Source organism: Lissotriton vulgaris, unplaced genomic scaffold, assembly GCF_964263255.1.
Source record: "Lissotriton vulgaris unplaced genomic scaffold, aLisVul1.2 SCAFFOLD_2610, whole genome shotgun sequence".
Lineage (NCBI taxonomy): Eukaryota > Metazoa > Chordata > Amphibia > Caudata > Salamandridae > Lissotriton > Lissotriton vulgaris.
The window spans coordinates 19489-91577 of NW_028244658.1; the positions used below are offsets into that span (position 1 = coordinate 19489).

A 72089-nucleotide genomic window follows, 5' to 3' on the forward strand; every position below is an offset into this window, starting at 1 on the left:
CAGATATAGTAAAACTAGCAAGCTTTCCTTAAAATGTTTGCTTTGACACATGAACTATGCCACACACTTTATTTGATCTAGTGTATAAAACTGTGTGGTATTTTTCTCTGTTCGCTTTGCTATGTCCCACACTGTGCATTTGAAAAAACCCAATAAAGTTCTTAAAAATTGCACCACTGACCAATATTCTCTTTTATTCCATGAAATACAATCTGTCACTTCCAGTTGTCATCTTTCTGTAAATACTTTTAGTTCTCGATATCAGGTTTAGGAAGATGCTCACGTGAAGTGAAGCTAATAACACTTTTCTACAGCAGCAACCGAGTGTGAGGCCTGCACTTGAATGAGCGTATCCTGAAAACATCCACAGAGCTGCCAAGGTTTCTGATTGCTATGTGCGACATTTTCATAATTTCAGTGTAATTATGAGTGACATTTCAATGACTATGAGTGACACTTTTTCGCAAGGAAAATCAAGCAATGAAATATATAGGGAAACATAAATATCAGAATTACACCCATTTGAGCAAAGACAAACTCAAAGAAGTCACTGAAGACACAACATTCATCTCATATTTTTCATGCATGTTTCATTCACTCTTTGTGGATGTAACAAGTTAACCTCCATGCATAACATTTTTGTCCGTTTCAAATGAGTGAGATATAAATTAGGAAAACTATGCCTATGACTCATTTTGGTGTAAACTAATTGGAATTACGGCCTACGACTGTTAAAACATATGCATGCAGCAGTCAGAGAGAACTTCAGTACAGACTCAGGGCCCGATTCACAAAGGGAAACTGAGACGAAAGTCTAACTTCACGACTTTTGGTATTCACAAAGGGCATTTATGAGTAGTAAAGATAGACTTTTGTCTCAGTTTAACTTACGTTTTGGTATCAGTTAGACTTAAGACCAAAACTTAAGTTAAACTGAGATGAAAGTCTAACTTTACTACACATAAATTCCCTTTGTGAATACCAAAAGTTGGAAAGTTAGACTTTCGTCTCAGCCTCCCCCAGGCTGCCAGTTCACAAGTGTGTGGGGAGTGTGTCTGCCCATCGGAGCGCTTCACTGGTGACGTGGCAGTGGTGCGTGTGCTGAGGCCCCGGCTCAGGGCTGTTGTAAGTCCACCTGCATGAGAGTCTGCTGGCTGCAGACATGAAGTCGTCTGAGTTGTCACTCTGATATCTGGCGCTAGGATGCAGCAGACCGACTGCTCTCTTGACCTGACTATGGCAGGCTTGAGCACACCAGGAAAGAGTACATTCACTGCTGCTGCCTGCTGCAAAGCTAGTGGCCCTTTGGGGAGGTGCTGGAATGTGTGCCTCGCAGCAATTATAAATAAGCGTGGCAAGCCTTGCCAGAACATGTCAGCAGACAAGGCACAGCCTCATGGATCCACGTGTGCCTAGCTCTATCTGCAGGTGATGGCAGTTATGTTATCAACATTTGAGTTCCAGCTACGCACGCAATAAGACACGGTCTGACTCGGCTACTAATAATAATTTAGGAATTCCTTTGCCTGCGCCAGAACCCAGACCTGAGTAAAATCGACAACATAATGCAAGCTACCCCCTCCCCAGGATTGGGGCTGTAGGATATAAATACCAGCTGTGGAAGGCACTATTGTGACAGAGCAAGCCACGGCCCGACTGGAAACCGAAACCGACCCTGGCAGACAGCTCAGCATTGGGCAAATCATTGCAGTCTCACGTGACGGATCAGAGTGCCATGACTGAATGTAACTGAACCAAAACCCCTAAATGTGCGTTTCCAGCTTTGCTCAGTTTGACTTCTAATTATTATAGCAGCGCTCCAGCACTTGACAGCTCAGAAAGCTATAAAAATGTGTGAATCTGCATTTCAATACGGTGATGCGCACCACCACATTGAAATGTGTTAGTCTAACCCCTGATGCATGGTACTTGGCAGGCCTGCTCCCCTCAACGCAGGCACCCTTGCACTATGGTGCAAGACTGCCTGCATTGGTGCTAGGCAGCTAAATTCAGCACCAGCACAGGGAGAAATGCAGGGCTGCACCGTATTCTTGTAAATACGGTGTAGTCCTGCATTTCAGAAGTGGAGAGTGTGGCGTTAAGCCAAGGAGGCTAACGTCGTGCTCCACCACTTCTTTGTGAATATGCCCCTTAATGACAACAGCCTGAGCTATTTTATCAAGAGACAGAAAATCCTCTCGTTTCAGAAGATGCACCGCCTTGATGAAGCATTGCTCCAGGACACACACCTGTCACCTAGTGAACATGATACATTCAGAAGGGATTGGATGAGTGCGGTACTACATGCCAGCGGGATCCAGACTACCCTTACACAGCCATCTACTCCTTTGGAACATGGGGAGAGTGGGTTGGATATCTGTTTTCACAAATCCCTGGGGGTTTGCACACTGCAGACATGGTGGGACCCCCTGGGCAGGTATATTTTTGCCAAGGTTCAGATTCTCAATGAGTCTTTGTGTGTGGGCTCTATCTATACCCTGGCGGCTGACCAAACTCCTGCTCTCCTTTGGACAGCCAGGGTATTCATTAGGGGGGTGCTGGAATATGGCACCTTGACAAGTCCAGAAATCAAATGATCAGGCAGCCCCGAGAAACGGTTCATCCTCTCTGACATTATTGATTATCATGCCTTGATGGCTCCATGGTGGTTGACGCACCTGAGGTACGCAGACTATACTTTCACCTCCTGTGTCCATTGTAAACGTTTACGCCTTGATCCTCCCAAACAGTACCTCTGATCATGATCTTCTGCTACTCGACCATAAACTTTGATTGTTGAAAACCCCTCAGTCCTGTTGGCGTATGTATACAGCATGGTATAAAGCCCCTGAAAACAAACACAGACGGTTCCAATATCTGAGCCAGTACTTGGAGGAGAACGCTGGGTCCATCTCCTCTGCACAAGTGCTGTGAGAGGGCAAGAAGGCCGATGAACGATTTGGCTGCCTATAAGTTCCACAGTGAGGCATAACAGTATTGGTTGACTGACCTTGAGTTTCACCTGGCTCAGACGTATAACGCATTGCTGATCCCTGCTCTTCTCATGGAGCTGCTGGGGGCCAAGTATGATCTGAACTCCCATTACACAATGGAGGGCCAGAGAGATACGATCTGTTGACGATATAGTAGGGGACATTGAGTTGGCCCCCTACCTACACGAAGGAATGAAAGAAGTTGCCGAATGGATGAAACTCAGCCGTCTGAAACTGAACTCAGATAAAACAGAAGTCCTCATATTAGGTACATCTCCCTCTGCATGGGACGACTCTTGGTGGCCGGAAGCCCTTGGAAAAGCACCCATCCCGACAGACCACGCACGGAACCTAGGCGTCATCCTGGACTCTTCACTCTCAATGAACAGACAAGTCAGCGCCGTATCCTCATCCTGCTTCAACATTCTTCGCATGCTCAAAAAAACATTTCGCTGGATCCCCACCGAAACCAGGAAAACAGTCACCCATGCTCTGGTAACGAGCCGACTGGACTACGGAAACACCCTCTACGCAGGTACTACCGCTAAACTCCAGAAGAAACTCCAACGAATCCAAAACGCCTCAGCCAGAATCATATTAGACATCCCGCGCAACGAACACATCTCTGGTCACCTGAAAGACCTCCACTGGCTACCCGTCAATAAGAGAATCACTTTCCGACTGCTAATCCACGCACACAAATCACTCTACGACATCGGACCAGAATGCCTCAACTCACGACTGTCCTTCTACACCCCCTCCCGCCAACTACGTTCTTCCAGCCAAGCCCTCGCCACCGTACCTCGCATCAACAAGACCACCATGGGAGGCAGATCCTTCTCATACCTGGCTGCTAAAACATGGAACTCACTCCCTACTTACCTTCGCCTTACCCAGAACCACCTAGCATTCAGAAAGCAACTTAAAACGTGGATATTTGACAAATAATCCTCCTCCCCTTCCTAAGCGCCTTGAGACCCTCTGGGTATGTAGTGCGCTATATAAATTTTTTGACTTGACTTGACTTGACCCAATGTTGAGTTATACTCTGATGTGGAAAGGATTCAAGGACACTAGGGGCCCGATTCTGATGCGGTGTGGAAAGCTTCCAGACCAAATAGGTTTGGGAATGGTTTCCAACCAAATCGGATCGGGAGAGTCCAACCAACCGAGTATGATGCGTCGGGATGCTTCCAGATATGATTTGGTTGGACTCCCATTGACGTCAATGGGAGCCTATGTTCCTAACCTCATCATAATCGGGCCCGAGGTGGGAATGCTTTCCTAATCGCATCATAATAGGGCCCTCAATTGGTAAGACACGTTCCCGATCCGATTTGGACATAGCAAATGCCGTTAGGAGGCCTTCCTAACCACATCAGAATCAGGCCCTAAGGTGGGATTGTATGTTACAGATGTGGGCAGCCTTTTTTAAAGCACTGCTGCCTACAATCTATGCTGTTTGCTGGAGCAGAGGTTGGGCCTATCACTCTCTGAGCAGGACTCCCATGACCTTTGGAAAGATCATGGCAGTATACCTCAGGTTGAAATCAGTTATTTCAAGTTCCTACACCACTGGCACTGGACGCCGGAGTGGATCTATAAAGCACATATGGCAGACGATTCCAAGTGCTGGAGGTACTGATGGTGTAGCGCACTCGCCTGTGACATTTTGCATTTCCTGTGGACTGTACAGTACTTTGTGCTACTGGGCTCCGTTTAGGATAACTTGATGACCAACCAAGGGGTGGCACCGCAATTCATGGCCCGGCAGACCTTGCTTCACAAAATGTCAATATTCCAGGATTTAACACCCCACAGTAAGAGTACGCTGGCTACGGCCTTCGTAGTGGGAGTTATTTTTTTGGGGGGCGAACATGGGGTCTGGCACCCTGACTTTTCTCTCCTGTTTCCATGTCCCTTCCCCTCCTGTTCCCTCTCGTCCTCCTTCCCTGATCTTCTGCGGGATCTTCTCGGACACATCACCTCTATCTGGAGATGGTATTTTATTTATCGTTTTTCCTGTTATCAATGTCGTCTCACCAGTTCTAGTTTACACAGTATCTTGGACTCTGCTGAATTGATAAAATTCAATCCCTATTATATGCTCATTGTGTATGAAAAGTCAATGAAAAAATTAGATATTTAAAAAAGACACAGGAAGTGGTGTCACTTAACATTTGACTTTGACAATTCCAAAGGAAGAGACATTACTGAATTTATAGACATGATCAGAAAAAGTGTAAAGTGATAAAACTAACAACCAAGTCTCACTAAAATTGACATTCAATTTAACATTCCACTGAACTCTGTGCAATACTCATGGTGAAATATAAGAAAAGTTTTGCCACTAAAATGTGGCACAGAGGGTCTGCTCTGTGCCGAATAGTCAGGTGTGAAGTTCTAGTTCATTCCCATATTTTGGAAGAATGAGCCAGGTTTGAGTGACACTTCAGACCGACCTCCAAATGTGTGAGTGTCACTCGTGATGAGTGAGATTTGAGGGCTCTGATATATGCACGTCCGAACTAATGTTGCTATTGAGGCATTCAAGACTGCTTGTGTTGGACAGGCCACGTGAAGGGCTTGCTCCCTCCCCGCACGACCAGGCCCGAGCCTGGCTCTTCAGGTGTTACACGCAACAACCACCCGTTTCCCGTCTCATATGGGACCCCTGCCCCTGGAAATCTCCCCATCATGGGCCGATTCCCTACCGGCCCTCTCGCCCGGCCTGGGCGCCATCTTGGACACAGCACCACGAGGCCGCGTGGCCTCCGATCGACCCCAACCCTGGGCCTGGCCAGGCCCCGACATCCCGGCACCACCATCCACCCAGGAGGTGAGCGGACTACTTGGCAGGTCAATGGGAGAAAGAGGTGTCGATGGCTCTCCCCCGCCAGGTGCCGATCGCCCCAGCTCCCCCGGGCGATGGCTCCACCCCCCTGCTGGGTGTCTGGACTCCCTCATCCTGGACCTCCCGACCTCCAAGTGCGAGGGTCCGGACATCAAAGGGCGCCAGACCTATAACTGGGGCAGCTCCAGAGCAGGAAGGCAGTTGTATCCTGGAGTCGAGAGACGCAGTGAAGAACTCATCCTTGACGGACTACTGACGCTGCCGTAGCCCTGCCTTGCGAACTATCGACCTGCCTGCTGGTGCTGCCGCAACCTTCTGAAACCTTCATCGTCGTCGGGACCTGCTGGCGTGGCCACGGACCGTTTGTAACCACCACCTTCATCGGGACCTGCTGGCTCCGCCGCGGTCCGTCGCTACCTTCAGCCATCCCGGGACCTGCTGGCTCCGCCGCGGCCCGACCACCTAGAACGCCGAGCTCGAGGATTGTGAGCTATTTCATCTACCAGATTGGTAACGAGACTGTCCCGCTACCCTTTTCCCAACCAAGAGACTAGAATAGAGGGGACCCCTGAGTCCAGACCTCCTTGTACCATTTCACCGTACTTGAAGAATTGCTTATAAAGAACGTTGAACCTTATCCTTGTGTGATGTGCATCTGTGGGGGGGAAGTTACTTGTCTGTACGATCGCTGGAGACGGCTCTCCCCGGAGACCTCTCCCCTTGTCCTCGGCCGACCCTCCAGGTCCCGTCTAACAGCTTGCATGACAATGCTACAAAGAGTTGACGCACTCACTAATCAATGGTGTATTGATGACGAGAGTACTATGATTAGGGCTCCCGGTTTTCCGTTTAAACTGATATTTACACATAAATACAGACAGAAAACTATTTTTCCTTTGTCTGTATCTATATGTAGATGCGGTTAAATACTAGTAAATTGTGCGTTCTGCCGTGCTCCAGCCAAGGTGACTTGCCACGTCCCCCAGCTGCAGACAGGCCCCCCTCATGTATGGTTGCCTGGGCTGAGTCAGCTTCCCGGGCACAGCCGCACCCGAGTACTTCACAGGTCTTTAAAAGACCTCTAACTTGTTAATGAGGCTTTGTTGTTTTGTCACCACTTCTAAAGCCTTTGTATCTCCAATCTAACTATTGCTGGGAGACCCGAAATGTTTTGACTGCCTTTGTGGTTTTGATATTCTAATAGCGAGACCCGCAACACAAATAATTTTTCTTCGGAATCAGTTTGTCTTTCAATCTTTGAAACAGTTTGATAGAAAGCACAATTTATTTATGTTTGCTCTGGGGCTTGTCTGCATTCAGGTTTTTTGGGGGAAAACATTGTTATTTGATGAACGCAATTGCCATGCTGCATAGAGAATTGGCACACCAGCATAATGGCGCTTTATTATTTGAAATTATCCTTCATACATTCAATAGGCGAGACAGGGTTCCATGAGAATAGACAGAGAGAAGGGACTAAACCCCGGGAGAGGCAGCAGGTTTTGTTACAGTGCGGGAGCTGCCTCGCGCGCCTTTTGAGCGCCGTCAGAACCTCGAGTCTGTCAGGAAGACAGACATCTCAAGGACTGAAGCGATGTCTCATCCACTGTAGCTTTTATGTTCTATCCACATGACTGCCACCTGACACTACTGGCTTTCTCACAGCACTACACTGCCCTGGGTCTGGCCACACTACCATCTCATAGGCACCCGTACTATTCCCGTAACTGAACTCTCCAGAGGAGCCCCTGGCTGCCTGGTTCCCGCTGAAGTACCCAAATGTATATAGTGGACCTGGTAACACTGCCTACCTGACTGCCCAGTCCATGCAATAGGTACCCCGACCACTTTGTATTTGTTTTAATTTTATTTTTGGCTCGGATTTGGAGCCCCTTTTAAGTTGGCATCACAGCCTGCACTAACTAAATGGAGGGACCGCTGCTGCTGAGGGCAGGGACCCCTTAGCCTGCTGGTACTCTAGGTCTGTAGCATTGTGGGCATCACAGGCTGTAGCGGTTACAAGTAGTAAGTGGCAGCGAGGCCTGGCACAGCACGATAGCCTGATGCCAGTGCTGGCACAGTCCCATTTATTCATGTATGAGCCGCTTTCACGTGCACTTCCTTCCTATTTTGGCACCAACATTAAAGTGGCCCCATTATCGAACCATAAACCTTAACAAGCATTGTTATAGCCAATAGGTCTCGTCTGTGGGACCTTATAAGTGTTTATCCATGCAACAGTTAATGTTGTTGCACCAAGGATATTGTGCTGCATAACTAAATACTTACAAGTTCCCAAAGGAGTGACCTATTGGCTATGCCAATGCTTATTTGTTTTCTAGTACAAAATATACTATATTGTACTAGAAAACTAATAAAATTGTCAATTTAAATAAATGTGGAAAAATAGTAGCTGTAGCGTCGTCTTTTGCTTGTGGCAAAAATAAATGTGAATAAATATAGAAAAAATGGCAAAAAAAAAAATACCATAAAACGGGGAACCCTAACTATGATAGAGGGGCCTATGTGAAGGAGTAGAATATTTTCGAGTAGTGAAATGCCCCTCCCCTGTTCCTCAGACCAGTAACACCCACTCGTATTCGTATTCAAAAACTTTATTCGATACATAAAATGAATCATAAAAGTATTGAACATACAATCGTATCACATTTCAGATAAGAATACATTTATACTAGTCATTTAAAACTAATTTATAAACACGGTTTGTTTTAAAAGAAGCATAATAATAACAGTGACAGAAATTCAAAGATTACAGTTTAAAATTTTACAAATATTTTTAACCTGTGAAGCTACCCATAATTCTTTCTGATCTTTAGGGAGATTCTGATAAAATTTAACATTGCGCAACAGATTTCCACAGAAGATAAGGATAACAAATGTTCATAACCTTCCTTGTAAGTACAAGGTTGCCTACCCTTCAGAATAGGTTTAATGAACCGGAGTCTTGGCTCTTTATACAGAGAGCAAAAGAGAACCAAATGTAAGGTACTCTGCCTGTCCTTGTTACTACAAGGACAAGGGGACAGTCTCTCAGCCCAGCCCCCTTGTTTAGGGAAAGCAAGTAAAAAGTGGAGGGTCTCCAACCTAAACCGTGTTAAAAGAAATCGCCATTGCGCATTAAGAGTAAATGTTAGATAAAACTGCGGGTGTGGTTTACAAACATGCATGGTTCCAGTGCCAATTTTATCCATAAAAGGCTGAATACCTGCCTTCACGAACTTTGATTTTATCTCCTTTTTATAGTTCCCCTTGATTTTCTCAGGGCTGTTGAAATAAAAACCAAGTTCGATTTTGTTCAGCATTTTACAAACATAAGATAACCAGGGGATCTGCTTGGAGTTTTCTAAGGCCATGCAATCAGTTATAATTTCTTTTGTTAATTGCAGGTCCTCTGATTGCCAGATTTTACCCCATAAAAGTAAAGGGGACATACTGATTATATCAGATACACTGACCATACCAATTTCTTCATGACAGAAGGTGTTTGAGGTGCTTTTAGGAACTGCCAAGACCCTTTTTATGAAGTTATTTTCAACCACCTGTATTGCGGCAGGCATTTCAGTCCCCCACACCCCTGCCCCATAGGTGGCAACAGATAGGCACTTTGAGGTGTAAAGGGTTCTGAGATGCATAATGTGTTTTTGCCCCAATTTACTACAGAAGCGGAAGATACCCTCTATTGCCCTTGTCATATTCTGGGCTCGGACCTTCATTACCGGTGTCCAACTTAGTTTATTATCAAACAGGTTACCAAGATAATTGAAATTATCAACTTTCCCAATTATGCGGCTGTTTACCTCGAACTTCCTAGTAGACGGCCCCTTTGGGCCACAGGACATTACAAAGGATTTCTCGAAGTTTACCTTTAGATCTAAGTCAAGCATGAATTTGTTAAAAGCATTTAAACACATTTGCATGCTGTTGCCTGTTAGTGTCATTAGGACAGTATCGTCCGCATATGAAAGCATTGGAATGCTTTTACCATTAATTTTTGGGAAATCACAACCCTGGCTTAATAGGTATTGTTCTAGACCATTTGTGTAAACCAAGAAGAGGAAAGGCGCCAAGATACATCCTTGACGTACTCCTTCCGTGGAAGGTATTGGTTTCGTTAATTCCCCTCCGGGACCAAATCTGATGGACACATTTGTAGCTTCATGTAATCTACGGAGCAAGGTCACCAAGGGTTCCTCAAAGCCCATATCAGTCATCATCTTCCACAGCTTACTCCTGCAGACTGTGTCGAAAGCACTTGTCAGGTCCATGAAGGCCAAATGAATAACAGATTTTTTGGCCTTCATATACTTGCCCAGGATCAGGGCCAAATTGAGACACTGCTCATTTGTCCCCTTTCCGTGCCTGAAACCATATTGGGAGTCGACTAGCAAACCAACAGAATCTGCCCAACTTTCCAATCTCACCAGGATAACTCTGCCAAGGATCTTGCAAGCAGCATCTATTAAAGAAATTGGACGGTAACAGCGAGGATCAGATCTGTTACCCTTCTTAAAGATTGGCACCACGGTTGCCTCTTTCCATGTGCCAGGGATGCGGCCAACCACCACAGCTTTAAAAACATTTAATAAAATGGGTGCCCACAGGCTGGTATTGGATTTAAAAAGATCGAGGGGGACAGCATCAGGACCTGGCGCTTTTAGAGATGCTCCTTTCCCTAGGGCTTCCTCAATCTCAGTCAATGTGATTGATGAGCTGAGGGTCAAAGCCGAGGGAGATGGTAGCACCCCGCCCCCTGTCTCCTCAACACTCGAAATAATTGGATATGATTTAGGATTAAAAATCTTGCTATAGTGTTGAACCCATTGTTCGGCAGTAACCTGCATAGCTATAGCTTCACTGTTATCACTCTTAAAAAGGGGGCGATTTATGACCTCCCAGAATAGCCTGCTATCTTTCAGTTCGGTTGCCTTTTCAAGGTCATCCCAGGCCATATCTTTCAGGTCTTGCTTTCTTTTTGTGATGGCGTCTCTGTAAGCTTTCCTACTGATCTTTACAAGCTCCTTATTTCTTGGCTTTTGGGACAAAGCTAATTTTAGTGACCTATGTGTGGCAGAGCACACAGGATCAAACCATCTAAAGGCCTTTTGGCCACCTTTCCCTTTAGGCTTTTTTAGGCACTGTCCTATATGGCAACACAATTTCTCAAAACTTCCTATGACCTTATGAGAATCAGATCCTGCTAGACATGTATCTATTTCAGCTTTACAGTTTGCAGTAATGTCATCTTGCAACTGGGACACATTTATCTTCCTCCATTTCAGAGTGACACCCTGATTTTTGTTGTACTGAATAGGTTGTTCACAGGACCTTAGCGATTCGTGTGTCGGAACCCAGATTGATAAAATTAGAGGATTATGATCACTGGCGGGATTTGCTACCACCTCCAACTTATCTACATGCTTTAGAAAGGTGCTTGAAACCAAAACAAAATCAATTGTACTCATTTCACCCCTCAAGCCCTGAAAGGTCGGTAAATGCAGGGTATCTGGGGGGGACCAGGGGTCTACTATACACAGATCATTAGTTAGGATAATATTATTCAGGGCATCCCCCTGCGGTGTGTGCCTAAAATGGTTTAGCGGCTGAGTATTCAAATCCTCCAGACCACATACATTCGATCCTGCATGAATGCAAAGTGTACAATTAAAATCACCCACCCAGATAAGCGGAGAAGAAGGGTGCCTACCACGAACTTTAACCAAAGCATACTCCAGATCCTGAATTATTGATGTATCATGCCCATTAAAGATGTTATAATACCAATTAATTACTAACACAGATTCAGGGAAAAGGTATTCCAACAACAACACTTGATACCAGTTTGTTTTTACCAGTGACGAGATTTTGGGATCCTGTAGTTTTATAGACAAAGCAGTCAATAGTCCACCTTTGGCCCTACCCGATGTAGATGGAACAGCCGGGACAGCAAGTGATTGAAAGCCCTCGATGTCACAGGTGGTCCTAGACCATGTCTCTTGTAGACACAAGATTTCATGAGTTTTCACATAATCTAACCAAATCTCATCCTCTAGCTTATTTGGCATTCCGAAGACGTTCCAGGACAATAAGGAAATTAATGAAGAGGAAGGTGAAGGCCCTTGCGTTTCATCACTATTTCCCGAATCATCTCCTACAACAGTGGTATCTGGGTTAGGCAATGATAACATATTCTGTTCGTATCCCTTGTCTATGTTGGCCATTGGCACAGCAACAGTCCCCTTCTGTGAGTGTCCAGTAATCGCATTTTCGCCTTCAAAAGTATCCCGCACTAAGTTACCATCATAAATACATATCCCTTGGTCTTCTTTTATACCCTCGGTCATTGATGTTTCTCTGACCTTAACCCTGGGTGGCAGTCAATCTACCTCATCTAGGTTCATCAAAGGGTCAAAGCGATTCCTCAATGGGATGTTATTATTATAGTGATTATTGTTATTTGGAAACCAGCCAGGATATTCTGCGCCCATGAACCTTGTTCTTCGCGGGTTGTAAGGGACTTGTATGAAATTTCCCATACTTTGTGGCCCCATGAGATTAGCTGTCTCATGCCAAGGAGTATAAAGATGATGCGGGCCATAGTTCATATTTGGGTTATGTGCCCACCCCGTTTGGTGTCTACTATTTATGCCATATCCTTGGCGGGAGGAATTTTGATCAGGGAAGGACTGATGGAGATTGGGGTAGAAATATTCAAGACCAATGCACTGGATATCCCCCATCCGCCCAAACCTAGCCTTGCTGCAAATAATATCCTTAACCCAGTTATCTCTAAAGTTTATCAATATGCAGTCACCCTCCAGGTCTTTTTTACTTGGTCCAACCCAGGGAACCCTCCGTACACTTAGGATTTTTGTAATAGTATCCTCAGTTAATGGCCTGTTTGTATTTAGCCAATATTTTGTTTTATTCAGGAGGTCCTCATTTTTCTCGTATTTATTCTCTGGGATTAATGGTACACCTGTTAGGATAGCCATGTATGGAGCAGACTCCGGTGGTATATTTACGTAGATTTGTCTACCTTGTAGTGGGGTTTTGCTAGGGACCTGAGGTTTACTCGATGGAGTTTCTTTCACTTTGTTATCAACCTGGGCAAGCCCAGATGTAACAACTGGCGTAGTTACCACCAGCGGGTTACTTGACTTTTGTCCCACTGTGTTCCCCTGCTTAATTGTTATTGACGGAGTTAGAACCGAACAGGGGGTGGTACAGGGAGTAGTACCGCTAGGTAGGGGTTGAAGTATCTGATTAGGCTTAGGGCCCTTTTTTCCTACACTATTATTATCACTATTAGTCTTACCAGCAGTGGTAGCTGGTTGTTTTTTATTTCCTACCAGGCTTTCCAATAGAGCGGTATTTTTAGATGTTAAAAACTCCAGTTGATCTAATTTTAGATTTATTATTTGGGTTTTCTCTATCAGGGGATTCAATAGACTTTTTATAAGTTTCTCGACACCGATCATTAGATCCTTATCTTCCTTACCAGAGTGCTTTTTCCCTGACTGTAAAAGGTTCTTTTCCATATTGGAAATTTGGGAACCTATCTGCGATAATCTGTCCTCAAAGGGATTTAAAAGCTTTTTAAGCGTTTCCCACACTACATTCAAAAATTCAACGTCTTCCCCATTTATAACACAAAGAGGTGTTTCGTTTTTCTCCTTCACTATTGTCAATTTGTCCCTGTCCTGGATTATCTCTAGCGCATCCATATTGACCTCTGGAGTAAAGTCAGAAGGTTGTGTAATTTTCACTGAAGGCGGAGAAGGCAAATTGGTGGATAATTGGGATTTTGCAACCTTTACCTTTTTTCTAGCATATGATGTTTGGTTACCACGCTTCCTTTTGGTATGTGGCCCTTGATGTTTATTTTCAGGAAATCCCCCAGCCTGCACTATAGATATAGGTTCTGAACCCAACACCGGCACATCTTTCTTACACTCATTCATTTCCTCTATTACCCCAGACATAGGTACTTTTGAAGGAATGGTAGGGGATACTAAAGGTGATGGTAAGGTCTCCTTTGGTGTGGGTGTAATGGGGACAATTGACTGGTGAATATCTACAATGGTTTCAATCAATTTCAGAGGCTGGGCGATAGAGCGGTCAGGGGTTTTGGCGAAAGCGAAGGCACCTAGGGAGGATTTTTTTGCCGCGGCTATCTCCTGTGACAGCCTCCTTGCAGCGTCCAACTCAGATGAGACTCGACGTTGCATTTTGGCAATCTCACTGTCTATGGCAGAATGGGTTTTAGTAATAAAATCGTCAAGAGTTCCGTCTTTTAATTTGGATTTTGCAACCCTCGCCTTGTACTCCCTGGATGACATGGTTTCTGGTGGTGACAGTCGAGCCCGTATCTAATGGCTTAGAGGGATGGCCCAGTCCAGTCCGCTCAGGCCTCGAACGGCCTCAAACGGTCCCGCCCTTGTCCCGGGCTTCTCCCGGCGCTCTCCCGCGCGCTCCCGCGCAGCGGGGATACAAGGGGCTTAATGTAGATTGAGGTCGCTAATAGGTGAAGGGGGGGGAGTGGTCGGGGAGAGCGGCCCAGGTGGAACTGATCAGGCAGGCAGCGGGCGCTCCTGGGATATGCAGTCCCAGTTGAGCGCGCGCACTCGCACTCGCTCGCAGCCCCGGCAAATAGTCTTCCCTCAGCGTCCCCTTTCTGATGGCAGCAGACAAGCCTCCCAACGCAGCGGGACCCGCGGAGCGGGTTCCGCAAGAAGTAGGTTAATGGCAGCAATCCTCAGCAGGTCAGCACAGTACAGCGAGGCGTCCCACTCGCCAAGTCCAAAGGTCCAGATGATAAGGGCTCCGTGTAGGGGGGAGGGGTCGGGGAGAGCGGCCCAGGTGGAACTGATCAGGCAGGCAGCGGGCGCTCCTGGGATATGCAGTCCCAGTTGAGCGCGCGCACTCGCACTCGCTCGCAGCCCCGGCAAATAGTCTTCCCTCAGCGTCCCCTTTCTGATGGCAGCAGACAAGCCTCCCAACGCAGCGGGACCCGCGGAGCGGGTTCCGCAAGAAGTAGGTTAATGGCAGCAATCCTCAGCAGGTCAGCACAGTACAGCGAGGCGTCCCACTCGCCAAGTCCAAAGGTCCAGATGATAAGGGATGATAAGGGCTCCGTGTAGGGGGGAGGGGTCGGGGAGAGCGGCCCAGGTGGAACTGATCAGGCAGGCAGCGGGCGCTCCTGGGATATGCAGTCCCAGTTGAGCGCGCGCACTCGCACTCGCTCGCAGCCCCGGCAAATAGTCTTCCCTCAGCGTCCCCTTTCTGATGGCAGCAGACAAGCCTCCCAACGCAGCGGGACCCGCGGAGCGGGTTCCGCAAGAAGTAGGTTAATGGCAGCAATCCTCAGCAGGTCAGCACAGTACAGCGAGGCGTAACACCCACTCATTTTTATGATACACTGCAAACTGTGTGAGAAATTTCTGGTTAATACTTGATATCTCTATCTTAGGAATTAGTTGTTTCAAAGATAAATTGCTTTTTTTTTGTCAGTGAATCTTTGTTGAGAGAGGATGGTGGTTACTGTAAACAAAACAACAAAGCCTGGAAGAGACCGCTATCTTAATATTTTAGGAGACAGTTGTGCTCTTAAACTAGAAACTCAAACCTAATTAGAACCTACAATTCAGTCGTGTTTGAGGATATAAAACCGTATCAAATATAAGGAATAAGCCACAGTCACAGGAAAATTAGAAATAAGCTGTTCCTTCAATTGTCGCTTTGACACATGGCCTACGCCACATTGTACTTGATCTGGTGTTTAAAACTCCATGGTATTTACCTCTGTTTACTTTGCTATCTAGCACGTGTGGATTTGAAAAACTGCAAATAAATTATTTAAAAGAATAAATAAGCTGTCCAGTTTGATTGCAAAACTGACCGAAATACTCGTATATTCATTAAAATACCGATATATTCATTGAAATACAGATATATTCATTGAAATACAGACTGTCGCTTCCAGTTGTCACCTTTCTGTAAATACTCTCAAGTCCTTTACGTCAGTGTTTTGAAAATGCTCATCTGAAGTGATGCTATAAATACTTTTCCACAGCAGCAGCCAAGTGTGAGGCCCTGTACTTGAACTGTCTGACCCTTAACCACTTGGCTGCTAAGGCAATATTTTTCTTTTCATTGAATTTCCATTGAAATCAATGAAAAGTGCATGACGAGTTACCCTTGTCATTAGCGGCGAAGAGGTTAAAAAGATTAATGTCTGTGACATCTGAAATCCCAGGTCTTTACAGATATAAATGCTTGTTTGTGTGAAATGTATTCACTGCTGGAGCCTGGAGGCATCGGTTCCGTCAGCGGCCACCAGAGGGCGCTTCTCACCTGCTGATGAAACCCACTGAGCTGCACTTTGTATGAAAGGGAGACGGGTTTCCTCTTCCGGGTCAGCAGCGGCAGAAACAGCAGCAGCAGCAGCGGTGACATCACTTCCAGCCTCTCCTGGTGTGTCCAGCCTGTTGCAGAGGAGGAAGGAGCCCTGTCTGGTGGGCAGATACCTCCATCTTCAGATCCACACAGACCCCAGATCTGGCCCCTGCCCCCCCTCAGACCCCAGATCTGCCCTTGCCCCCCCTCAGACCCCAGATCTGCCCTTGCCCCCCTCAGACCCCAGACCTGCCCCCCCCCCCCCCTCAGACTCCAGATCTGGCCCCCCAGGAGGAGAGAGCCTGGACAGGTTTCTGCTCAGGTAGGAGAGCTGCTAACACACTTGGCTGCAATTTATGAAGATTCCCCCCTCCCCCTCACAACCACCGGCATTCATGGTGACGTCAGGAGAGCTCAGCTCCTCCTGCCGATGAGCCTGAGTGAGGAGCAGAGGAGGAGGGGCCTGTCCATGGGAGCAGAGCAGGTGAGGTCTGTCCAAGGGGGCAGAGGAGGCGAGGCCTGTCCAGGGGAGCAGTGTCTCTCTTCGGGGCCTGTGCATAGCTCCACGAGGCTCTGGGCGGAGTCAGAGGCGCTGTATGGGGGGGAATGAACTCTGGGCTCCTCTGTCCTTAATATGAATCCTTCACCGGGAGGCCTGTCCAGGGAGCAGAGGTGAGGCCCGTCCAGTGGTGCAGAGGAGGAGAGGCCTGTCCAGGGGCAGAGGAGGTGAGGCCTGTCCAGGGAGCAGAGGAAGAGAGGCCTGTCCAGGGGACATAGGAGGTGAGGCCTGTCCGGGGGGGCAGAGGAGGAGAGGCCTGTCCAGGGGTACAGAGGAGGTGAGGCCTGTCCATGGGTGAACAGGAGGTGATGCTTTTCTGGTGGGGGGTTGCAGAAGAGGCCTGTTCTCTGGTGTGGTGCCGTGCAGAGGAGGTGAGGCCTGTCAGGGAAGGGGGGTGCTACAGGCGAGGTCAGTCCAAGGTAGTGCAGAGGAGGTGAGGCCTGTCCAGAGCTAGGGGGTGCAGAATAGGTGAGGCCTGTCCAGGGGGGTGCAGAGGAAGTGAGGCCTGTCTAGTGGGGTGCAGAGGAGGTTAGGAATGTCCAAGGGGTGCAAAGGAGGTGAGGTCTGTCCAGGGGTGCAGAGGAGGTGGGGCCTGTCCAGGAAGCTGCATTGTAGGTGAGGCCTGTCCAGGGGGGTGCAGTGGAGGGGAAGCCTGTCCAGGGGGTTGCAGTGGAGGGGAGGTCTGTCCAGGGGTGCAGAGGAGGCGAGGCCTGTCCATGGGTGCAGAGGAGGTGAGGCCTGTCCAGGGGTGCAGAGGAGGTAAGGCCTGTTCTGTCCAGGGGGGTGCAGCCTAGGTGAGACCTGTTTGGGTGGTACAGAGAAGTTGAGACCTGTGGAGAAGGGGTGAGGGGCAAAGGAGGTGAGACCTGTGGAGAGGGGGGAGGGGCAGAGGAGGTGAGACCTGTCCTGTCGGGGGGAGGTTAGAAGAGGTGAAGCCTGTCCAGGGGAGGCACAAAGAAGGTGTGGCCTGTCCAGCAGGTGCAGAGGAGGGGAGGACTGTCCATGGGATGTAGAGGGGGTGAGGCCTGTTTGGAGGTAGCTGCAGAGGAGGCGAGACCTGTCGCGGGATGCAGAGGAAGCAAGGCCTGTCCAGGGGGCTCAGAGGAGGTGAGTGAGGCCTGTTTATGGGGGTGTAGAGGAGATGAGGCCTGTCCAGGGGTGCAGAGTGGGAGAGGCCTGTTCAGGAGGCTGTAGAGGAGGTGAGGCCTGTCCTGTGTTTGGGTGGTTCAAAGGAGGTGGGGCCTCTCCAGGATGGATGCAGTGGAGATGAGGCCTGTTCGTCCATGCGGGGTGGTTGAGAGCTGAGTTTAAGTTTGTTAATTTTTGTCCCAAGAGATTTGTGTTATGAGTGTAAGTTGCTTGTAAACTGGCCAATTGAAGAGCCACAGAGTGAAGCGCCTCAAAATATTTTATTATATGGTACAAGAGATTAATGCAGAGTTACTGACAATATTGCAAAGGCAAATACCGGGTAAAAGAGGACGCATCTTTTAGCCTTGCATCCAGATGCTAGTGCTTAATGTGAGGGGCTGCAGACTAATATTCTGGATGAGATTTTGTTGTAACCAAAGTTCTGTAGTGACAATTTTATTACTAAGCAGAAGAAGATCAAAATAAAAATAATGAGCGCTCAGTCAAAAATTATCCAGAAGGGTGACAAAAGTGGTTCTCGCGGATTGTATTCTCGTTTTGATTCTGGGTTTGTTGCTGGTGTGAATTTGGATATGCACGGCGTTGATGTGCAGAGTAATGATGTTCAGTATGTGCAAGGAGGAAATGTTGTTCCTCTGGGTCAGGGCCGGACTGGGAACCCAAACCAGGCCTGACAATTTTGACGGACCAGCCCCTGCCTCTTTTGCTGCTGGGTGTGATATAGCAGCACCACAGCAAAACCAGCCCCCAGTAAGAAATACGTTTCCCAGCACTGATGAATCAGCCCCCACTCTTCTAGCCTCTTGTGGAAACACTCGAAGCCCGTTAGGGCCAGTCCGGCCCTGCTTAGGGTATCGGTTTTACTGACAGTGGCAATGTAAATACCTCAAACACTAATAGTGTGCAGAATAAGACTCGCTCCTTGCGATGTTTGCAGGAACCTGGGAAACTGGAACATGAATCAGATGGCACAGAATGGGATGTCACAGTCAATGGTCCCAGCCCAACTGGCCTCAGTACCGAGCTTGCAGAATCAAAGGCAGGTATATTGGAGCATGCCTTCAGTCCCGATGGTCCCAGCCCAACTGGCCTCTGTGCTGCGCATGCAGAATCAAAGGCAGATATATTGGAACATGCCTTCAGTCCCGATGGTCTCAGCCCAACTGGCCTCTGTGACGAGCATGCAGAATCAAAGGCAGATATATTGGAACATGCCTTCAGTCCCGATGGTCCCACAGCCCAGTGCAGAATAGAACGCCACATTCTCAACAAATTCAGTATTTCAACAAAATCCTTCAGTGATTAGTAAGGATTTTCCACAACTTCCTCCTACACTAGGAGTTTCTACTGGACTGAATAAGACACAATGACGGTGCCTGAGACGGGAGAAGGATTGCGTGCTTGGTGCAGTCCTAGAGGTCACTGAAAGGAATACGATGCACAGCAGTCCCGGCAGCAACTGCCGAAAGATCATTCCCCCATTCCACAGCACGAGCAATCCACATTCTACAGCACGAGTCCAGAACACTTGTGCTGACCACTCGCGTATCCAAACACATCCCCCTCCCTTCATTTAAACAAAAGAGATAAACACCCCCCAGCCAATACTTAGCAGAACACAATACAAAGCAATATTAAAAACAACCTAAATAAAGGAAAAACAAAATGATCATTCAATATGTAACAAAATCACGATATTTGATAGGAGTGGTTCTAGTTCTTAAAGAACCTGGACGAAGAACAACATTGTCATTTGATGCAGAAACACTAGAACTGATAGTCTTGGTAGGAAGAATCGAATCACGGGAGATTACACCAAATTTATCTTTTACAAATTCAACCTTTGACTTGGCAACAATGGAAAAGAGAGATTTGTTCCAAATGTTCCCATTCTCCAACACAACAACATGATCTTTTACCTCCTTGACACGGAGAGGGGCAGAAAATCGAGAATGACCCTTGCGCACAAGGATAGGTTTCTTGATTCTTACCCAGTCACCCTGACACACAGGAGACACTCTTATGCTATCATGTGCGTATTTAGCTTGAGCTGCAGCCCTGACATCAGCCACTTTCCGAATTGTATCTACATCAACCTCCTTCCTTAACATCCAATCCTTATTGAGTGTAGAACCAGCTACTCTTCCTCTGAGCAAAGTAAAAGGTGAAATACCGGTACTAGCATGAGGAGTAACCCTCATACTCCACAGCATGTCAGAAATTACTTGTTTCCAGTGAAGACCATTAATGGAAGCCAATTGCAATTGGTCTTTAATCACACGGTTCAGACGTTCAACTAAACCATTGCCAAAAGGATGATAAAGAGAAGTGAGAATATGTTTAATTCCAGGCACTATAAAAAAATCTTGCATTTCTGCAGAAACCAACTGAGTACCATTGTCAGATACTAATTCCTCAGGAAATCCTTCACGAAGAAAAATATCCTTGAAAAAATTAATTACCGTGGCAGAATTGATTACTTCCACAAATCTATCTTCTGGCCATTTCGACATGTAATCAATTAAAACTAAAGCATATTTAGGAGTACCATCTAAATCATTGAATGGACCAGCCACATCAAACGCTAATTTATTCGAAGGTGATTCTTTCAATAAGATGGGTTTGATGGCAGAAGTACAAGTAACCTGGGTTTTGTCACTCAAAATACAAGGTCCACAATCTCGAACACAATGTTCAATGGCCCTATCAACACCCGGCCACCAAAAATCTTCACGTACTCTCCGTTTCATAGCACGAATGCCCAAATGACCAACATGAGCCAGCTCCAAAACTGGTTTACACAGTGATTTTGGAACAACCATTAAACCACCCCTGCGCAAAATTCCATCTACTAAGGATAATTCATCTCCAATTCTTTTGAAAGGAACTAACTCAGAAGGAAGAACCTTATCATCCGGCCAACCCTGAGTTAAAAAACCAATTACTCTACACAAATCAACATCTTCAGAAACCGCAAGTTTCCAATTTGCTTCCGATAAAGCAGCACCAGTATTAAGTACAGTACTAACAGCACACACCATCTCCAACTGATCACACTCCGGTTCCAAAATATCATGGGGAAGAGGTAACCTAGATAAACAATCGGCTACACAATTCTGCACACTGGGTACGTACTCTAACCGGTAATTAAGCTCACCAAGTCTGTACTGCCATTTGGCAATGCGAGGTGTGGCTCTACCCCAACCCTTAGTTGTAAAGAGATCCACCAAGGGTTTGTGATCAGTTTTGAGAACAAAGTGATTACCCCACAAGAAATTCCTAAAGTATTGCACACCCCACCATAAAGCCAAAGCTTCCTTTTCGATCGTGGAATAAGTCTCCTCAGCACCTCGGAGTGTCGTGGAAGCGAAAGCAATAATCTCTTCCCTATTGTCAGACCTCTTCTGCATCAAAACAGCACCGAGACCCACATTACTGGCGTCAGTGATAACCATACATTGATCAATAATGTTGAACAATTTCAGTGGACGTGCCAGAACAATCGCTTCTTTCAAGGAACTAAAATCGTTGGCACACTGTTCAGACCAAATATACTTAACATTTCTTTTAAGAAGATTACGCAAGCATATAGTTCTATCAGAGAAATTTGAAACAAACTTTGCATAATATTCGACCAGCCCCAAGAAAGGGCATAGCTGGTCCTTGTTTTGGGGTTCAGGTGCATTCTGGATGGCATCAAGAAGTTTCATTTTAGGTTCCACCCCCTTAACTGAAATGTGATTTCCCAGATAATCTACACCATTCCTAAGAAATTTGCATTCATCCCTTCTTAGAGTTAAACCACTAGACTTCACAATATCTAAAACAGTCTTGACTCTGACATTATGTTCTTGTACAGTCCTGCCGTATATAAGAATGTCGTCCTGAAAGAACACGACTCCTACAGTGTCCGTAAATAAATTGCCCATGAGACATTGAAACACTGCAGAAGCCGACGCCAAACCGAACAGCATTCGTAAATAGCGGAACGCACCTTCAGGAGTCACAAATGACGTGAGGTGCCTTGAATCTTTGCACAACTCAATTTGATGATAAGCCGAAGATATGTCAAGAGACGAAAAATATCTGCCACCTTCCAAGGTAGACAACATTTCATTGATGTTGGGCAAAGGTTGTCGATCTATCCATATGCAAGAATTCAAATCGCGCAAATCCACACACATCCCCAGCGATTTGTCAGCCTTGCGCGCCAAAACTATGGGAGACAGCCACTCAGAACCTACGATTGGTTCAATCACTCCCAAAGCACACAATCTCTCAAGTTCCTGCCCTAGCACCCTCCTTCAAAACAATGCGATGTTGAAATCCCTTAAGTTTGCCAAGTTTATCACTGAAGACTAGAGGATAACTGTGGATCCAATCATTCCCAACTGATGAACTGGCACTGACAGAATGTACCGACCCAACGTCAGGAAGATTAGCATAATACTGTTTAGCTTCCCGTCTAGATAAAACCATATCTGCATGATTAGGATCAAGGATGATTCCGAGCTCACCTTGTTCATGCCATCCTAATAAGTTGGCACCCTCTTTAACAACATATACTGTACATGACGTACCATCGCCCTTGTACTCCAATTTACCTTTGAATTTGCCTAAGACCTCTACTCTTTTACCCCCATAAGCAAACATTTTAATGGATGATTGCGTCAAAGAAATTCCACCTAAAGTGTCAAAATCCTTGACATTAACCAAGGTAACAGGGGAACCAGAATCTGCAAGAAATTTGGTGTTAATATCATTCAGACTGATAAGACACACAGGAGATTTCCTTCTCTGAGGCTCATCAACAGACACTATCTCCAACACACCCTCAAACTCCATAGACGAGGTAGATAACATCAATAATTCATAACAAGTCTCATCATCATTATACTCCACATTGTGATCGTCTATGTTTTTTACTGTGTGTGACGGTCCCTTCTGTGCTAAAGTTGCTTTGCACATACGTGCCATATGCCCTTTCTTTCCGCACTTGAAACAAGATTAGTTTATGGCGAAGCTGACCTTAAAATTTCCCAGGTGAGATCTGCTACCACAACGATAACATGACAGTCCATGACCATCGTTTCTTGTTCTGGTGACTGACGTAGAAGAAGTTCGAGGAATGTCCATGTTGACAGCTTTGGATGATTTTGCAGAAGACTTGGTACTGACCAGATTAACTTAATTTGGTGAAGAAGATGATGCAGGTGCACTCAGCTTTTTCATACAAAACTGAGAATGTTCAACAGACTTAGCTAAAGTCAGAGCAGTTTCCAAATCCGGATCATCAGAAGATAAAAGTCTTTCTCGAACTTTCTTGTCACAAGTACGTTCAATGAGCTGATCTCAAATAATTTCATCCCTAAATTCTCTGTAGTTGCAGTTTAAAGCTCATATTCTCAAAGCCGCAACGAAATCTTCAATAGATTCACCAGGCATCTGTGCACGTTGTAAAAATGTATGCCCTTCCAGCACAATATTGCGTTTGGGACTGAATCTTTTATCAAGTGTTTTTATGAGTGAAGCGTACTCATCAATGACTTGAGAATCACCACCATCACCTGTGCTTGCACTTATCTTCACATCCTCAAGAGGCAAGGTCTCCAAAATGGACCTACCTTCAACACCCAAATTATACACTAGTAGCGCTTTCTTCTTTTTGGAAGTGAAAGTATCGCCGTCAATTGCTTCAATGTAAGCTTAAATTGTAGCCATCCACTGTTTCCATAACATGGGAGGAGGACCAGGTGATTGTAAAAAGGGAGGCGGTGTCACTACCTTTTCCATTTGCGTGGGTTAGTTGCTGCCCCAAAAATGAAAAGTAATTAAAATGAAAAGTAATTAACTACAACAGTGACAATGTCTTCCACAAAAATGTTAAAGTGTTTGCCTTGAACACGCTATTGATTCAATGCTAAAATGCCTTTCATAAACCTCATGAAAGAAAAAAAACAGTTTCTCTTTAATTATTAAACAATACAGTTCATACTGAGTAAATGTCCAATACGTTTTGCACACCGAAATTACAACGCGATGTAAATGCGTGTACAAACTGTAAAGATCGTCTCTTTAAAACAAGCCTTCAGAGCGAATGCATCGCACCGGAGATTGATGATCAGAAACCATGGCAACGCGTGTAAACGTCAGCACGTCAGCTTCAGGGATCGCCCACGCACTAGTGTAGGAGGCAACGAGAGACGTTAAGGGCTCGGCAATCAGGCTAAACAGGAAACACAATAATAAAAAAAAAATGAACTCCTCACCAAGAAAAATCCATCTGAAGAACCCACCGCATAAGTATGCCAGTGGCAGTCGGCACACAGCGGCTAGCATCAGCACTGGAGAGGTTTCCAAGCTTCACTCGATGCAGCAGTTGCCTCGAAGTGGATTAATCCTACCACGACGTCCAGCAACACCTCTGGGAAACAGCTGACACCGGACCATCCTGTCACCAAGGAAAGGAAGACGACGCTTGGTGAGTTGTAGGAGCTTCCTTTATGACATCCGATGCACAGCAGTCCCGGCAGCAACTGCCAACAGATCCTTCCCCCATTCCACAGCACGAGCAGTCCACATTCTACAGCACGAGTCCAAAACACTCGTGCTGACCACTCGTGCGTATCCCAACAGTCACAGGCTCTTTTGTAGAAGAATTAAATGGGAATTCAGCATCACTTTTAATCAATAAATGTGCCTCCCATCCCACAGTCAGACTGACAGGAGCGCCCAACCCACCCCTCTTGGGAAAGGAGTCCAAGTTGTAGGCATTTCTAATGAACAACTAATGAGCTGCCAGCAAATGTTCCCGTACAAATTTGGTCATAAATGAATGGCCAGAAACGTTTACTGTGATTAAGATCCAGTTATTATGTTAGGGAATTACCTTGTAAAATGACTTGTGGCTTTTTGGGGAAGAGTCACAATTAATTATTCATTTTGTTACTTGAGGTTTATTAAATTACATTTTGTTGTGCCATGTTTTCATGAACATTCATTGATTGCTGTCATTTTTACCCCATCGTGAACCATGTCAATAATGTGTTCTCTCTGTTTAAAAACTTAAGAACATTTCCTTGATTCCTAACTGAGCAGATTCTATGTCAGTTTGCTATTTGATATTATAAAAAAAATGTTTTCTTATTTCTTAGCACACATTTGTTGTGGTGGTTTGTCTACTGACTTTACAGGTGGAGTTATTTCTGAGTCTGGCTTTTCATATACTTTAAAGGTTCCCTTTATGTGATTCTCCTGCAAATATTATGAAAATTATTTCTCTGACTGAGTAACCATGTTTATGCCTTCAGTAATTATTTGAAACCTTAAATATAGCTTTGAATCTTGTTGTAGCTCCAAAGGCAAGGGCCTTTACCAAGGGAGCAGTCCTTTAAGGGGCTGTACTGCCTGCTAAGGCTGACTATAAGGTCATTACACTGTTTGCCCCTTGAGGGCAGAATGTGTTAATCAATAAAACAGCGGTGTCCCAGAGACCGAGGGGGTTGAAACACCTCCGGTACTCTAAAACCTTTGTTTCAAAGCTGTTGCTGTGAAACTTGAACAGTTTACAGCCGCATACAGGACCACAGCAGTTAATTGTTGAACATTCACAGCAATAGCTGTTCAAGGAGGCTGAAGTCAACCCCTGGCCCCCCCTGGGCTCGGTTGTTTTGTAAATGCAGGACGGTTATTTGTAAAATGTGATGAAGTGTGATTGTTGTCTGATGCAAAATTATTTCTTTACTTCCTTTCAAGGTATTCTGGGATGACAGGCAGTGCAGCGTGGCTGCCACCCTTGGGGGAACAAAAACAATATTTGTCAGGTAAGCATTCCTATAACTCTGTTTCCTTTTCCCCTGTTCATCTTTCTCTCTTCCCTTTCTTGATCTCTCTTTTTTTTGTCTCTTTACTTCAACTTTTGACTCTCTCTGTGCACTATTCTTGTTGTTATCAAACTTCTGATAATAATATGATGGAGCCACATTCCACTCTTGGAACATGTTGGGGCTGTAGTGCAGGCCCAGTTCCTTTTTAGGTCAGTTTTGCCCAGCAGTTCCTTAACTATTATCACATTTGTCTCCTCCTCTACACAACGTGATAGTGGTTCACCCTGATTAGAGTTGCCACTCTGTTGCACTGCTACTGCGTTTAGAAAGTGACTGTGATATTAAAATGTTATTGAATCATTGTGTGCGTTCTAGTGGGGGAATATTTTTAAAGCTATTTTAATTGCTTACTTGTGTGGGATTACTGCATTCTTTCCAGGCACTCTTCTGCTTTTTTTCTTCATCTCAGGGGGGTGGGGGGCTTGTGGGGGTCTTTTGCTCCTTCCCCGGTCCACCACGGCTCGCCAATTGTATGGAGGGAAGTGAGTGTTTAACTCTTGCTGCTGTACTCCACTTCCTGTCCCAGATCGATGGGCAGCGCTCTGGTTGTTCCTGAATGACCCAGCTATTTAATCTGAATGGCGGGCCGGACACGTAGTGAACGCACGCAGCAGGCGCGCCAAAGGCACGCCTGTCTGTGTCCGTCTGTGCCAAGTTTAGGCCTTGTGCCAGGGACGCTGTCCTTTTTATTGTAGACCCTGGTAAGCCCCTTGTTTACCCGAGAGGACAGCTCTTGGAGCTTCATGGAGAGAAGGATAGAAGGATGTGCACTGCAGGTCGATGAACTGTGAGCATTGGGCTATATGAGTGTGTTAACTGTAAGACAGTCATTCCATTGGGGGTAGCTTTAAAACCCCAGGGGAAACGTGTCAGCCCTACCCTTATCCATGAAGCAGTCCTTTTCAGGGTATCTTCTGATCTCTAATTAAACACAGAGCAGAATTTAATGATTTTGTCTCCTCCCGTAGGCCTGATTGGGTATTTATTACTGAAACCTAGGCTAGAGATTGCTCAGGGCCTGAATTGGTGGAGACCATCCCCTCAGGGTATGCTCTGTCCAGACTTGATAGGGGGGTTTGGGAGTACTTTATAAAGACACCTTCTCGTGCTTCACTGAGGCCCTCACAACTCCCTCAGATCCCTATCAGGCCCTATATTTCTCCTTGAAGATCCTACCCTCTTATAGCTTTGTGGGAGTGGTCAGCTACCGGCCTCTCGGTCCCAGAGGAATGTTTAATCAGGAAACGCAGGTTTTCCTGGAAGCTATGGACTCCTGTGGCCTTCCTCAGCTGGTGAGGAGCCCCTCTCATACGGCGGACACATTCTGGACGGGATCTTCTCTAACGATCCGAGGATGGAGGTGAATGATCCCATCCCACTCTCTTGGTCTGATCATTACGCCATTCCATTTTTTCTGCGAATTGCCGAATCCCACCCAGATCCCAATTTTAAGAACAGGGTGGAGATGAAGAGAAACCGTAGCCGCATATATAAGGAGGGTCTTCTAATTAAGCTTAGTAATTATTGCTGTCTCCCCCACCTGGTTGTTAATCAATCTATGATAAATTTTCCAACTGGCTCTTGGCGGCTCTGGAGCATTATGTGGCCAGAAAATGCCCTTCAGCACCCTGGTTCACCAAAAGGTTGAGAAACCGTAGGCAGGTATGCCGACAGCAGGAAAAAATATGGCGCCGTGAGCTTATCCCAGCCGAAAGGGACCTGCATGAACTCAGATTGAAGGAATATAGGCTAGCTATTAATGAGGAAAAGTTTATCTACTATTCCAAGATGACGGAATCCATTAAATCCCAGAGGGAACTCTTCAATGTGATTAATTCCCTCCTAGCCCCCTCGGCCTCTGCCAACACCGAGGTCTCCCAGGAGCTATGTGATAAAAAGGCATGCTTTTTATGACAAAATCAAGGACATATATTCCTCCCTGGAGATATCCAATGTCGGAGGGTCAAACGCCGATCGTCCTTCGGATTCTCTGGTAGCTCCTCCAAAAGATTGCCGCTTGAGCACCTTTCCCCCTATACTTCAAGAAGACACGGAGCGGATGTTAAGTGGAGTTAGATCTGGCTCCCCTATGGAGCCCTGTCCCCTGAAGATCCTGAAACTAGGAATGGAGGCTATTGTTCCTACTTTGACCGTAGTTCTTAATGCCATTATTACTTCTGGCCAGTACCCCACTGCCTGGAAAACGGCTGTGGTTAAACCTCTCTTAAAGAAGCCCTCTCTGGATCCGGCGGAACTAAAGAACTACAGTTCAATTTCCTGTTGCCCGTCCCAGCTAAAATGTTGGAGAAACACCTGAACCTCCATCTCAGCACCTATCTGGAGGATCATCAGTTGCTCGATGGCTCGCAACATGGGTTCAGAAGTGAGCACAGTACCGAGACGGCGTTAACCGTTGTTTTTAACAACATTCGACAACAGGTCGACATAAGTCACACCACCTTACTGACCCTTCTAGACCTAACGGCAGCCTTCTATACTATCTCTCCCCTTAGATTGGCTGGGAGGCTCCGGGAAATAGGGATTGAGTGCTCCGCCCTTAATTTGCTTACATCTTTCCTCACGGAACAGGCTCAAAGAGTTACGATGGGTCAATTCCTTTCTGCTCCTAAACGGCTGTTCTGCGGAGTTCCCCAGGGATCCTCATTGAGTCCCACCCTTTTAACCTTTATGTAGCCCAACTTGCCAGGGTTGTAAGATATTTAGGCCTAGAAGTGTTATCCTATGCTGATGACACTCACATCATGATTAGCATCACTGAGAGTGTTGAAGCTTCATCAGTAAATGTTAAAAGCTGCATGCAGGCCTTAGCTGCATGGATGGTAGAGAACTATCTAAGACTCAATGGGGATAAAACTGAGATTTTAATTTTCTGAGACAATCAGGAGATTTGGTCCAGGGCCTGGAAGCCAGATACGCTTGGATCTTGCCCTCGCCCTGGCCTCAGTGCCAAAAACTCAAGGCATCATAGTTGATACCTCCCTCTCCTTGGGCCCCCAAATAAATAGAATTCTCCACCTGCTTCGGAAAGATAAGAACTCTCAGAAAGATATATCAATTTCTTTCCCCCCCACGCGGAAACAGGCAGTGGTGGCCCTTGTGTTGTCCAGATTGAATTACTGCAATGCCCTTTGTAGGAAGGTGGATACCCGACTATGGTTGCCCCCAACTTTTTGCCTGGTGTTTTGCTGGTTTTCCGACTTAGTTGGCCTGGGACCCTGCCAATCAGGACCCAGGCCTACTGCTCTCTCTGTAAAATGGATTCCATGTACCTTAGGTACATATCCAATTGGTACTGGGCCACCTTATCAGACCCTGTAACTCAGGGCATAGGTGTACCCAGGGCCTACCAGGGGCTGCAGCATGTATTATGCCACCCCTGGCTGGCCATCTAAATCTGACACAACTGGCTGCACGACAGCTGGGGCAAGGTGGTGTAATAACCCTTTGCTTTAGATATGGTATACCTATATCTAACCCTAAAATGGACACACAGATTCCTATCATTCACTCCTATGGCAGGCCTTGACAATCCTGAAGGCAGAGTGCTTGGAATCGTGTGAGATGGTGCTCTGGCATGAGCTGAGCCCGTTTGCAGCTTGCGGAACCAAGTCCTAATAGCTGTTCCATGATAACGCATACCATATACTCTTAAGTGCATTATAATCCTCGCGGTTATATGCTAACTCTGGTATCGCTTTATCAAAACATATCGAGTAAGTTGTCATACGAATTGGAATACTAACCCCTCGCCAATTCTGGCGACGGGGTTAGCAATCCACCCTTCTAGAGGGACACGACATGTATGTAACTGTGAACCCCGGTTAAAGTTAACTCAAGCCTCAGCATCACAAAATGGATGCTGCCACCACAGACACAAGTCTGACCCCCTGCAGCTGGGAGTCCTTCCAGCGAGGGGAGCTTGGACAAAGGGTTTCCTGTCAGGGGCGGTGCTAGCACCATCCCAGACAGGGTTTTGTGTATCCTGGGTAGGCAGGGCTTTAGAGGAAGGTGACTGCAAGTGGAACCCCGGTGCTCACTATGCATCTGCCGGCTAGAACCAGTTCCAGGGGCACACCAGCCCCTGAGCTGGGGAAAGTCCGGCATGGGAGAGGGGTTTAACCACCCCCCTTCCTGGTCCCACCCCTAGGGCAGGACCTAGTCGCGTACCCACCCCTTTCTTTAGGATAAAGGCAGGAGCGGGGACCCTTCCAAATTAGATCATCTTTGAATCAAGAAACTACTTTCTACGAAAGGAACTCTCGACTTCTTCTCAAGATTTCTCCCTTGTGACTAAGGAGTAGTCACCCTGCACCCGCAGGCACCATCTAAGAACACTGCGGTTTGCTGCACGTCCTTCCTCCGGAATCCGACCGACCAGCATGACGAGACCCGGCTTCCCTGGCACCTCTGACCTCTACCTACCTCTACAGCTAAGCTGAGAACCGTAGGTGCGACGAGACCTCGAGGGACCAGCCATCATCAGAACTGCACGACTTCTATCCAGCACGACCGCCGAGGGATCCTCTGGTGAGTGCTTTGGGGTCCGAGAAGCCCCGACCCTGAGCAGCTCCAGCACCAAAGTCCAGCCCCCCAGCATTCACGAGATCTGCGTGGGGCCCTTCTGCTTTTTGCTGCTCACCGCGTTGTCTGGCTACTAGCCCGCTGGCTTGTGGCTTTCCCGACGACGACCGACGACATCACCACTGCTAGTCTGGTTGCTCCAGACTGGCCCTTGCTCCCTTCCAAAAGAGGAGCACCCCGGACCCTCCTGGTCCACTCCAGACGCCATTTTAGGTCCACCGCGTGGGCTTGAATTTGCCAAGACTTGTTGCCCCAATCCTGGGTCCAGTGACGTCGACAGCAGCAACCATCGTGGGACAGCTCGCACCTCCATCCTGGTCCGTGAGACTGCAGAGCCCAGCGTCGCCCACTCACCTGGTCGAGGTGACTCCATCCGGTGCCATCCTGGTGACCATCTAATCACTGGCTAGTGATTCAGAACTTGGTCCCCTCTGCGCACAGGTGTCCTCCATCTTCGATCCAGGCTTGGATCCACCGAACAATCTTCACTGGTCGCCTGCCAGCAACTTCTTCCTTCAGGCTCTATAGACTGCAACGAGGATTCCTGACGTCTTTTCAGACCTATGCAGCCGCAGCCTCTGGGCTAGGTAACTTCGGCATCCAAGGGTCCAGATCCACTTTTGTTTTCAGCCTAACTAGTCGGGTTCGCTCGAGAACACTAACTTTGTTTTTACTAGCCTGCATAGACTTTGTCCCGCATCCCGCGTGAGAGTGCACACTCTGCACCCGAGTCCCCTAGGCCTCCTACTAGTAATCTGAAGGTTCAGTAACGTAGTCCTAGCGATTCCAAAGCCTATTAGTCCAGTACTTACCTGCTAGTAATTTCGCATTCCACTTTTGTGGTATATGGTTTTCCATGCCCTTCGGGCACTTGTGTAAATTGTGCAACTTAAAGTATTTTCGTAAAAGTTTTGTTGTGTGCTTAGTACCCTGTCCTCATAAAGAGTACAGGGCTGTTATGATCTAAATAAATACACTGTTTATTTTCATAACACTTGTGTGGTGTCCTTTCACTTGGTGTTCAAGGGGTATATGTGATGGTATAACAGCTGGCTTAACACGCCCTCTAGAGTTTAGCCCGAAGACTGCTCGCATCCATGCTACTAGGATAACTGGTCTATAAGGTTGACTTACAACCAATCATCAATAAGGGTTGTTTGGACTGATACAAGTGCTCACTAGAATAGTGAACAGTATATATCAGGCCAACTTCTCACACCCTTTATGTAGGGATAAATAAGGGTCTGAATTGAGTTTAAAGCCCTGTGTTTGGTGCACAAGACCTTTTATAATATGGGATCAGAAGGCATCAAAAAACTGTATTGGAGATATGGCCCTGGTAAGCAGTTAAGATCTTCCAGCAAGAATTCGGTGACTGTGCCTAGATTCAGAAAATCTAGATGGGGAGAGGTCCTTTTCGCTTGCTGCGGACAATTTGTTGAACTCCCTTCCTCTTTCAATTTCGATTCTGGAAACTCATTCCGTAAGGCCTTGAAGACCTGGCTCTTTACCAATACAAATCTGTACGCCCTCTATCTATGGACACCCCTAATCATGACACTGATTGTAAAAGAGTGCGGGGGTAACCGCAGATAGACCGTGAGATGGTACGGGAAAGTTCTGATAAAACGCGTAACGCGGATTATGATGATGCTTTTAAATAGCCAACGAACACTAGTCACGGTAAGCGGGGTATGGGGATTAATTATTCGATTGCTTAAACTGGAACAGAGATTAGATGGAGGGCTCAGGGGGAAACTGGGGGTCTTCATGTACTCTAAAGTTTTCTCAAAGGATGCGATTGCCAATCCATTAACATGTAAATTATATTAACGGTTTAGTTTTCAACATCAAAAAGGGAGCTACGTGATGTATTAAATTGAGGAGGTTATTGTGACCGAGCTGTGGAGTATGAAAAATGAGCAATGAAATGTTGCACACTGTTTGACTGTTGTAGTAGATAGCACTGATAAATGACGCTTTACACCTGGCTTGATGCTTATGTACAGAAACTTAGAAGTTGGATTTTATTGATAGTTGTGTATATATTTTCCCCCAGATAAACCCCTGACGAAGGGTAATCCCGAAATGCATTGAGTGTTCTTGAATAAATTGTGACCTGTGGAAACACGTTTCTCCTGTGTTGTTGTGAAAAGACGTTGACAAAGAAAAGAAATGAGTAAAATAAATCCAAGAAAAGAAAGGATAAAAAGATTGATAAACATGGAGTAAATATGGATTAACGGAAGTATAACATGAGTTTGATTTATTGGACTTATTTGAAGGCACGGCTGTGCAGCTTGGCGGGGGCATAATTGGCTCCTCTTCAGTTTGGTTTCACAATTGCAGTGCAATGGGCGGAGCGCGGAGCAAGCTTGCACGCCGAACAAAGGTTGAAAATGAATCAATATGGAGAAAGCTAGAAGGTGTGCATCTCACCAAAACTGGCTTTGCAATGAATGCTCATTGACCCTCATTTTTGGAGCTGGGTAACTATTTTGAAGGGCCTCAGCAAACATTGACAATTTCTTCGCCTGAAAAGTCTGTGTGATGAGAAGATCGACTTGAATTCCGTGTTTGGCTTTCACCAGAGTAAAGGGGGGCAGCCCCGTCAATTGAAAGTGAAAGAACACACTCCCAGTCAGCACTGCCGACTGCGCCTCATTGTACCTGGGCTTGGGCGTGCACAGCATCATCTGATGTGGCTAAAACTCCCCCTAATATGTCTCAACCTCACTAAGCCCTCAGTAACCAGGTAGCGGTCCGCACATGCCCAGCAGGTAAACAAGCATTGGCATAGCCAGTAGGTCTCGCCTTTGGGACCTTATAAGTGTCTGACCCCTCTATCTACACTGATGTAATTGGAAACTTCTCCCCACCACCAATCCTGACCCACGCCTTCAGGTCCGTATGGAGATAGGCTAAAAAATAAACAAGGGCCTCATCCAGTCCATATTCTAAAAGGATGGACCATAGACGGGACCTATTGACAAAATCGAAAGCTGAGGACAGGTCCATAAAAGCTAAGTAAAGTGGCGAGTGCTGTGCAATAGTGTACTTCCCTATGATCAAATTAAGATTAAGACTTTGCTCGTTTGTACAAACTTTACCCCTGAAACCTAGTTGGCATTGTTCTAAAATCTGATTGTCCTCTGTCCAGGTTAAAATGTTTGTGTCTAAAACGCTGTCTTAAATGTTAAGGGTGTTATCAATGAGGGAGATCGGTCTACAGCAACAAGGTTGTGTGCAATCGCTCTTTTTAAAAATGGGAACGATTGTGCTAGTACACCATCTATTAGGCAGGGTGCATTGGTTAGAATATAAAAAATATTTAACAACAGTGGGGCCCAAAAATCTGGTTTATATTTAATAAGATCGATGGACAACCCATCAGGGCCTGGAGTTTTATTGCCCATGCTCTGACGTATAGCCTCCTCAACCTTGTTTATTGATAATGAGACTCCAGGTGGCACCCTTTTCATAAAAGGGTCGGATTCAAAAGCAGGCTCTTGGTAAATAGTGGAAAAGTGACTTTCCCAGGTAGGCTCGTTATGTTGCATATGATGGGAGTGAACGGTGGTCCCATTGATCTTAACTCTTTAATGGTAGTCCAAAATATATTCCAATTATTTAAGCTGGCAGCATTAATGGGCGCATCCCAGTGCTCACCTAATAACTGTTCCTTCCTATTAGCAATAGCCTGCTTATATGTCAACCTTAAGGACTTGACCACATCTTTACACCTAGGGCTTTGAGATAGGGCATTGTGGAGCTTCCTGTTGACAATTGAGCACTCCTGATTGAACCATCTAGAGTTGCGCTGTACTGTACAAATGGGTTTAGACAGCAAGGATTTAATGGCTCCACTGAGTTCGGTAAAGGCGCTGATAGCCACTGGGTGTGGAACAGGGCTTCTAAACAGATGTTAATAAGATTCATGTTTCCCCTAACCATAGAACTGACTCGGTCTGCGTTATTAATGCCTCGCCAGCCCAGTCTGAGGTTATCTATGGATGGTGATAGATCTCCAGCACCACATTCTGTCTGAGCCGTTGGAACTGGAGACATCCGTAACGTTACTTGTATTGGGTTATGGTCCCCAAAGATTGTGGCCATAATTTCGGCTTTAAGCAAGCTTGCTTCTAAAGCGGGGGAGATAAAAAACATTATCAATTGTAGATGAACAGCCCCCCCTTCTGAATGTCGGTTCAGGGGGGCATTATATTTTGTAGTTGCATCAATTTCTATAACAATAATTAAGTTAAGGGTGTTCAAATGGTCCATTAACTCTCTACCCCTATTGCATGTCTGTCTGCTGCTATGTGAATATTCGCTTGACCATGAGTAAGATAGCTTAGCATTAAAATCGCCACCAGACAGATTCCTACTGACTTGTGTCTTTGGATTTTCGAATCGATGCAATAAAATTAATCACATTTATAAAATGCATATTTGGAACAGAATGAAAATCATTGTTATAAACATTAATTATCCAAAAGGAAATTCCACTATTAAATAATATGCCTAGAAAATTATTGTTATCTGTATGTACAGTTTTTATGCATCCCCCTGTCTTAATATTGACCAAGATTGATAAACCCCCAAATGGTCGACCCTGATTGGGGGTTGTTGCTAGGATGTTATGGCATTCAAACCCCTCAATATGCAATTCTTGTGTGTCCCATGTTAACTGAAATAAAAGGATATATTGGTCTTTAATAAGTTGTACCCAATCTGGCTGGTGAAGTTTAGAGTACAACCTTGCAACATTCCAGCTTAAGATACGGAGGTCTGAACTTGCTGAGGCCTTCTTTTGCATAGGGGGGATAAGTGGGTTGTGGGAATAGTACACTCAGTTACTGGCAGGGCATGAGGTAACCTAATAGCAGGATCAGTATTTTCCTCAAAAGTTGATAGTCTGTCCTGGGTCTCTAATCCAGATAAGACCTGGAACCTATTAGAGGTAGTAATTCAAGAGGAATTGTTGGTGAAAGGAGCATGACTTGGTTTGTAGAAATAACCAAGGGGTAGTGAGCATATGTTAGTGCTATTAGATGTTATGAATTCGCAAGCCCTTAGTAGATGTCTCACCAAAGAAGGTCGACGGAAGTTAATTAGAATACTGTCAACTTCGATATTTTTTGTAGATGCACTGACTCACCCAACCCTGCGTGCCATAATAATATCCTTTATTTCGGATATATGGAAGCTTCTATGCCTTGATAGCCAGTCCGCACATTTATTGCGAAGCTGGTCCCATGGCTCATGCTGATCCTCTTTAAAGTAGGTACTCCTGCCAGTACCAACACATAAGGGCAAGCAGCGGGCGGCAGACTCTGGACATCCTGATTAGCCATTCATACTTGGGGCGGCAGGAACATTAATTCACGAGGTACTAGACAACCTGTTCTGATTCGAGCCCCTGGACTTGTTTAACCTATTAGCATCATCCCTGGTGGGGTTGGTATTTGAAATGGTTATTGGTATAGGTGGGTGAGGGGGGGAGGAGCCGTTTCTATCTTTAGGCAATTGACGCAGCCCCTGGATTGATCGTATATCGGGTGAAGGGTGATTGCGGGAGCAGTAACTCTGGCGGTTTGCGACACAATTTCGGCATCTAAAATACTCATACCAATACCTACACTATCGATGGCCCTGCTCCCATCAACCTCTTTGATTTCGGCCACCTTTTCCCCCATTGTCCCCTTAAAACGTTTTGCTACTAAAATAGCCTCCCGCCTTCTTATCCAGGGTAGATTAAAAGAACTACTGGGGAAAGAGCCGTGACCTCATTCTATGCCAATCTACGGAGAGGAGCTGTGTCTCCTGGAGGAGGCACACATCTGCCTCCATGTTATCCAGGTGGGAAATGATGGTCCTCCTTTTATTGGGATTGTTGAGACCTCTTGCATTGAGAGTGAGAATTTTCAGTGTGGGCTGGGAAATAGCATGTCATAGTGAGTGCACCAGCTTTGGCCTGTATTTGGATCCCTGTGATCCCTCTTCCACCTGAGCTCCCAACGTCTGCCCGTCCTCCATTGTCCTTTGATCCTCTCTTCAACGCCAATAACCTGCATACCAGTTCTCCTCCCTCCCCTCCCTAACCCCAACTTAGAAACCCATTAACCTCAAATTGTCCAGGGCCCACCATTTGTGCGTGCGCGTCCTTGGAAGTCCGAATAGTTGAGAACGTATGTGGCCAGTTCCCCGTGTCTCTACACTCCCCGTGTCTCTACGCTCCCCGCAGACTTCTTCGCCGCCCACCCAGCCTTGCAAATGTCACTTATCTGTCCCTCAGTCGTTCACTGTGTCATAATGGGGGAATGTCTCCTTCGACAGTGTGTCCAGCACTGCCAGTCTTTCTTGTGCTATGGTCTTGGGGTCCGGTCTCGTCGCTCGCTCTGTGTTTCGCCTCCCGTAGACCTTATGCCATCTTTCTCGAGGAGTTTTGGTCTGTCGGCCTCTCCTCCTGGATTGGATTCACGATGCCCAGCACCTGGCAAGTGTCGTACATGGATCTGAGCTGGAGGAGTTTGCCCTGTCATATGAAAATCAGCCAGAAAGGGTGACCCAAAGAATACGGTATTCCTTGATTTTGAAGACGTGTGGTTGCCACTCAGAACACCCAACACTTTTGAAGGGGTATTAGAGCCAGGTCCTGATACAAAGCTATGGAGTGGTCATGATATCTTAGTGGTTGCTTGTTCCTGACAGCACGTAGTATACACTCTTTTGGTTGAAAGCCTGGAATGTAAGCCAAAATATCCAGTGGGGGCGCCCAGTATGCTCCTTAAGAGACCCTGCAGGTATTGTGTAATGTCTAACCCTTTCTTCTTTAGGTGGAACTCCCTTAACGTGGATGTTGTTCCGCCAAGACCGATTCCCCAGGTCTTCTGTGTGTGCCTGAAGATCGCTCTGTTGAGCCTTGAGCCGGAGTATCTCTGGCTGTAGATGCTCCACCTCCTCTTCCCGGGCTTGCTCCTGATCCTTGATGGAGGCCACACGGTCCCCAACGGCATCGACGTCCCTCCTTATCATAAGGCGGGAATTTGATGCAGTTTGGGAACGTGTGGCCTCCATCGGTTATCTCCTTCATCTCCCCCGCTATTTCCCTTTTCAGCATCGGCAAGTCGCCTCGTAATGCACCGAATAGCGACTCTCAATAGGCGTGGGTAACTGGGGCTTCAGAGGTGTCCGCATCTTGGCTGATTTGTGTCATTGGGGAGAGCCTCCCTTCTCTGCTGCCGGTCATCAGGAGCTTGGTCAGCATCTTTTTTAGATTCTGATCCTACTTGCTTCTCGCTGATGACATGGCTGCTATATCTCTTACCACATCACCAGACCGGCCTGCCTTGTCGTGGGGTCCCAGCCCCAGTAGGAGGCTGTCAACGGGTTGTCCTCCTGCTGAGCTCCACTACGCTATTGCATGATGGACAGGGCCAGAGGTGTCACTCCCTTTCAGTCCCGTCTGGGCCTTGCTGCCTTCGACCGTCTGCTATTGCCCTGCTGGGCATCTGCTGCTTGTTCTCAATACTCTAAGCACTTTTTGCCCAGACCTGCTGTGAATCCCCCTGTAGGCCAGCAGCCCTATCTGATCCTGGAGCACTAGATGTCTTCTAGGACCAACGCGGCTAATTCCTGCACTATGTGCTTGCAATCCGTGGCCTCTGGTTTCCTCTGACTTGTCAGTCAGCTCCAGAGAGACTAATCCATGCCCGGGCCCCTCATCCATTGGCACCTTGTGATTCTTACAGCGTTACAGTTCATATCTCATTCCCCTTATTGGATTTTGTCATTTTAGTGTCATTTTGTTCAATACATTTTACTTTCATTTTTCTATTTCGGTTTGGGTTTTTTATTGTTTTGCATTTTGACTTTTACTTTTTTGGTTTCTGCATAAATGTTTTACATATTACCTTAAGTTAAGCCTGCCTGTTCGGTGCTTAGGTACCAGGGGGTTGATCCTAGGTTAATTGAATGGCTTTGAAAGTTCATTCTGACAACGGTTGTGATTGTTGCTCATCTACCGCAAATAATAGTTCAGTTTCTTACAGAAACTATCTGAAATTATCTGCAAAACAGGCAGTTGATAACCTACCAGGGTTGAAACACCATGTGGACAAATTGGAATATGGGACGAGTATTGTGTGGCAATAGAACCTCTAAAAAAATTCAGCTTGCAGATGAACCAAGAATCACGCTTGAATGTCACAACTTTTAAAAACAAGGTGGTCAGGAAAGTGTGCAGAATATATTGCAGCTCTTTGTATTTTGACAGCCCCAAGCAAATTTGAGAACAGAGTGGATGTATGTAGCAGAGACGAGTCTGTTCACCCAATGTGAGTGGTGATATCCGCATTGCTGGTCTGCCTGAAGTTATGATGCTGCTGACAGTAGCGTGTCTGCTAAAAGCGATGGCGTGGCTGTTGGAACAATAAAGCCAAATAAGAGAAAGTTGTCTTCTGACACCACAGTCTTCGTGACTGAGACCAGTAACACTGAAGACTCTGAGACTCACAGCAGTAATTTCTCCTTTCAGAGCGTTATTGCTGCAGATGGAGTGAAGCCCAGAAGTAAGCACATTACTAAGGTACCAACAAAGTTTAATATTGTTTATTTGTATTAACTGTTTCTCTTTTGCAGCTTTTGGAAATGCATTTCTAGTTTTGTTGCTTTTTGGTTAGTTTTTTATTGTAGGCTGTTACCTTTGGTTTAAAGGGAAAGATGTTGTAGTGCGTGACCTTAATGCTGCAGTTTGCATTTCATTACCATCATTTGCTTATCCTGGAAAATCTCCAGGGTGTAGGAGGTTTGCTGTTCCAGAGTTCTTTCTTCAGCTTCTGGGCAGTTGTCTCTCTGTGGCGATCTGTGGTCCTGTTTCTCTGCTCTTCTTGTAGTAGCTCCTATCAGAGCTTCATCCTCCCACCAACGATAATAAGATGCCAGGCATCACCCAGCATACAACACAGCCTATGTTGGGCTAAGTCCATCTGCTCGGCGCAGTTAGAGCGAGGATAAAGTTCTTCAGACCCATCCGGCTGTGAATGTAACCTAAGGACTTACGATGAAATGTAGAGCCTACCTCCTTCCTGAGTGGCTCCAGTCTGCTGTGTGCAGACCCGATAGCTGGCAGCACCCTGGAGTATGTATGTATAAATCAGATTATGTTGGAAGTAACCTGCAATATACTGGCAGGCAGCACCCTGCCAACAAGTAGGATTTCTCATGGAATTTTATTTCCTGACACATTAATGGAGATAGCCTTTTAAAAGGCAGAAGAACAACACTGACCATACATTTTCCTGGCACTGTCTTTAAAATGACATACACATTAGGAATGGCATTTCGTTCTGCTGGAATAATATCACAAGTTATCTTGCACTCTATGTTGTTGCATGGATTTTTGGCTGCAATGCATTCCATGTTTCATTCAAACGTGCTTTCTACAGGGCGCATACATGATTTGCTGCTGTAGAGAAATAATGCTCCTGTGTACTGTGGCAGACTCAGAAATATTGAAAAACGTCATGATTTCTCTTTCAGCACTTCATAGTAAAACCTTTCAATTTTTGACTCAATCATTTGGCAGAAACATAACTTTGTACCATTAAAATAGTTGTGATGGGGAACATTCATGTGGGTTAGGACTGGCTCGACCAGAGTGCTTGCTGACTTGGAGGAGTATGGAGTCGACCACCTTGCCTGGTCCGGTGTGGAACCAAGCCAGCGATGCTTTGCTGCAGGCTCATTTGCCCTGTTAGCTGGTCAACAGTTTGAGGAGGAGGAGGTGAAGAGCTGGCTAAGTGTGCCATAAGGCTGGCATTTCAGTACACCCCTGAGAAGTGAGCTTTGAGTCGATGTAGTGTTCCTCTTATACCACGTGCAATTCACCCTCTCCAAAGCCTCAAGAATTCCTGGGTGTGAAGGGCGGCTGATTCTGATTGTGTGCTTGATAGTTTTACAGAAACTCATGTTCTTGATTGTTCATGTTTGTCAGTAGTTAATGAAACACACCCAGGGGTTTTATCTCTTCAGTTGACAGAAGCTACAATAAAAGTTTCTTTGTCGTTGCAAAAAAATATGAATGGCCAACAAGCCTCTGTAGGACAAAGAATGGAAGGGCTGGGGAACTGTTATTCATCTCACTGCTAAGCAGAGCCATGTCATGCTTCACCCTCACTCAGGAATTTGATTTTGACCAACATCCCTTAGAACACTGGGACTTTAGAGACCATCCTTTTAATGAGAATAACAAAACTGCAAGTCCCATAAGCAATAGTGGTGGAAGGTGTCACGCATGACCTGGGACAACATCCAATTCAGCACATCCAGTTCAATTTTTTAAGTATTTGACACAAGTCACCAGAATACTAAAACTGTGTCTTTTATTTTCAGGGTCAATTAAGTAATGGTCACCAGCTTGGAAGCTCTGTTCATTCTTCAGTATTTGTCCTTGATCTCCACGTGTGGCTGGTTTGGGTCTGCCTCTTGCATCGTTCCCGATAACTCACACAGGTAAGGAGCTTGTAGCAGCAGCATGATAACCCGATACTCGTCTGTATGAAGTGCGCTCCGAGGCAGGTATCGGATAATTTTTGTGAAACGAGCAAGCACCAATATTTACTGTGCGACTGAACCTCCGGAACAGTATACTGTGAGTTGATTTATATGAAGAATGTGTATACTGGACTGTCATTTTCCTCAGCATCTCTTATGATATGTAAAATAAAACACAACACACCTGGAGGCCAACAAATCTATCATAAATTGAATGCAAAAATAGCAAAAGGCCAAGCAAATTAACAAGTGACAAGTGTCTTTGCAATGGACGAGAGCATCCACCCTAAAGCAAGTTGGAGTATTTAATGCTAATGATTCACAATGTATTTTTATGCACTTTCCTCCTAATACTAGTCAACCAAACATGAACACGTGATAAAAACAGTTACTGAAACAACACTAATGAGGAGGAGGCAGGATCTTCTCTCGAGAGGAAGGTGAGGAGTCTGTGAGGTGCAGATAAAAGATACACAGACAAGCTGCAAAATTCACTGTTTCTGGACATAACACTTCTGTTTGTCAATATTCAATTTACTACAAGATACAGGAAAGTGTGCAGATAGACATCACTAAATAAAATGGTTCTGGGCCCTAATAGAATCATATAACTTTGCAGGCATATTAAGGCGAACAGACACATAAAATTAATATATGAATATTGTAATTTAGTAATGTAATATATCAATGCACGTTGTGGCGTTCATGTGTAACCAATTATCGGTATTAAAGAAACCTGCATATCCAGTTATGCTTTCTCAATTCCTTCTTCCTAGAGGCCACCACTGCTGCTATCCAGCTGTATTCAGCGGTGCCTCCTGTGACCTGGAATCCTGCATTTAATCAATACCAAATGTTGTCAATGCTTCTAGCCAACTCCTGTCACTGGTATCATTCGTAACTCCACCACCCATGGGCCTGGTATTCTTTTAGCCAGCTCCAGTCAGTAGTGGCCCCTTGGACATGAATGTAAGCCTACTAGCCAGCTCCTGTTAGTACTGGCCCCTGGGACTTGTTATCATTCTAGCCAACTTGAGTCATTAGTAGCACCTTGGGACTAGTGATCATACTAACCAGCTTCAGTCAGTATGGGCCCCCTGAGACCTATTATCCTGCTAAGTAACTTCAGTCAGTAGTGACCCCTGTACCTTAAATCCTGCTAATATTCAAAACCAGAGGTCAACTCTACTGCCAACCAGTTCGAATCAATATCGACATGTATTGTTACCCTGCTTGTAATGAATTACAGAGGCTAGCGTTGTTGCTAGCCAGCTCCAGTCACCAGTGGCCCGTCACATATTATCTTCAATAGGATCAATGCCCATGGCCTGTGCAGCTGTTAACCTGCCCTAGTCAGTAGTGACCTCCCAGACCTGTTATTCTGCATATAATCAGCAAGGCTTCGGCCCTAATAACACTCACCCCACATCCTTATAGTATACTAGCAATGTGGAGGAAGAGGACGAGAAGCCAGGAGGCCAACAACACCGCGAGTCGCCCAGCCACACTCACCAGGGAGTGTGGCTCAGCCAGGTACAGCAACGCGTTTCTAGCTGGTTCGGGAGGCAAGACCTTGTAGAGGGGCTACGCTTAGCGGGTAATTTGACGACCTTGCTGCTAAGTGCATGTAGTTGTACTCTTACACGGATCTGCCTGTTACAAACCCCTCCCTATCGTCACTTCACCTGCACCCTGGGTAGTTAGGAAACACGGTGACCCTTCACACCCCGGTTTTCCCTATGGGATAAAATAGTACAGAACAGGTACTAACGTGAGCCTTTCTTCTCCCATGCATGTCCTTTGGTGGAGCAACCGGGACGGAGGAGCGGGAAGACGAGGACCACAGAAGAGGAACTAACCCAGCCATCCTATCCAGAGAAAGGACTACTCAAAGAAAGAAAAATACTTTTATCAAAATAAAGCCTTATCTACCTCGAGTTGGTCTCCGTGCCCTTACTGCAGTACCTGCCACCCCTTCCAACCCAAGAACCCCGCAACAAGTGGTGCCAGAAGTGGGATCATCAGCTTCCATCCCGAAAACAGAGATGGACCAGGTCATACAACACCTGATCTCCGGACAGGAGAAATTGGAATGGGCGGTGGAACGCCAAATCAAAAATGCACAAGAAGACCGAGAAGCGTTTAAACATGTCATGGCGGCTCAAATAGAAGGACTACAAAAAGCCATGAAAGAACCTGGAGGGGGTCGCGGTAGTAGACAGGCGAGCCCCTGTACCCCATCCATCGGGTATATCTTTACAGAAATATGTTACCGGAGAAGACCCGGAAGCTTTCCTGACCAATTTCGAAAGGGCTGCTCGTGCTTGTGGATGGCCTGAGGATAAATGGCAATTTTTTCTGGCCCCTTTGCTAACTGGGGAAGCCCAGGCAGCATATCAGGTCGCCAATGACAATGGTGTTACTCCCTATGCGGATATAAAAGCTATAATTCTGGACCATTTAGGGTTAGATGCTGAGGCATACCGGGTCCGGTTTCGAAAGGAACGTGGTATTCCAGGTGAAAATCCCAAAGCATTATATTTTCGCCTAAAGTTTGCAGCCGATAAGTGGATTAAACCCGACAACAAGAGCAAACAAGAAATCATGGAGGGCATATATCTAGAGCAATTCATGGAAGCACTTCCCTATGGGACACAGAGGTGGCTTAAAAAGCATTCCGGCCTAAAACCTGCTCAAGCGATTGAAATGGCCGCCAACTACTCTAGAGCCCAGCCGAAAACATCTCCCTGGGATGGGGATAAAATGAAACAGGCTCAAGGTCCAGGTTCAAAGACTGAAAGGAAGAGTAAGCCCGTAATTGAACCTACTAGACCCAAACCTCCTGAGGTCCGGTTCCCAATAATGAAGGGCCCCCAGTGTTTCGACTGTGGAGAATGGGGCCATATTGCAAGACTGTGTCCACGAAGAAAACCAAGTGAGGAACCGATGGAGGTTGGGTATCTGCCCAAGACTGTGTTATATACAGCGGAAATGGGACCCTCTTTCTATGTACGTGTAGTACTTGATAGCAAGATAGTCAAAGCTTTATTAGATTCAGGATGCCGACAATCGGTGGTACAAAAGGCTCTCCTACGTCCGGAACATCTTCTCCCCCAAAGTGAAGTATATATAAGATGTGTCCAAGGGGACGTTAAACCATACCCGTTAGCAGAGATCACTATATGTCCTGAAGGAAGAACACCGTGTACCATTAGAGTAGGGGCTATAGATTCTCTCCCTGAAGATCTTATTATAGGAGTGGACAATCCTGACTTCCTAGCCATGTTTCAAGCAGAAGTAAAAGAAACCATAAACAGGGATTCTCAATGCCAGTCCGCGTTAGTAACTTCTGAACCCTGGGTCCTAGACCGTAATTTCAGATTTGCACAATCTAATGATCCCTCTCTCCTCAATGCCTGGGAGGCAGCCCACAGTTCTCAAAACCTCTCACAGGTCACCTATCCTCGGTTTCTCATAGATAATGATTTGTTGTACAGGGAGGGAGGCGTTAATGACCATAGACAACTGCTGGTCCCCAAAACCTTTAGCGACCAAGTGTTATTTTATGCACATGCCCATCTTACTGCCGGCCATGCAGGGGCCGAAAAAACTATTCAAAACATCTTGAAGTGGTTCTACTGGCCTGGGATTTATAGAGAAGCCTCAGAGTATTGTAGGAGTTGTGAGATATGGCAGAAAAAGAATTTGTATAAGCCACCAGCAGTGCCGTTACAGCCCATGCCTATTATCAGTCATCCCTTTGAGAGAGTAGGCATGGACCTAATAGGACCCCTCCCAAAAACATGAAAAGGGAACACGTATGTGTTAGTGATTTTGGACTACACTACCAGGTTTCACGAAGCCTTTGCATTAAAAGCCCCTACCACCAAGAACATATCTGAAAAATTTGTAGAACTCTTCTCAAGAGTGGGGTTTCCTAAAGAGTTGTTGACAGACCAAGGGACCCCCTTCGTATCTAAATTGATGAAAGAAGTATGTAGTTTGTTGGGTTTACACCAGATACGCACTTCAGCTTATCATCCCCAGACTGATGGTCTGGTGGAGTGATACAATTGTTCTCTCAAAACAACACTGAAGAAAATGTTGTCCGTAGAGCACAAAGATTGGGATTTACTGTTGCCCCTTGCTTTATATGAACTGAGAGCCCAGGTACAATTTAGCACAGGTTATTCAGCATTTGAGTTGCTTTATGGAAGGCAACCTAGATCACTGCTAGAAATCACCAGGGAAGCCTGGGAAAAGGAGGAATTCATTGCCACCAAGTCCCTTCTGGAGTATACCCAACAACTGAAAAGCAAACTGAGCAAACTCAGAGATTTGGCGTACTCCAATCTAGAGAAAAGTCAACAGCGCCAAAAAGCCCATTACGATAAAGGAAAAAAATGGAGGCACCTAAAAGTAGGGGACTGGGTCCTGGTCCTTTTGCCATCGTCCACACACAAGTTTCAGAGCGAATGGATGGGACCCTATCCCGTAGTTGAGACCATAGGGAACACGACTTACCGAGTACAAATATCTCCCAACCAAAAACAATGTTTCCATATAAATCTGTTAAAAAAATGGTTGGGACCTGTTCCTTCAAATAATCAACTAGGGTTGCCTGTCGCCTCCCATGGTTCCACCCTTAAGGTGCTGCCAATAAACGAGGAGCTCCCCAAAGAAATGAAATCAGAAATGTCATCTATGTTAGAACCTTTTGCCTCAATCTTTTCAGATACTCCTGGTTTAACCCACTTAATTGAACATGAGATAAAAACTAAACCGGGCAAACAGGTGAAACTACGTCCGTATAGAATCCCCGAGGCCAGAAGAAAGGACGTAAAAAGGGAAGTGCACGATATGTTAAAACTAGGAGTTATCCGTCCATCCAGAAGTAGTTGGTCATCGCCCATTGTAATGATCCTGAAACCAGATGGATCAACTAGGTTCTGCATGGATTTTCGAGCACTTAATGCCATTTCAGACTTTGATGCATATCCCATTCCCCGTGTAGATGAGCTAGTGGAAAGAATAGGTAAAGCCAAATATATCACAACGCTAGATCTCACCAAAGGCTACTGGCAAGTCCCTTTAAAAGAGGAAGACCGGTGTAAAACAGCCTTTGTTACCGAGGAAGGATTGTGTGAATTCAATGTGCTACCCTTTGGTCTGCATGGGGCTCCGGCCACCTTTCAGAGGCTGATGAACAAAGTGTTACAACCATATAAGACCTTTTGTTCCGTCTACTTAGACGACATTGTCATATTTAGCAACACCTGGCAAGAACATTTGTCTCATTTTCAAAACATCCTCACAGCTCTTGAAAAAGCAGGACTACATGTAAACGCCAAGAAGTCTAGGGTAGCCTGCTCCTCAGTCAAGTACTTAGGATTCATGCTGGGAAATGGAGTTATAGCCCCGCAAGAGGAAAAGATAAAAGCTATAATAGAAACACCTTTCCCTAATACAAAAAAAGATTTAAGAGCCTTCTTAGGTTTAATAGGGTATTATCGCAGATTTATACCCAATTTCGCTGAGACAGCAAGTCCTCTCACTGATTTGTTAAAGAAGGAGGCCAAACCCCATCAGTTGTTGAAGCCCCAGGAACCGGCCAAACGTTCCTTTGAAACTCTGAAAACCCTGATCACCACGAGCCCTATTCTCATAGCTCCTGACTTTAGTAAAAAGTTCTTTCTGGCAACAGATGCCTCAAACACAGGTATAGGAGTCGTGTTGTCCCAGATAGGCACCGACGGTCTGGAGCATCCCATTCTGTTCATAAGTAGAAAACTGCATCCTCGAGAGTCCAAGTACCCCACAGTGGAAAGGGAGGGCTTAGCCATCCGGTGGGCGGTAGACAAACTCCAATACTATTTGGTAGGTAGATCATTCGTGCTATACACTGATCATGCTCCCCTACAGTGGATGCACAGAAACAAGTCTACGAACCCCCGTTTTCTTCGGTGGTTTCTGTTCCTTCAGTCCTTCTCGTTTGAGGTACAGCATAGGAAGGGCAGAGAGCATGGGAATGCTGATTTCCTCTCCCGCTCATTCTTTCTCCCCGATCGGGAGAAGCCAGGGGGGGAGGTGTGTAGCAGAGCGGAGCCCGATGATACCCCCAAGGACTGTTACTGAACAGTCTTTGTTACTGAATCGGAACCTCGTTCTTTTCCCCAACACCAGGACAAGTGGCTACCCGATGAAAAGGAAGATTGGTTCGGACTCAACGAGGGGCAAGGCTCCTTTAACTGGGCTGGAGTTCCACTGGAGGACACGCCCCCTTCTGACGTGTTAATTGCAGGAGTGGAGAAAAAGACGGAACAAGACAGTTCGGCGTCTGACATCACGGAGAGGCCCATGAGGAGCGAGGACGGGACCAGAGACACCGGCGTTCGTGTGGACGGAATCGAACGGACCCCCGAAGGAGCCGCAGCTGCTGTGGAGGAAGAGGACGAGAAGCCAGGAGGCCAACGACACCGCGAGTCGCCCAGCCACGCTCACCACGGAGTGTGGCTCAGCCAGGTACAGCAACGCATTTCTAGCTGGTTCGGGAGGCAAGACCTTGTAGAGGGGCTACGCTTAGCGGGTAATTTGACGACCTTGCTGCTAAGTGCATGTAGTTGTACTCTTACACCGATCTGCCTGTTACAAACCCCTCCCTATCGTCACTTCACCTGCACCCTGGGTAGTTAGGAAACACGGTGACCCTTCACACCCCGGTTTTCCTTATGGGATAAAATAGTACAGAACAGGTACTAACGTGAGCCTTTCTTCTCCCACGCATGTCCTTTGGTGGAGCAACCGGGACGGAGGAGCGGGAAGACGAGGACCACAGAAGAGGAACTAACCCAGCCATCCTATCCAGAGAAAGGACTACTCAAAGAAAGAAAAAGACTTTTATCAAAATAAAGCCTTATCTACCTCGAGTTGGTCTCCCTGCCCTTACTGCAGTACCTGCCACCCCTTCCACCCCAAGAACCCCGCAACAGAATGATAGGTCCTTATACTCCTCTTTTTGTTGTCCTTGAAAATCATGTCCCTCATCACAAGAATTAATGAATTGTGGACTACTATTCAAAACGTCTTTTTGATACGGAGTACTCCAACGCTGCAGAGTTTCTGGGTTGCTGTTGTATTCGTCCTTATTAATTTAAGATCCGTTATTTTGATTACATTTCGGCTGCTCCTGTTTTTTAACGGAATTTATTTTAGACAGAGTAAGATCTGATTTCAGTGGGGTATTGGCTTCCCTTATGATGTTCACCCTACCATTTAGTTCATTTGGAGCTTCTTGTTATGGTTGATTTATTTGGCCCAAATTAGATGGTTCCCCTATACCGTTAGCTTTTCTGATTTTTACTTGCACTTCTATTGGCATTGGCTGCCTAGTTGGTAGTAATTACTGAGTATCTCACATTGTTAGATTTGTGCATTTTGCGTCCTCTTCTTGTGAACGAACAATAAGTGGAATAGTTAACATCTCTAGGTCCGTTATTTGACCCCAATGGTTGACTTAGTCCTTAGTTGATTTTGACATTTGTTCGACTTCAGCTTCAGACTCAGGGTGGCCTGGTTCACTTACTCCTTGCTTAGGGGATATAATATTTGTTCTACTCAGTGGTTTAATTGGAGTTTGAAGATCACATTGGTTAGTTAGCAATATTAGTATAGCACCAGTTGGATCTTTCATAAAATCAAACTTTGACGGCGACTTTCCCAGTTTCCCAAATGTATAGACCTTAGATGATTTAAAGGACTATATGTCACGTGCTATTTTATTTTAAACGTATCTAATATTAGTGTTTGTTGTATTTTTCTTTTCCTTTTGATAGGAGGGAAAGGTGGCCGCTCCTTTCCTGACCTCATAATACACCCTCTAAGGTGAAGAAGTCTTGCTTCTTTCAGAGAATCAAACGGGCCAGTGACAAGACCAATCGGTGCTTTGATTGGACAAAAACACCTCCAAACACCTCCAAGGGAAAACACCCCCAAAGCACACCTCAGTACAGAATCCGCCGGTGATGCTGGTTACTTAGTTAATTAACTAATTAATTAATCAATTGATTAATTGCCGAGCTCCGGGTAGGGCTGTAGTCTAGGCATGCATAGTAATTCAGGGGTCGAGGGGTGCTTTAACAGGGTCAAAGTCTGTTGTCACTTTCCCCTTTGTATAATTTTTCAGATTTTGTATTACAGACTTATTACAGACCCCAATGGCTCAGCGACCTACGGACCGATCAACCTTAACTACTCGACACATGCCACACACCACTTGCCACTTATCACTCACCACTCACTGTTCATTGCTTTTTCGTTGCTATTCATCGCCGTCAAGAGTACAAGGGAGAATGCTGGCAATCGTTCAGGAGCAAGAGCGGAATCCAGAGCCAGTCCCACTACAGACGGCAGATGTAGGCACTTCCCTCCACTCCTCGGATCAGCTCTGCTCTGCTCAATGCTTAGTAAATACGTAAAATCAGGCGGCAGTTCTCTGAGTTCTGAGGAATGATTGAAGCGTGCGATGTCGGACCATAGATGCGTCCATTCCTCATTGAAAATAGGATTGTGAATTAAGTCTTCCCACATAGAATTATACCGGGGGCGTGGGGAAAGCACTGTTTTAAGGAGGAAGCTATAGATAAATGAGATCACCCCTTTCATGTTAGCAGTCTTGGTGAGAAAGGCCTCAAATTTTGTGAGAGGTCGAGTAGCAGCCTCCCGTATCTGAGGTGTGAGGGCCCAGTGCATTAATTGGATATACTGATATCTTTCCGTGTTCTTCAATTCAAAGACCCTTTGACATTGATCAGAAGTAAGGGGATCAAAATTGTGTAACAAATGTATTAGAGCTAAGCCGCCTCCCCTTCTCCCGGCATCAAAGGGCCCTCATGTTGGGCCGGTGGTTGAAATGGATTGGAGTGATTGGGGATGGAAAAGAAGTCCACCTGTTGTTGCCCGAAATTGAGTCCCATACTTTAAGATTGGTGTGTGTGGGGCAGCTAAGGTCACCCTGGCAGCCTCCTGGAAGAGAATGGAGGCTCCAACTATTTCCCTATGGCACTCTCGTCTTTGGAGACTGCTTAGCCTAGAACGTATGGCTGATATTTTCAGGGATAATTATAAGAATTTCTAATTTAAATGGGGCCCCCTTGTCTGCTTCCTCTCCCGGGGCCGTCTGTCAGCGGTGTGTCCCTCCACCATCAGAGCCCGCCATCTCTTCCAGTTTTGATCACAATTCCAGTGTCGACCAACCTCTCGTTAGTATGAACACGCCGCCACGTCGGATGGGGTTTTTTGTGTGTTTTTTTCTTTGTTCCTTGCTAGATTCATAATTACTTATCCCATGTTAGGATGAGTTTGTCCACGCTTTTTGGCTATTCCGCATACAACACCTCGGTGGAGCAACCTGGAGAAATTACCCTTACAGAAGGCTGTTGAGTTTTCTTTAGACCTATCTGCTGGCTTAGCAAAGTTGCATGATCTTTTTTTTTTCTTTTTTATCTCTCTCTCTCAGCTCCGGGGCACGTAGAAGCTGTATCTTTCATTTGGTTTATCTAATAAGAGGAGGAGCTGGTTTATATTGATCAATGCACTTTGTCCACCTGTTGAGGCTTTCTGATCCATGCGTGGGACCAAGTGAGGAAGTCATTTTTGCCTGTGGACTGTGGAAAAAAATATTTAATAAACACATTTTTGACAAAAATCAGGCGGCAGGCCAAGGCTCCTCTGTGCGCCTGGGTGCCCTGCAGCAGCCGCCGCACGAGCAGCACCAGCAGCGCCTTAGCACCGCGGTGCTGGCAGCGGCCGTTCCTGCCCCCACAGCAGATCCGTAGAACTTAAAGCGCCCGTATAACAGGACGCGGGTGAAGCGGGAACCGGTCACAAAACAAACCCTGGCAGTCGTCCCAGGCTCTGCTCTGCCTGCTCGTCAACTCCTCCTCAGCTCGGCCCCTTGGCTCTAATCGATATGCTCTGCACTCAACGCCGAATCACAGGCTGACAACAACTGTGAACACCAACAGAGGAAAGAATTGTGTGTTTTCCCCAGTTAGTAAAAAAACAGCATAAGTCTTGGCTGCTTCTGCTGCACCCAGAGTCTTATGCAGAGCATATCGATTAGAGCCAAGGGGCCGAGCTGAGGAGGAGTTGACGAGCAAGCAGAGCAGAGCCTGGGACGACTGCCCGGGTTTGTTTTGTGACCGGTCTTTTGAGTCTAATTTTTCTGTCTGGGAAAAGATTGTGTCCTGGTTTTCTGCACCCAACTGATAATCAGGTGGAATAAAATGAACACATGAAAGTACGCCTTAATTTCATTGCCCTTGATTCACACTCTGGACCATAGTTGAGGGATAAGTCTAGGCATAGTCCTCGCAGCACACAATAGATTTGCGTGCGGCAGAGGCCAGAGCTCAAAAGTCAGGAAACCAGATACAAGTAGGTGGTAACTCAGGGCAGGGGAAAACGCCTAAATTAATTAATAGCATATTTTTTTTAATATCTGTTTGCTGCCAGTCCATATGACTTTAATATCTGCCTTTGGGATTCTATGTTGCAACTCCTTAGGGTACATGTATCCTTTGTGAGCTTAATAAAATGCTGAAAATTCTACAAATCCTCACTCCTGCATCCAAGTACTCTCGGGCTACCATACTACACTCTGCTCTGTCTGAAGAACAGCTCAATACTTTCAAAATTCTGCATTGATTTGGCTTGTAAATTATATTTTTGGAAATGTACATGTATTAACTATTTAATTTTAATACTATAGGTGATTGAAATACGGACGAAGAAAGCAAGATTTAGCACTAAGCAACTGAATGTCAGTGCCAAAAGAAGGATTATTTTGAAAAACTGAAGGACATCAAGCATTCTACGTGTAAACAATTTCCAAAAATCTAAGTGTGGCGAGGAAAGTACTATACCTGTAAGTGAAGTCTCTAATTTTGCATTTCATTAACCCAGAGCAAAGCCATATCTGTGCACACAGCATCAGAAATAATGTAGAAAGACCACTTCAGCATCCTCATCTGAAATATTATCAGAAAGACAAATTGCCTCAGCATGACAGAATAACGTTCATCTAAAGCATCATGTAATTCCAGAGAGGAAGCACACACTGCATAAAAGAAAGTTACAACTAAAGGTTTCTTCTGGATACCATCAAAGAAAAGACACTGAAAGAAGACTCTGAAGCTGACACAACCAAAAGATTAGAAAATCACCTTTGTTCAACAACCGTTTTTAACCAGTTACGCAAGTTTGAGACTATCTGCTTAGGGAAATAACACCTCGACCCACTCTGCTCACTCTTGCGAAGACCTTAAAAATGCACCACTTTATTGTGTTCATGACCATCTCAGATTGTTTCCTTTTTATTGTGTACTGTTCTGTAATTCTATGTAAATCGCCTCAACATTATCTGTTGTGCAGGAGTGATATGTAAAACTGTTAAATATAAAAATGGATTAAAGGATCACCATTGCGCTATAGCTAATGTAAATAAATCCTCATCTTCAGAACTACAAACCTTAACCTTACACCAAACATAGAAAGGGTAGAAGGAACTGATGTTCAACGACTAATGATCCACAATAGTACTGTGCCGTTCTAACGCCCTCAGATACTGCCATTACGTCAGTGCAAAAAGGAACTTAACAGTTTAATCATTAAATATCAGACTAACACCTTATTGCTGCATTGCTAAGAATCTATACAAATAGATTTGAGAAAAACTTCAGTCACAAATTAAGTTGCTACCGGAGAGGCTATTACCTAAAGACTATTATCTGCTAGAAAAATGTCAACAGGTATTACAGGGCTGCTTCCAGAAATAGTTTGCTCAATTCAGGTGTTGAGAAGATTACACACAATTTTTAGAGATAAGTGCTGAACATTATCTAACAAGCCCGAAGTTGGGGAAAAAAGTTACCTGTGCCCCAAAAGATACAGCCATAAATCTTATCTCACAGAATTTGACAGAATGCACACAGGGGGAAACCACTCTCAGTGCAAAGTATGCCAAAAAAGTTTCAGGCGTAAATCTTATCTCACTGAGCATATGAGAATCCACACTGGGGGAAACCACTCTCCGTGCAAAGTATGCCACAAAAGTTTCAGGCGTAAGTCTTATCTCACTGAGCATATGAGAATCCACACTGGGGAAAAACCTTTTCAGTGCTCTGAATGTCAGAAAAGGTTTAGTATCAAACTGACTCTAGATCGACATACATTAACCCACTCTGTGGAAAAACCTTACCAGTGCGCTGAATGCCCAAAAAGTTTCAACCGAAAATCTTATTTAACTGAACATATGAGAATCCACTCTGGGGAAAACCCTTATCAGTGCTCTGAATGCCAGAAAAGGTTTTGTAACAAACAGAGTTTATCTCGACATGCAATAACCCACTCTGTGGACAAACCGTATCAGTGCCTGGAATGCCAGAAATGTTTCAAAGACAAAAGCAATCTCACTCAGCATATAAGAATCCACTCTGGGGAAAACCCTTATCAGTGCTCTGAATGCCAGAAATGTTTCAAAGACAAAAGCAGTCTCACTCAGCATACAAGATACCACTCTAAGGCTAAGGAAAAACGTTATCAGTGCTCTGAATGCCAGAAAAGGTTTTGTAACAAACAGAGTCTATCTCGACATGCAATAACCCACTCTGTGGACAAACCGTATCAGTGCCTGGAATGCCAGAAATGTTTCAAAGACAAAAGCAGTCTCACTCAGCATACAAGATACCACTCTAAGGCTAAGGAAAAACTTTATCAGTGCTCTGAATGCCAGAAATGTTTCAGTGATCAAAGCACTCTGACTCGGCATACAAGAATCCACACTGGGGAAAAACCTCATCAGTGCACAGAATGCCAGAAATGTTTCATTTACAAAAACAGTCTCACTCTGCATATAAGAACCCACACTGGAGAGAAACCATATCAGTGCTCTGAATGCCAGAAATGTTTCAGTTGCAAAAGCAGACTCACTGAACATACAAGAATCCACACTGGGGAAAACCCTTATCAGTGCTCTGAATGCCCAAAACATTTCAAACTTAAATCACTTCTGACTACACATGTGAGATTCCACACTGGGGCAAAACCTTATCAGTGCTCTGAATGCCAGAAATGTTTCAGTATAAAAGGTAGTCTCGCACGGCACATAAGAATCCACACCGGGGAAAACCGTTATCAGTGCACTGAATGCCACAAATGTTTCAGTCAAAAAGGCTGTCTCACTCGGCATACAAGAACCCACACTGGGGGAAAACCTTATCAGTGCTTTGAATGCCAGGAATGTTTCAGTGAAAAAATCCATCTCACACTGCATATTAAAACCCACACTGGGGAAAAACCTTATCCATGCTCTGAATGTCAGAGATATTTCAAAAAGAAAAGCAGTCTCACTCAGCATATAATAACCCACACTGGGGAAAAACCTTATCAGTGCTCGGAATGCCACAAATGTTACAGTGATAAAGGCTGTCTCACTCGGCATATAAGAACTCACACTGGAGAGAAACCATATCAGTGCTCTGAATGCCAGAAATGTTTCAGTTGCAAAAGCAGACTCACTGAACATACAAGAACCCACACTGGGGAAAAACCTTATCAGTGCTCTGAATGCCAGATATGTTTCAGTATTAAAAGCCATCTCACTAAGCATATAAGAACCCACACTGGAGAAAAACCTTATCAGTGCTCCGAATGCCAGATATGTTTCAGTGTAAAAAGCCATCTCACTCAGCATATAAGAACCCACACTGGGGAAAAACCTTATCAGTGCTCTGAATGCCCAAAAGATTTCAAACTTAAATCACTTCTAACTGCACATGTGAGATTCCACACTGGGGAAAAACCTTATCAGTGCTCCGAATGCCAAAAATGTTTTAGCCAAAAATGTAATCTCAATGACCATGTGAGAATCCACACTGGGGAGAAGCCTTATCAGTGCTCCAAATGCCAAATATGTTTCCGCCAAAAATCTAATCTCACTGAACATGTGAGAATCCACACTGGGGAAAAACCTTATCAGTGCTCTGAATGCCAAAAATGTTTCAGCCAAAAATCTCATCTCACTGAACATGTGAGAATCCACACTGGAGAAAAACATTATCAGTGTTCTAAATGTCAGAAAAGATTCAGAGGTAGAGATGGTTACATGCACCATAAGAAAACTCACCATAAAAAATAATTCAGTGCTCCGAATGCCAGAAAAGCATCAATTTTAAACGCAATCCCACTCTACATGAGCAGACGCACACAGGGAAAAAACATTACCAACGCTGTTAATGCCAGAAATTCCTATTTGATAGGCACAGCCTCACTACGCGACTCCATACTGATGAAAATCCTTATAAGTGCTCTGAATTCCAGAAAAGCCGCAGAGAAAAACGCTTTCTCACCATGAGAAACTCCACACTGGGAAAAATCCTTATGCCATAAAAGCTTGTATCTGAAAGACAGAGTTATGCTTAATGAGAAATGCCACTCTGGGGAAATACCTTATGAGTGCTCGAAATGCAAGCAAAGTTTTGATTACAAATTACTTCTCACTTGTCATGAGCGAACTCACACGGGAGAAAAAAGCCTTATGTGTGTTCTGAATGTCAGATAAGGTTTATTCACAAATACAATGTCATTTCACATGAGAGAATTCACACTGGACTAAAGCCTAATACAGGAGGGGAAAGCCAGAAACATTTTACTGAGAAAGGAGATCTCACTACACATGAGAAATGCATCCACACCAGGTGAAAAGTAAGGCGTAGCTTGAGTTGCAGAAAAGCTTCTCACAACCTAATTTTACATGAGAGAGCACATATTGTAGTTGCAATAGGTTTAATCAAGAAACTCTTGCAGGATAACTGAGGCTGCCCGCATGCAACCCCCAAAGCAATTTCAAGCATTAACATTTTTTTATTGCAACAAAATCCACAATTTGAGTATCTGAAAGTTACAAAACTCTCAAGGTCTTTACTTGACACAGAGAAGTGTTAGTACTTGCAAAAATCAACTAATTGCCCAAAAAATCACAATATTAATGTCTTTAATTTACTCCACCCAAAAGGTTTCTACTCACCCTTGTTTCTTAACATATGACTGTTATCTATATTTTCATCATAAGATTAAGCCTATGTGGAGTTCCTCAATGAGGAACTCCGCGAAGTGACAAAAACACTCCGGCACTGTGCGCAGAGTTCCGCGAGCAGCGGAGTGTGTTAGGGTCATGCCGTTCGTGGTGATTTTGATCTCCGGGTGTTTGTCCCGCCCTGCAAAAATAATCGCGAATGGCACCATGTGCAGCGCAAGAGGGTGCAGCTGCTTCTACTCGATCTGCAGCTTTTTCAATGCGAACGGAAGGTTTCTTAACGCGATTGGCCGTGACCTGCCACGACCACTCACATTGGGAAGTCCAACCACCCGCTTTGAGAAATCTCGCCAGGAGGATGATTTTGCTCGCCAACTGGACCATGGCGAGTTAGAGCAAGGAAAAGTCTCCTCAGGAGGTGGGCTTGATGTTAAAGAGCACGAGCGTGGGAAAAAACCTTGCTATGCTCCACGGAGCAGGGTTTTTCGGAACTCTGAAAGCTCCACGGAGTACGGAAAACTCAGTGAGCGGAGTTTACCACCCAAAATTAGATATTATACAACAGCAGGAAAACCTAACAAACCAGTTACTTGCCTTCAGTAACTCTCTTTCTGGTGGATACTCCTTTACCTGCTGATTTCTCACCTTGTGAATATTCCCTACACGTCAGACTGGATCTTCAAACTTTAAAAAGTCCTGCTGCACGCAGCAGGAGACATTGTGCAGCTCAGTGTCGACGTCATTCTGCTCCAGAAGTGAAAAGTGGAGACTCATATAAGCACTTCTCAAGCGCACTGTGAACAAATACAGGGTCTATAAGTTCATTATCTCACAGGTCTGTATCACATATGCAAGTCCTGGGCAGATATGAATTCTCCATTTTTATCATGATTAGCATTCAGATGAGGCCTTTTAATTTCCAAAAATTCTAATTGTACTCTCAGCAGCACGTGTATATATAAATCATGTAGAGATGACTGCACAGTGCTCAAGATGAAAGTGATATGATGATAAAACAGTCGGATCCACATTTTGTACACAGAAACCGGGCTGTAAATATCTTTTTGTCGAATACATGTTAAGCAAAGGCGATTGTTGGAAAACATCATTCTTATGAAATAGTTCCTGTATAGTCAATGTTTCGACCGTTCCAGTTAATTACCCTGGTCTCAACAGGATGGAAGATCGCCACCTCTCCCATATGCTTCTCACACTATATTCAATACAACCGAGTATCTCGGTGCAGCGTACCTGGGAGGAAGTCACATTCAACTAAGCAGTTCCAGCGCCTGTTCACGGACCAAACAACTGCAGTCAGTGAATCCTCGGCTCGCTGTCAAACAAGTTCAAGTGTGACTCTTCCTGATGAGACCATCGTCATTGACTGTCTTGTCTGTGAAAAGCTGCACCAGCCCTCCTGTGATGGTGGGCCGGAAGACCTTCACCGCCAAGTGAAATGCTCGCAACTCCAACAGCTTGTTGTGGAGTTGGGTCTCTGCCGGTGACAAGGAATTCCTAGTCTCTGTCTCCCATATGGCCTTCCCATCTCAGACGTGATACATCCGTCGCCACTGTTGAGTCTGGGTGGAATAGGGAGAGGGGTCTGCCACTGGCACAATCTAATTCACTGGAGAAAATGTTGGATACTGCCTACAATAGGGTGAGTCAATGTCTGGCAGGACACAAAGAGGTTTTGCAGCTGTGCCAGCTGTAGCAGCAGGTCACTCAGTGGCATGATGTCCTGGCCGTTGCCTTTGTGTGCCATGGCCATGAAAGAACTGGGAGACCTGTTGGGTTTGCAGCAGGGTCTGGCGCTGGCAGTGTTGAAAAACCCTACTGTAGACAAAAGGGGATGAGATTTGTGATGAAATTGCGTGGCGGAGGCAGACAGACCCAAGGAATCTGTCTGGGGCCCAGTCCGTTTTCTTGCTTAAAGGTGAGAGCCATTGAACAGCTTGTCCATTAACGATGCTTGGGTATCTTTAGAGAAGCATATAGACCTAATCCAGGCAATGCATCGAAGTTCCACACTCATGCCAATTGCCTGACCCAAGCAATAGGCTATGTCCAAGTCACAACATAGTACTGACTGCTGCAACACATCTATCCTGAATAGCTTGTGTTCCCCGGCAGAGTTTGGGCCACTGTATCCCACAGTGTTACAAAAGGGGGTTGTGAAGGACGGAGCATCTGAACCAATCAAACACTCACACCCAGTCAACTGATCTGGGTTTAATCCATCACCGTTCTTTAGTCCACTCTGCCACCCCAGTTCAGACATAGCCATATGCAAATCAGTCTTACCCTGTGCCTCATGGGAACAGTCCAGCCCGAACTGCCAAGCTATGCCTTCCCTGGACCAGAAATAAGCTTCCGGGGACCGGTTTCTGGCATTTCACCGTCTTCGTCCCAGCTTGCTTGAATCCAGTGGCAAAGTGAGCAAGGGATTCACGTCTGAGCATACACTTATGGCGGCCAAAAAGTGGTAAAAAAGGGGGTGGTGATGGACGGAGCATCTGAACCAATCAAACACTCACACCCAGTCAAGAGATCTGGGTTTATTCCATCACCGTTCTTTAGCCCAAGCATCTGAACCAATCAAACACTCACACTGTATCCCACAGGGCATGATTATATTGGGGAGCATTGCCATTCAGACCCTCCAGGATATAGCGATGTACAAAACAAAATTGCCAGTTTTGTAACAAGTCTGCACTTTTCATAAAAATGCCAGTGAATGCTACCTTGTCCTTGCATTGATCCAGCGCTTGCCAATGGGCCAATAAAAGGAGGAATCTTAGCAGCAGGCAAGTGATGTGTTCTTTGTTTATTTACTCCACACCGGCCTGCCTGCTGTTTTGCAATGAGGTGGAGGGCTTTGGACTCCACCACCTGCCGCCGGACCTTCCTGACTACAGCTTGGACTCTTCTGCAGCCAGAAGAGAGAACAGACTGTACGTTGGAGAACGGGGCAACGAAGAAAAGATCAGGTAGGTTATACTGGCATGCTGAAGCAGTATCCATCTGTCGCCTCCACTCCTACAGCTTGCTCGTTCTTCCTTATCCTCGCCCAGGGCTGTGGGTGCCCTAGGCATGGAAATGGAAGGGGGCATGGGCAAACCAGCATGGTGGCCCCTGAGAGGGGGCAGTATATTACTGCAGGGCTCCACCTCCCATGCGGGATGTGGTGGGACCGGGGACAAGCCAAGATTTAAATGCAGTGGATCACCGGGCCAAGTGGGACAATATTTTTCTAAAGGGGCCCACCAAACGCGCCAGGGCCCGTCCACTGCTTGAAAAAAACAACTGGTTGAGCCCTCTGGCCTTTCTTTGGTGGCTCCCACTCACCCCTTCTCCTCCACCTTTATCTCACTAGTGTTTTGGTGCTGGGGGTCCAGTGTTTTCAGGATACAATTGTGAGTGTAGAGGGTAGTGTTTGGCAATAAGGACAATGGTTGGGTAGGGGTCAGTCTGGGTGGGGGTGGCAGGATACAGGGCAGTGTTATGGCAGAAGCAGACAGCCATTTAGTGTTTAGAGTGTAGGTGGCAGTGTGGAGCAGTAGGTGTAGTGCAAGCAGAAAGGGCCAGTGTTTTGTGGGAACGGATGATGGCAGTGTTTTGGGGAAAGGGGCTATGGTTTTCAAGGTTACTGTGGTGGGGTTGGTGGCAGTGCTGTGGTGTAGGGGTTTTTTTGTGTGCATTTTTCAAATTATTTGATTTGGGGGATATTAGGTGTTTACAACAGGGGTATTCAACCTTTTCTGAAGTGAGAGCTACTTCTGATCAGTGAAAGTCTTGAGCTACTCAAGGCTAATCATCTCGCACATTGTTACCAGTCAGTTTGTCAAGTAGGGCCTTTTAGGTTGAAGACTAACCATCTGTCTGCGCCTTTCACGTCATGGTACTCCTATGATCTCAAGAAATGCAAAAGAAAATGTAGGCACCAATAACAATTTGGGACGAAAACTTACAGCGTATTGTTCAACAAAGTGAAATCACTTTCATCCTTTGATTATAAAAATGTAGCAACTCCCAGCCGAAAAGCTGTAATGAACTAGCCGAATTCCTTTTTCCAAAGTAAATAAAATATTCCTGGAATTTAAGATAACACCAGATAATCTTTAGGGACACATACAGTGGAGTAACGTACGGTGAATAAACTAACTTACCATTTCCTGGTAACGGTAACTCTTATCTTATCAACACTAGGAAATTTGGAGCCCTCCATTCAGTTTCAGCTACCATTTCTACTCATCTCACTTTGTTATTACAATGGTGCTCAAGTTCTGATTTTTCCCAGATGCATTCATTTTACCATTTCTGAAGACTCTTTCCCTCGATCCCTGTGTAGGATGACAGCACCCACTGAAGACATTGCCATTGTAGCAATTCACTTCTCTTGCACAACCGTTGTGTAGTCTGGGACAGTGCACCTTCCCTGTAATTCTGAACTGGGCCTTTAAATATGTTACTATTCTTCGTGCCTATTTAATTCAGGTATACAAAGAATGCGGTACTACTTGTATACTAGGGTAGGACAAGGAAGATTGAATTTCTGTGGTGGCGGAAATGTTTTTGTCAAAGTGCTTTATGACCTCAACACCCTCCTGTACCCTGAACATAATGAGATTACGTAGAATACACCTCTGTGTGCCTAATGCTTCCATTTGCATTTCAAGACAGTGATTAATGTGGCTTTATCAAGTTCAAAGCCATTAGGTGTTCCCGACCTGTCTGATACTTACATATGGAAAAGATGGGTCATTTGGAACCTAAAGATAGATAAACATATTCATAGGTCACGATTTAAGTCTGTATCTAAAATAAAACTGTAAATTAGGAGAGGTGATAAGTGAAAAGTTAAAAGGCAGATGCTAATCGAGCTGCATTTGTACATAGTCCTTCCTATATTATGAGATCTATTCCTGCTTCAGTCCTTAATTGCAATGAATACTTTAATACCCAGGCATGAAGTCATTGTCGAGCTGTTTAAATAATCCACCTGTCTCGCCACCTCTTCCCCAATGCATCCTTAATCAGGGGCCTAGCCAGTGTGCCCAGGGCCCCAAGGCAAGAAAGAAAATGTGACCTCTGCCCTTTATTTGGACTGTGGAAAATAGCAATAATCATTGTTCTGTGGGCCCCTCAGGCCTCTGTTTGACCTATGACAAACAGCAGTTATCAGGGTTCAGTGGGCCTTTAAGGCATCTGGGACCTGGTGCCACTCCACCTGCCGCACCAATGGGAAGCTAAGCCCCTGCCATTAACAGCTTCTTTTCTAGCCCCACTGGAGAACCGAAACAGCCAAGTACTGATCTGGCCATATATGCAGGCATGCAGCCGCCTCTTCCACTGAAGGGATTTAAGTTGCATGAAAGCAGCATGCGGGAAACAACCATTTTCTGAGGCAAAGTCAACCAACACTTCGTCTGTTCCAACCTGAATCCATTTTAAACCAGGGACGAAAAAATGGTTCATTGTCATCCCTTGCTTATCACAAGGGTAAAACAAATTCATCTAACATTACAGTGTACCGCATAACAAAATTGTGTTTCTGTTTACAAATTAAAACTAGCATGCATAAAGAAAGGGGAGCCTTTGGCCAAAATAGCCATTTTCCCTACCCATACTTTTAACACATCTTATACAAAAAATGCTAATTGCATTGTCATCTGGCAATAGTCATTAGCGCCTACTCATAAGCAAATGCCATTTGTCTTTCACTTCAAGCTTTCAAAAGTAAATTGTTATAAAGGCAGTATTGAATTTTTTGACATTGTGTACTCTTACCAAAATTTAGAGCATCAATTTTATGTGACACACCATAGAAAAAAGGAGTTCTTTATATATATTAAACCTCCACAAACGTTTGATTAACCAGTTATAAAGTCACGGCTAGCTTAGTTAGTTTATAGTCTTCTTTTTTATAAATTATTTCACATTGTTACTGGATCTGCATGGCTAAACACCTATAAGGTCCCAAAGGCGAGACCTATTGGCTATGCCAATGCTTGTTATTGATGGAGTACATTGAGCAGCAGAACTTTTGATTAAGTCCTGAAGAATGCCGCAAACACCTCTTTGGAGGGTTAATAGGCTGAAACATGTTGACTGTAGGAAGGTGGATACCTGACTATGGTTGCCCCCAACTTTTTGCCTAGTGTTTAGCTGGTTTTCGACATAGTTGGCCTCGGATCCTGCTATTCAGGGCCCCAGGCTTCCTGCTCTCTCTGTTAAAATGGACTCCATGTACCCTAGGTACATATTTGATTGGATGCTGGGTCACCTTATCAGCCCCTGTACAGTGTAACTTAGGTACCCAGGGCATAGGTGTACCCAGGGCCTACCAGGGGCTGCAGCATGTATTATGCCACCCCTGGCTGGCCATCCAAAACTGACACAACTGGCTGGTAGTAGAGCTGGGGCAAGGTGGTGTAATCACCCTTTGCTATAGATATAGTATACCTATATCTAACCTAAAATGGACACATAGATTCCTATAAGTCACTCCTATGGTAGGCCTCATCAATCCTGGAGGCAGAGTGCTTGGAAATATGTGAGCTGGTGCTCTAGCATGAGCTGAGCCAGTGCATTATAATCCTTGCGGTTATTTGCCAACTTAGGTATAGCATTATCAAAACATGTCGGGTAAGGTGTCATACGAATTGGAATACTACCCCCTTGCCAGTTTTGGCGACGGGGGTAGCATTCCACCCTTCTAGAGGGTCACGACATGTACAGAACCAGAACCCCGGTTAAACTTAACCAGAGCCTCAGCATCACAAAATGGATGCTGCCACCACAGACACATGTCTGACCTCCTGCTGCTGGAAGTCCTTCCAGCGAGGGAGGCTTGGACAAAGAGTTTCCTGCCTGGGGAGGTGCCAGCACCACCCCAGACAGGACTTTGTGTATTAGGGAGGACCAGACTGAATAGAATGAGACATGCCTGGGGCACACAAGGTGTCCCTTGCATACACCGGTTCAAACCAGCTGCTGGGGCACTCCAGCCCCAGCTCTGGCGCGAAACCTGACAAAGGAAAGGGGGTGTAACCACCCCCCTTCCTGGTCCCACCCAGGGGAGGGACCTAGTCATAGTGCAGCCCCCTTTAGATGGATAAAGGTAGGAGCTGGTCTCTTAGAAATTAGATTACTCTTGACAACTTAAGAAGAAGAAACTCTTGACCCTTCGACGTTCTGCTTCTCAGAAGATGGAAGAATCTCCCCTATGGTCAGGGAGTGACCATCCTGCTCCGCAGGCACCATCAAGCATCTTTGCGGGTTGCTGTAACGTCCTTCTTCCAGGAACAAGACTGCCCAGCTCGACGAGACCTGGATCTTCAGACCTCTCTGACCTCAACCTGCCTCCACAGCACAGCTGGGACCCGTGGATGCGACAAGACACTTGAAGCCGGCCATCTTCACAAGCCTGCATTGCGCTTCCAGCACGACCGCCGAGGGATCCTCGAGTGAGTGCATCGGGGTTTGAGAAGCCCTACACCTAAGCAGCACCTGCACCAAAGACCAGCCAACCAGCATCCACAAGATCTTCGTGGGGCCCTTTTGCCTGGTTGCTGCTGACCCGGTTGTCTGGTCACTTGCCGGCTGGCTAGTGACCTCTAAGACGACGACCCGAAGAAATCAACACCGCTGGTCTGGTCCCCCAGACTGGCCCTTACTTCCCTGCAAAGGAGAAGAACCCCGGACCCTCCTGGTCAGCACCAGACGCCATCTTTGCTCAACCGCGTGGGCTTGCCTTTGCCAAGGCCTGTTGTCCAGATCGACGATCCAACACAGCTAACAGCAGAAGTCTTCGTGGGACAGCTCGTGCCTCCAGCCTGGTCATCGAGAACACCTCCTGGCCCGCGCAGCTGCAGAGTCAAGCGTCCACTCTTCATCCTGATCGCGACTACAGCATTTGGTTCCCTCCTGGTTCCGGCCCGGTGACTGGCTAGTGACTGAGACTCTGTCCCCTTCTCTTTCAGGACTTCTTCTTCTTCGATCCATCCTTGGATCACTCCGGACACCTCCATCTGGTCACCGGCCAGCAACTCTTACTTCAGGCTCCATTGGGATCAACACAGAAACCCAACACACTTTCAGCCCTATGCACCCGCAGCCCATGGGTTAGGTAACAAAGGCATCTCGGTGCTGAAGTCTGTGTCCACTATCCTAGTGTCCAGATACACTGTTGTTTTTCCCTTAACTAGTTGGGTTCGTCCGGAATCCGTAACTTAACAAACAGTACGATCCATAGACATTGGTACGCATCCCGCGTGTGAGTTTCCACTCTGCAAGTGGGTCCCGTGGGCCTCCTGCTCCTTACTTCTTCAGTTGGTAGCGTAGTCCCAGCGATCCTCTAGCCTCTGGATCCTCTCACTGTTCTTCTTTCTTCCCGCATTCCATTTATTGAGTATATGGTTTGTCGTGCCCCTAGGGCACTTGTGTAAATATTGTGGATACTCTTATTTCTTTTTAGCAATGGTCATGTGCTTAGGCCCCTGACCTCATATAGAGTTCAGAGGTATTTGTTATAAATAAATAGTTTATTTTCATAACAACTTGTGTGGTGTGTTTTCATTTGGTATTCAAAGGTTATATATGATAAAACAGCTGGCTTCACATGCCATTCCGAGTTTAGCCTAAAGACTGCTCTTGTCCACGCTACTAGGATAGCTGGTCTATAAGGTTGACTTACAACAAATCACCATAAGGGTTGTTTGGACTGATACAAAGTGATCACTAGAATTAGTGAGCATTATATATCAGGCCAACTTCTCACATTGACCTCTTATTTACTCTAACGGTGCATATATATTTCTCCCACGGTGCCCTGTTTTTAAATTTTAATCCTGGCCCAGGGGCGTACAAATAATGGAAACCACATACCCTTTAGCACGTTTGAACTTTCACTCTGCTGCCCCCAATACCCTGAGCTCATTATTGTGGTATTTAGTATACCTTTCTCCATAACAAAACATGCCTGAACTCCTCCCTCTCAGTGAGGGGGTTGTATCACAGTGCAAGGAGATTCCCAATAAGAAAGCATGCCAACTATGGTGGGTGAGGGAAATCGTCCTTTTAATGGGATATTTCAGCTTAGCTAGGTCTTCATTTGCAACAGTAATCCTCAGAGACCCAAGGGTTTCTTGATTGTGGCAGAAATAAATTTGTACCCCTTCTTTGTACGTTCAAGCACAGACCATTGCTTGAAATCTTGTGATCAATGTAGGAAAACTACTCGGTGCACTGAGAAAATATTTTAAAATAACGGAAAGTTGATAATCGCAGTTAATACCTTCTCAAACCTGGAATTATCTAGAAGAGAAGTCTGTTAATTCTAGCAGATTTTTGATACCACAAGGTATAAGATATTAGGGGATCTTTATCTGATATCTTTATCAGTAAATTATCTGAAATTATTGAGCATAAACTTTGCAAGTATTATTTCTAGAGATTAAGGAAGTTCTATATTGATCCTTTCTAAACTAGCCCCAGTGCGTATGACTACAATAACCACCTCTCTCAAATCAATATTGTGCTTGTTTTAGTGAGAAAGCTAAAGGATCTAGGAGAAACCAGGAACTGGCGTCAGTATTTTTCTTAGGAAGCTTCAAGTTAAAGAGTGAAAACACTTTTTAGAATGCCCCAATGATAAAGATATTTCAATATGTTTAACAAAAAGAATAGGTACATTTCAAGACAATATTGTAATGGGAAATAACAGGAACAAATATTTACACGACATGACAAAAATATTAGAGACTACATTTTAGCAATATAGGAAATACTAAGGTTCATGTACTAATAATCCATTTGGTAAAAAGTGGTTGCTTGTAGAGTCGGCACACTACTTTGTCTGTGATTGCTTTTAAGTAAAGGCCTTTTTTAATGCACCCCATTTTACTTTCAGATTCACAAATGTCCCCTTGAGTTACTACCTCCTGTTAAGGTTTTTCAGCCGACATATGGTTTCAAAGCTCAATACATACTGTAACGATGTATTAAATATTCAGAAGGGACACTATTAACATTCCACTTTCGAAATCTGAATTGTTAAATGGTCTTAGTACATTTCAAAAAGGGGTTTAGCATTTGCAAACTCTGTGAAATACTGAACTAGTGGATTTTTGAACAATTAAACCTTTGGTGCACGAGGCCATGTTTCTCAATTACCTCCATATTAACTTTGCTAATAATGTTAGTTGAATGATAACCTGTGCACATACCTATTTAGTGTTAGTGGTGCTTCAGATCAAATAAAAACCATCACACAACTCTTACACAATACTTAAAGACAGAATGTCTAACATCCATCTTTAATGTGTTGGTAAATATATTTGCAAATGTTGTCACTTAAACAGGAAAGCATCTATAGCGGTCTCTGGACATGAAATAGGATATAATCATAATATTTAGATACATTTTCTAAGTTTCAGGAACAATGTGTGTCTTCTGGGTTTACTCTAAACCACTATTATAAACATATTCAATGCTTTTAGATTTGATCTGTTTGTACTGGTTTCTATTGCAGACAATAATCTTGATTTAGACCAAGGATCAATTCCACCTATGGCTTTTAAAATCTATTTATCATTGATCTCTATTAGTGTTATCGCAACTAAAACTGTAATAGAACTGATCTGAGAGATGGACCTTTAAGTATTATGCTCAGCCAATTTATTGAACAAACTATGGAGTTGAAATCTGAATAGATTAGATCCACAAGCATTTCCTGACCACTGTATTTTACATCAATAGATTACTTATCAGCACATTTTTTCTAAGTACAATTCACTCATCTTCTATTTTTCACGGAGCTCGTGCTGGGTCTGTTTGAACTCTTTTAAAATATGGCATTTAAATGTCCAAAAGTTCAGGAATTCTAGTTCCAAGCCTGGTCAAACCTTAATGAATGCTACACCAAAAGATGCCCTTCTGTTCCTACATTTTATTGTACACCATGTTTCAGAAATGGCATGTTTTTTGCTTTCGGAGCTAAAATGTATTATTGTTGCCAACCAAAACATTATCACTAATTAGGAAGATAACAACAAGTGGTCCTGTGATGCTTGCTGGAATGGGAAGTGTTTAATAAAAAAGTGGATTGAATTCAAGTTTAGGCGACAATTTTACAAAAGTGTATGGATTTTGTATATATTTTAAATTATTGATCTCCAAAATGGCCTAAATCAATAAATTGAATTGAAATTCAAGTTTATCATTTGAATCCAATTATTGGAAAAGATATGATTTTGAACCCCATGAGGTGGTTTCTTTCCAGAAAGCATTCAGGTTGTAATCATGAGTCAAATAATGCTGAGGAGGTTAACCCCTTCCATGCTCATGACGAGCTGAGCTCGTCATGAGGCACGGTTGAGCTGTGCTGATGACGAGCTGAGCTCGTCATGAACAATGGGGTTCATACAGGATCAGCACAGGAGGGGAAAACACCTAGCAGCCAAGGTGTTAAAATATTCAAATTGAATTCTAAATACATATGAAATGTTAATTGTTCAATATATGTCTCTTAATATTTTAATGTGAAGATTGTATTGCTTAAGGAAAATAATTAGTATTTGTTTTTCTATATGTAGGAAGCATTACATTAATGAAATCACTGTATCCCACCTTCTTTGTTTCCATTCCTGTTCTTTATGATCGTTTCGATTGTTGAACTTTAAAGATTGCCCAAAATTAAGAATTGTGCTCTACATAACTTTGCTGTGTTACAGTACGTTGATTTTTATGTACTACTTTTGTCTCTTAAGTGTATGGCAACTGATGTTTGGATTTGCTTTAATAATCAGCTTATGTTTAATAAGGTTTTATTATTCAATAAAATGTTGCAAACACAACAAATGGTAGTTGATATGTATTCACAACTGCAGCATTTGTATTGTATGGGCACATTCAAAGGGATCTAAAATATGGTCTGTGGGATGTCGTATGACCACATTGGCATCTGCAGGGAGAGGTTTGGGCAGGTGATTAGGGTACATGTAAGGTTGGAAGTAGGGGGAACAAAGCATGTACATTGTGTGGACTGTGACGCCTGGAGTTATTGTGAGGGATACCATGCTACCCTGTAAATGAATCCCCTAGTGATTATTGTCAACAAACTTTATTTGGTTTTATAAAAGAAAAACATCTTCCAAGTTATAGATTGACAAATATAATATGTCCAAGTTAATCAGAACACAAGATACAAATTCATGAATTACAGTACAGAACTTAATAGCAGCTTGACCTGAGTCTAACAGCGACTCGTAAAATGTTAAGCATATGCAAAACAGTGTCATTAGAGAGCAGTTGTTAAAAGAGAATGGGAATAATAAATAACTTTCTAGGGATAGCATAAAAACTACAAAACATTAAAAAAAAAGTGCATCATGTCCTGAGGAGAACCACCTTTGCAGCCACAAGGCATGAGGCACAAGGCCTCTGTGGGAGCCACCGGGTGTGCCAGGAGGTAATGGAAGAGGTTGAGCTGAAACTTGGTCAATAGAAAACAATCATGGATGTTTTTAAGACCTAGAACATAAGGTTCCGTGGTTGGTACAGTGTTTAACACAATGTACTTACTCACACTAGGCTTCCACAGCTCATTTCCCTCTCTATCACAGCAGCTCATTCTTAAAAAACACTCTTTGACCAGAGAAAGGTCCCTCTTACATATGTGCCCAGGGGTAGTGTTGGACTTGGCCCTTCTGGCGTGTTCACCCCTAAACTTTTTGCTTGTACTTGTGAATTGGTGTCTACGTGACTTAGATGTATTGATATTACAAATAACAATGGCTTTTAATTTTTTTAAATACATAATACTTTAATAAAAGTTATTGTAATTTATAATGGCAATATTAACATCTTTGTGACATTTGTAATAAAGCTTGAAACATTGAGAGAACATATTTGAACCAGTTGATGTTGAATGGTGGCACAGATTGATACTGTGGTGGCGACGAGTAATGCTGTGGCGTTCAGTGATGCTGTGGTAGCGCATATTGATGTTGTGGTGCCCCTAAGTGATGCTGTGGTGCCCCTGAGTGATGCTGTGGTGGTGCTTAGTGATGCTGTGGTACCCCTCTGCACGCCCTCACTCACACACTCGCACTCTCACACACCCCTGAATGATGCTGTGGTAGTGTGCTAGATAGAGTGAGTGAGGGCAATAGATAGAGTGAGTGAGGGCGATAGATAGAGTGAGTGAGGGCGATAGATAGAGGGAGTGAGGGCTATCGATATAGAGGGAGGGCAATAGATAGATCGAGTGAGTGAGGGCGATAGATAGAGGGAGTGAGGGCTATCAATATAGAGGGAGGGCAATAGATTGATAGAGTGAGTGAGGGCGATAGAGGGAGTGAGGGCTATCGATATAGAGGGAGGGCGATAGATTGATAGATCAAGTGAGGGAGGGCGATAGATTGATAGATTGAGTGAGGTAGGGCGATAGATAGGTAGAGTGAGTGAGGGCGGTAGAGTGAGTGAGGGCGGTAGTGAGTGAGTGAGGGTGGAAGAGTGAGTGAGGGCGGTTGAGTGGTAGAGTGAGGGCGGTAGAGTGGTAGAGTGAGGGCGGTAGAGTGGTAGAGTGAGGGCGGTAGAGTGGGAGAGTGAGGGCGGTAGAGTGGTAGAGGTATGTGAGAGGGTGAGGGTGTGTGAGAGGGTGAGGGTGTGTGAGATTGAGGGTGTGTGAGAGTGAGGGTTTGTGAGAGTGAGGGTGTGTGAGAGTGAGGGTGTGTGAGAGCGAGGGTGTGTGAGAGTGAGGGTGTGTGAGAGCGAGGGTGTGTGAGAGCGAGGGTGTGCTAGAGCGAGGGTGTGCGAGAGCGAGGGTGTGCAAGAGCGAGGGTGTATGAGAGCGAGGGTGTGTGAGAGTGAGGGTGTGTGAGAGTGCGAGTGTGTGAGTGAGGGCGTGCAAGGGTGAGGGTGAGGGGGTGCGAGTGGGTGAGGGGGTGTGAGAGGGTGAGGTGGTGTGAGAGGGTGAGAGGGTGAGAGGGTGAGGGGGTGTGAGAGGGTGAGGGTGTGTGAGGGTGAGGGGGTGTGTGAGAGTGAGGGTGTGTGTAAGAGTTAGGGTGTGTGTGAGGGTGAAGGGGTGGGTGAGACATTGAGTGAGGGTGAGGGTGAAAGGGTGGGTGAGCATGGGTGAGATGGTGAGTGAGGGGGTGGGTGAGGGGATGTGTGAGGGTGAGGGGGTCTGAGGGTGTGAGGGAGGATGAATGGGGTGTGAGGGTGAGGGGGGGTGAGGCGTTGTGAGTGTGAGGGGGTATGGGTTGTGGGGATGAGTGAGGGTGAGGGTGAGGGTGTTTGAGGATGTGTGAGGGTGAGGGGGTGTGAGGGGGTGTGAGGGGTGCAAGGGTTGTGGGGGTGTGTGAGGGTGTGGGGGTGTGTGAAGGTGTGGGGTTGAGGGGGTGAGGGGGCGTGAGGGTGTGAGGGTGAGGGGGTGTGAGGGTGTGGGGGTGTGAGGGTGGGTGTGAGGGTGGGTGAGGGTGTGAGGGTGAGTGAGGGTGGGTGAGGGTGGGTGAGGGTGGGTGAGGGTGAGTGAGGGTGAGAGGATGTGATGGTGAGGAGGTGTGAGGGTGAGGGTGAGGGGTGTGAGGGTGACGATGAGTGGGTGTGTGAGGGGGTGTGAGGGTGAGGGTGTGAGGGGGTGTGAGGGTGAGGGTGTGTGAGGGGGTGAGGGGTTAGGGGGTGTGAGGGTGAGGCTATGAGGGTGACTGAGGGTGTGTGAGGGTGAGGGGATGAGGGTAAGGGTGTGTGAGGGTGAGTGGGTGTGTGAAGGTATGTGAGGGGTGAGAGGGTGAGTGAGGGTGAGTAAGGGTGTGTGAGGGTGAGTGAGGGGGTGTGAGGGTGAGTGAGGGGGTGTGAGGGTGATGGTGTGAGGGTGACAGGGTGTGTCAGGGTGAGGGTAAGGGTGTGTGAGGGTGAGGGGGTGAGGGGGTGTGAGGCTGAGAGGGTTGTGAGGGGGGTGAGGGTGAGTGAGGGTGTGTGAGGATGAGGGGGTGAGGGTGAGTGAGGATGCGAGGGTGAGGGGTGTGAGGGTGAGGATGTGTGAGGGAGGGTGAGGGTGTGAGGGTGAGTGGATGTGAGCATGTGTGATGGTGAGGAGGGGTGACCAGAGACAGACAGAGGCCACTGGAGACAGTCAGAGAGCAGCCTAGACAGGGGAGAGAGAGCAGAGAGAGGGAAGAGAGAGCAGAGAGTGAGAGGGAAGAGAGAGTGGAGAGTGAGAGGGGAGAGAGAGCGGAGAGTGAGAGGGGAGAGAGAGCGGAGAGTGAGAGGGGAGAGAGAGCGGAGAGTGAGAGGGGAGAGAGAGGGGAGGAGAAAGTGGAGAGTGAGAGGGGAGAGAGAGCGGAGAGTGAGAGGGGAGTGAGAGGGGAGGAGAGAGTAGAGAGTGAGAGGGGAGAGAGAGTGGAGAGTGAGAGGGGAGAGAGAGCGGAGAGTGAGAGGAGGAGAGAGTAGAGAGTGAGAGGGGAGAGAGAGTGGAGAGAGAGGGGAGAGAGAGTGGAGAGTGAGAGGGGAGAGAGAGTGAGAGGGGAGAGAGAGTGGAGAGTGAGAGGGGAGAGAGAGAGGGGAGAGAGAGCGGAGAGTGAGAGGGAAGAGAGAGTGGGAGTGAGAGGGGAGACAGAGCGGAGAGTGAGAGGGAAGAGAGAGCGGAGAGTGAGAGGGGAGTGAGAGGGGAGAGAGAGGGGAGGAGAGAGTGGAGAGTGAGAGGGGAGAGAGAGTGGAGAGTGAGAGGAGAGTGAGAGGAGAGTGAGAGTGGAGAGAGAGTGGAGAGTGAGAGGGGATAGAGAGCGGAGAGTGAGAGGGGAGAGAGAGTGGAGAGTGAGAGGGAAGAAAGAGCAGAGAGTGTGAGGGGAGAGAGAGTGGAGAGCGAGAGGGGAGAGAGAGCGGAGAGTGAGAGGGGAGAGAGAGTGTAGAGTGAGAGGGGAGAGAGATCTGACACGGAGATGAGAGCGGAGAGTAAGGGGGGAGGTCTGACACA

At 45.7% G+C, this 72089-nt stretch overlaps 1 protein-coding gene and 1 long non-coding RNA gene across 2 annotated transcripts; both read left to right on the forward strand.

The window, feature by feature from the left end:
• Positions 1 to 25726: 25726 nt before the first annotated feature.
• Positions 25727 to 52564, forward strand: LOC147667171 (uncharacterized). Its single transcript, XR_015304487.1, has 4 exons — positions 25727 to 25797; positions 39002 to 39052; positions 40858 to 40977; positions 51788 to 52564. It is a non-coding gene; the product is annotated as an uncharacterized LOC147667171 (long non-coding RNA).
• A 513-nt stretch (positions 52565 to 53077) lies between these two features.
• LOC147667172 (uncharacterized) lies at positions 53078 to 55297 on the forward strand. The gene is made up of 2 exons (XM_086948872.1): positions 53078 to 53523; positions 53614 to 55297. The coding sequence occupies exons 1-2, from the start codon at positions 53078 to 53080 to the stop codon at positions 55211 to 55213; spliced, it is 2046 nt and encodes a 681-aa protein (XP_086804998.1). The 3' UTR covers positions 55214 to 55297.
• Positions 55298 to 72089: the final 16792 nt, after the last annotated feature.

Excerpts from the sequence above, each read along its gene's own strand:
- LOC147667172 (XM_086948872.1), top strand. The coding sequence starts at position 53,078 with ATGAGAATCCACACTGGGGGAAACCACTCTCCGTGCAAAGTATGCCAC. Across the intron at positions 53,524-53,613 it reads ATCCACTCTGGGGAAAACCC|TTATCAGTGCTCTGAATGCC; the intron begins TTATCAGTGCTC and ends TAAGGAAAAACG.